This window comes from Pelodiscus sinensis, unplaced genomic scaffold, assembly GCF_049634645.1.
Source record: "Pelodiscus sinensis isolate JC-2024 unplaced genomic scaffold, ASM4963464v1 ctg189, whole genome shotgun sequence".
Classification (NCBI taxonomy): Eukaryota; Metazoa; Chordata; order Testudines; family Trionychidae; genus Pelodiscus; species Pelodiscus sinensis.
In genome coordinates, this window is record NW_027465986.1 from 40,416 (window position 1) to 102,500 (window position 62,085).

Here is a 62,085-nt window from a genome sequence, read left to right on the forward strand (position 1 = left end):
GTTTGTTTTTTCCCCTCAGCTGTGTTCGGTAGCGAGCGATAAGAAGTCAACCCTCCCGGTGTCCTCCCGTCTGGGGATGGAACGGAAACGAGAACAGGGAGCTCGGGAGCTTGGTCGAAGCGAGGCGAGAACCATCCGGCTGGGAGCGGAGCAGCCATCGCTTACCGGGAGATAAGTGTCGGGTGTGGAAATCTCTTGGCTTACGGCCCACTTGGGTCTAGGAAGGGAAGTCACGTTTGCTTAGACAGCGAGTCCGAGCGGAGGTTCCCGAGGTGCTTCCTTGGTAGTGGGAGAAACAGGGCTTCCGTTTGTCAGGGGTGCTGGTTTCTCTGGAACACGGTGTCCTTCTCAGCAGACGCTTGGCTCGAGGAGGAAGACGCAAGGTGGTAAGGTTTCTGACTGCCTCTTATGTGTTTCTCTCTTGTTGCTCTCTCGTATTGGCCAATACGTTCTGTCTGTCTGTTTCTGTCTGTGTCTTTGTCCTTGCTCTGCTTCTGCCGTGTCCTTGTACAGCACACTTGCAGGCATTCCAGGTGAGAATCTCCAAGGGTTAAGGGCTCAGGAGCCAACGGGAATTCTGCAGGTACGCCAGTCGCGCAAGGGAGAGCGGTGATGCGTCATGGCTGACTGACTCAGTTTTCTTGTAGAGGGCCCGATACATAGGCGAGACGGGGGGAAAGGGCTAAAGGATAGAATTCCCACAGCCACAGACCTTAGTGAGTGAGAGCTAACGCTGGGCTTTTTCGGCCACCCTTGCAGAGGAATCAGTGCGTGGCCGTGGGCTGAGAAGATAGCGTCCGAGATGGACTTGAGCTGCCTGGACGTGATTCTCGGAACACGGGAAGGGTCCTCAGCGTTCGGCCTTCCCATGGCTCTGTGTGAGTAAGAGGTGCGTGCTTTGAAATCTTCAAGCGTCCTGGCAGTATGTTTCTTCTGAGGCAGAGAGCTTTCTGCTGGGGCACGGAGCCTGGTGGCTTAGGGATTGGTGAAGGGGCAGTAGGCGGTTCAAGAGAGCGTGGATAGAGATTCAAGGCCTCCTTTCACTCCCCGTTCCTGTAGTGGCAGCGGGAGGGGGTGGCCGACGGTGGGAGGCTGCGGTGCGATGGTGGGAGGAGAAGCGATGCCGCGTCCTTGCGGACTGAAACGCTAAGTTGTTTGTTTGTTTTTTCCCCTCTGCTGTGTTCGGTAGCGAGCGATAAGAAGTCAACCCTCCCGGTGTCCTCCCGTCTGGGGATGGAACGGAAACGAGAACAGGGAGCTCGGGAGCTTGGTCGAAGCGAGGCGAGAACCGTCCGGCTGGGAGCGGAGCAGCCATCGCTTACCGGGAGATAAGTGTCGGGTGTGGAAATCTCTTGGCTTACGGCCCACTCGGGTCTAGGAAGGGAAGTCACGTTTGCTTAGACAGCGAGTCCGAGCGGAGGTTCCCGAGGTGCTTCCTTGGTAGTGGGAGAAACAGGGCTTCCGTTTGTCAGGGGTGCTGGTTTCTCTGGAACACGGTGTCCTTCTCAGCAGACGCTTGGCTCGAGGAGGAAGACGCAAGGTGGTAAGGTTTCTGACTGCCTCTTATGTGTTTCTCTCTTGTTGCTCTCTCGTATTGGCCAATACGTTCTGTCTGTCTGTTTCTGTCTGTGTCTTTGTCCTTGCTCTGCTTCTGCCGTGTCCTTGTACAGCACACTTGCAGGCATTCCAGGTGAGAATCTCCAAGGGTTAAGGGCTCAGGAGCCAACGGGAATTCTTCAGGTACGCCAGTCGAGCAAGGGAGAGCGGTGATGCGTCATGGCTGACTGACTCAGTGTTCTTGTAGAGGGCCCGATACATAGGCGAGACGGGGGGCAAGGGCTAAAGGATAGAATTCCCACAGCCACAGACCTTAGTGAGTGAGAGCTAACGCTGGGCTTTTTCGGCCACCCTTGCAGAGGAATCAGTGCGTGGCCGTGGGCTGAGAAGATAGCGTCCGAGATGGACTTGAGCTGCCTGGACGTGATTCTCGGAACACGGGAAGGGTCCTCAGCGTTCGGCCTTCCCATGGCTCTGTGTGAGTAAGAGGTGCGTGCTTTGAAATCTTCAAGCGTCCTGGCAGTATGTTTCTTCTGAGGCAGAGAGCTTTCTGCTGGGGCACGGAGCCTGGTGGCTTAGGGATTGGTGAAGGGGCAGTAGGCGGTTCAAGAGAGCGTGGATAGAGATTCAAGGCCTCCTTTCACTCCCCGTTCCTGTAGTGGCAGCGGGAGGGGGTGGCCGACGGTGGGAGGCTGCGGTGCGATGGTGGGAGGAGAAGCGATGCCGCGTCCTTGCGGACTGAAACGCTAAGTTGTTTGTTTGTTTTTTCCCCTCTGCTGTGTTCGGTAGCGAGCGATAAGAAGTCAACCCTCCCGGTGTCCTCCCGTCTGGGGATGGAACGGAAACGAGAACAGGGAGCTCGGGAGCTTGGTCGAAGCGAGGCGAGAACCGTCCGGCTGGGAGCGGAGCAGCCATCGCTTACCGGGAGATAAGTGTCGGGTGTGGAAATCTCTTGGCTTACGGCCCACTCGGGTCTAGGAAGGGAAGTCACGTTTGCTTAGACAGCGAGTCCGAGCGGAGGTTCCCGAGGTGCTTCCTTGGTAGTGGGAGAAACAGGGCTTCCGTTTGTCAGGGGTGCTGGTTTCTCTGGAACACGGTGTCCTTCTCAGCAGACGCTTGGCTCGAGGAGGAAGACGCAAGGTGGTAAGGTTTCTGACTGCCTCTTATGTGTTTCTCTCTTGTTGCTCTCTCGTATTGGCCAATACGTTCTGTCTGTCTGTTTCTGTCTGTGTCTTTGTCCTTGCTCTGCTTCTGCCGTGTCCTTGTACAGCACACTTGCAGGCATTCCAGGTGAGAATCTCCAAGGGTTAAGGGCTCAGGAGCCAACGGGAATTCTGCAGGTACGCCAGTCGCGCAAGGGAGAGCGGTGATGCGTCATGGCTGACTGACTCAGTTTTCTTGTAGAGGGCCCGATACATAGGCGAGACGGGGGGAAAGGGCTAAAGGATAGAATTCCCACAGCCACAGACCTTAGTGAGTGAGAGCTAACGCTGGGCTTTTTCGGCCACCCTTGCAGAGGAATCAGTGCGTGGCCGTGGGCTGAGAAGATAGCGTCCGAGATGGACTTGAGCTGCCTGGACGTGATTCTCGGAACACGGGAAGGGTCCTCAGCGTTCGGCCTTCCCATGGCTCTGTGTGAGTAAGAGGTGCGTGCTTTGAAATCTTCAAGCGTCCTGGCAGTATGTTTCTTCTGAGGCAGAGAGCTTTCTGCTGGGGCACGGAGCCTGGTGGCTTAGGGATTGGTGAAGGGGCAGTAGGCGGTTCAAGAGAGCGTGGATAGAGATTCAAGGCCTCCTTTCACTCCCCGTTCCTGTAGTGGCAGCGGGAGGGGGTGGCCGACGGTGGGAGGCTGCGGTGCGATGGTGGGAGGAGAAGCGATGCCGCGTCCTTGCGGACTGAAACGCTAAGTTGTTTGTTTGTTTTTTCCCCTCTGCTGTGTTCGGTAGCGAGCGATAAGAAGTCAACCCTCCCGGTGTCCTCCCGTCTGGGGATGGAACGGAAACGAGAACAGGGAGCTCGGGAGCTTGGTCGAAGCGAGGCGAGAACCGTCCGGCTGGGAGCGGAGCAGCCATCGCTTACCGGGAGATAAGTGTCGGGTGTGGAAATCTCTTGGCTTACGGCCCACTCGGGTCTAGGAAGGGAAGTCACGTTTGCTTAGACAGCGAGTCCGAGCGGAGGTTCCCGAGGTGCTTCCTTGGTAGTGGGAGAAACAGGGCTTCCGTTTGTCAGGGGTGCTGGTTTCTCTGGAACACGGTGTCCTTCTCAGCAGACGCTTGGCTCGAGGAGGAAGACGCAAGGTGGTAAGGTTTCTGACTGCCTCTTATGTGTTTCTCTCTTGTTGCTCTCTCGTATTGGCCAATACGTTCTGTCTGTCTGTTTCTGTCTGTGTCTTTGTCCTTGCTCTGCTTCTGCCGTGTCCTTGTACAGCACACTTGCAGGCATTCCAGGTGAGAATCTCCAAGGGTTAAGGGCTCAGGAGCCAACGGGAATTCTGCAGGTACGCCAGTCGAGCAAGGGAGAGCGGTGATGCGTCATGGCTGACTGACTCAGTGTTCTTGTAGAGGGCCCGATACATAGGCGAGACGGGGGGCAAGGGCTAAAGGATAGAATTCCCACAGCCACAGACCTTAGTGAGTGAGAGCTAACGCTGGGCTTTTTCGGCCACCCTTGCAGAGGAATCAGTGCGTGGCCGTGGGCTGAGAAGATAGCGTCCGAGATGGACTTGAGCTGCCTGGACGTGATTCTCGGAACACGGGAAGGGTCCTCAGCGTTCGGCCTTCCCATGGCTCTGTGTGAGTAAGAGGTGCGTGCTTTGAAATCTTCAAGCGTCCTGGCAGTATGTTTCTTCTGAGGCAGAGAGCTTTCTGCTGGGGCACGGAGCCTGGTGGCTTAGGGATTGGTGAAGGGGCAGTAGGCGGTTCAAGAGAGCGTGGATAGAGATTCAAGGCCTCCTTTCACTCCCCGTTCCTGTAGTGGCAGCGGGAGGGGGTGGCCGACGGTGGGAGGCTGCGGTGCGATGGTGGGAGGAGAAGCGATGCCGCGTCCTTGCGGACTGAAACGCTAAGTTGTTTGTTTGTTTTTTCCCCTCTGCTGTGTTCGGTAGCGAGCGATAAGAAGTCAACCCTCCCGGTGTCCTCCCGTCTGGGGATGGAACGGAAACGAGAACAGGGAGCTCGGGAGCTTGGTCGAAGCGAGGCGAGAACCGTCCGGCTGGGAGCGGAGCAGCCATCGCTTACCGGGAGATAAGTGTCGGGTGTGGAAATCTCTTGGCTTACGGCCCACTCGGGTCTAGGAAGGGAAGTCACGTTTGCTTAGACAGCGAGTCCGAGCGGAGGTTCCCGAGGTGCTTCCTTGGTAGTGGGAGAAACAGGGCTTCCGTTTGTCAGGGGTGCTGGTTTCTCTGGAACACGGTGTCCTTCTCAGCAGACGCTTGGCTCGAGGAGGAAGACGCAAGGTGGTAAGGTTTCTGACTGCCTCTTATGTGTTTCTCTCTTGTTGCTCTCTCGTATTGGCCAATACGTTCTGTCTGTCTGTTTCTGTCTGTGTCTTTGTCCTTGCTCTGCTTCTGCCGTGTCCTTGTACAGCACACTTGCAGGCATTCCAGGTGAGAATCTCCAAGGGTTAAGGGCTCAGGAGCCAACGGGAATTCTGCAGGTACGCCAGTCGCGCAAGGGAGAGCGGTGATGCGTCATGGCTGACTGACTCAGTGTTCTTGTAGAGGGCCCGATACATAGGCGAGACGGGGGGCAAGGGCTAAAGGATAGAATTCCCACAGCCACAGACCTTAGTGAGTGAGAGCTAACGCTGGGCTTTTTCGGCCACCCTTGCAGAGGAATCAGTGCGTGGCCGTGGGCTGAGAAGATAGCGTCCGAGATGGACTTGAGCTGCCTGGACGTGATTCTCGGAACACAGGAAGGGTCCTCAGCGTTCGGCCTTCCCATGGCTCTGTGTGAGTAAGAGGTGCGTGCTTTGAAATCTTCAAGCGTCCTGGCAGTATGTTTCTTCTGAGGCAGAGAGCTTTCTGCTGGGGCACGGAGCCTGGTGGCTTAGGGATTGGTGAAGGGGCAGTAGGCGGTTCAAGAGAGCGTGGATAGAGATTCAAGGCCTCCTTTCACTCCCCGTTCCTGTAGTGGCAGCGGGAGGGGGTGGCCGACGGTGGGAGGCTGCGGTGCGATGGTGGGAGGAGAAGCGATGCCGCGTCCTTGCGGACTGAAACGCTAAGTTGTTTGTTTGTTTTTTCCCCTCTGCTGTGTTCGGTAGCGAGCGATAAGAAGTCAACCCTCCCGGTGTCCTCCCGTCTGGGGATGGAACGGAAACGAGAACAGGGAGCTCGGGAGCTTGGTCGAAGCGAGGCGAGAACCGTCCGGCTGGGAGCGGAGCAGCCATCGCTTACCGGGAGATAAGTGTCGGGTGTGGAAATCTCTTGGCTTACGGCCCACTCGGGTCTAGGAAGGGAAGTCACGTTTGCTTAGACAGCGAGTCCGAGCGGAGGTTCCCGAGGTGCTTCCTTGGTAGTGGGAGAAACAGGGCTTCCGTTTGTCAGGGGTGCTGGTTTCTCTGGAACACGGTGTCCTTCTCAGCAGACGCTTGGCTTGAGGAGGAAGACGCAAGGTGGTAAGGTTTCTGACTGCCTCTTATGCGTTTCTTTCTTGTTGCTCTCTAGTATTGGCCAATACGTTCTGTCTGTCTGTTTCTGTCTGTGTCTTTGTCCTTGCTCTGCTTCTGCCGTGTCCTTGAACAGCACACTTGCAGGCATTCCAGGTGAGCATCTCCAAGGGTTAAGGGCTCAGGAGCCAACGGGAATTCTGCAGGTACGCCAGTCGCGCAAGGGAGAGCGGTGATGCGTCATGGCTGACTGACTCAGTGTTCTTGTAGAGGGCCCGATACATAGGCGAGACGGGGGGCAAGGGCTAAAGGATAGAATTCCCACAGCCACAGACCTTAGTGAGTGAGAGCTAACGCTGGGCTTTTTCGGCCACCCTTGCAGAGGAATCAGTGCGTGGCCGTGGGCTGAGAAGATAGCGTCCGAGATGGACTTGAGCTGCCTGGACGTGATTCTCGGAACACGGGAAGGGTCCTCAGCGTTCGGCCTTCCCATGGCTCTGTGTGAGTAAGAGGTGCGTGCTTTGAAATCTTCAAGCGTCCTGGCAGTATGTTTCTTCTGAGGCAGAGAGCTTTCTGCTGGGGCACGGAGCCTGGTGGCTTAGGGATTGGTGAAGGGGCAGTAGGCGGTTCAAGAGAGCGTGGATAGAGATTCAAGGCCTCCTTTCACTCCCCGTTCCTGTAGTGGCAGCGGGAGGGGGTGGCCGACGGTGGGAGGCTGCGGTGCGATGGTGGGAGGAGAAGCGATGCCTCGTCCTTGCGGACTGAAACGCTAAGTTGTTTGTTTGTTTTTTCCCCTCTGCTGTGTTCGGTAGCGAGCGATAAGAAGTCAACCCTCCCGGTGTCCTCCCGTCTGGGGATGGAACGGAAACGAGAACAGGGAGCTCGGGAGCTTGGTCGAAGCGAGGCGAGAACCGTCCGGCTGGGAGCGGAGCAGCCATCGCTTACCGGGAGATAAGTGTCGGGTGTGGAAATCTCTTGGCTTACGGCCCACTCGGGTCTAGGAAGGGAAGTCACGTTTGCTTAGACAGCGAGTCCGAGCGGAGGTTCCCGAGGTGCTTCCTTGGTAGTGGGAGAAACAGGGCTTCCGTTTGTCAGGGGTGCTGGTTTCTCTGGAACACGGTGTCCTTCTCAGCAGACGCTTGGCTCGAGGAGGAAGACGCAAGGTGGTAAGGTTTCTGACTGCCTCTTATGTGTTTCTCTCTTGTTGCTCTCTCGTATTGGCCAATACGTTCTGTCTGTCTGTTTCTGTCTGTGTCTTTGTCCTTGCTCTGCTTCTGCCGTGTCCTTGTACAGCACACTTGCAGGCATTCCAGGTGAGAATCTCCAAGGGTTAAGGGCTGAGGAGCCAACGGGAATTCTGCAGGTACGCCAGTCGCGCAAGGGAGAGCGGTGATGCGTCATGGCTGACTGACTCAGCTTTCTTGTAGAGGGCCCGATACATAGGCGAGACGGGGGGAAAGGGCTAAAGGATAGAATTCCCACAGCCACAGACCTTAGTGAGTGAGAGCTAACGCTGGCCTTTTTCGGCCACCCTTGCAGAGGAATCAGTGCGTGGCCGTGGGCTGAGAAGATAGCGTCCGAGATGGACTTGAGCTGCCTGGACGTGATTCTCGGAACACGGGAAGGGTCCTCAGCGTTCGGCCTTCCCATGGCTCTGTGTGAGTAAGAGGTGCGTGCTTTGAAATCTTCAAGCGTCCTGGCAGTATGTTTCTTCTGAGGCAGAGAGCTTTCTGCTGGGGCACGGAGCCTGGTGGCTTAGGGATTGGTGAAGGGGCAGTAGGCGGTTCAAGAGAGCGTGGATAGAGATTCAAGGCCTCCTTTCACTCCCCGTTCCTGTAGTGGCAGCGGGAGGGGGTGGCCGACGGTGGGAGGCTGCGGTGCGATGGTGGGAGGAGAAGCGATGCCGCGTCCTTGCGGACTGAAACGCTAAGTTGTTTGTTTGTTTTTTCCCCTCTGCTGTGTTCGGTAGCGAGCGATAAGAAGTCAACCCTCCCGGTGTCCTCCCGTCTGGGGATGGAACGGAAACGAGAACAGGGAGCTCGGGAGCTTGGTCGAAGCGAGGCGAGAACCGTCCGGCTGGGAGCGGAGCAGCCATCGCTTACCGGGAGATAAGTGTCGGGTGTGGAAATCTCTTGGCTTACGGCCCACTCGGGTCTAGGAAGGGAAGTCACGTTTGCTTAGACAGCGAGTCCGAGCGGAGGTTCCCGAGGTGCTTCCTTGGTAGTGGGAGAAACAGGGCTCCCGTTTGTCAGGGGTGCTGGTTTCTCTGGAACACGGTGTCCTTCTCAGCAGACGCTTGGCTCGAGGAGGAAGACGCAAGGTGGTAAGGTTTCTGACTGCCTCTTATGCGTTTCTCTCTTGTTGCTCTCTCGTATTGGCCAATACGTTCTGTCTGTCTGTTTCTGTCTGTGTCTTTGTCCTTGCTCTGCTTCTGCCGTGTCCTTGAACAGCACACTTGCAGGCATTCCAGGTGAGCATCTCCAAGGGTTAAGGGCTCAGGAGCCAACGGGAATTCTGCAGGTACGCCAGTCGCGCAAGGGAGAGCGGTGATGCGTCATGGCTGACTGACTCAGTGTTCTTGTAGAGGGCCCGATACATAGGCGAGACGGGGGGAAAGGGCTATAGGATAGAATTCCCACAGCCACAGACCTTAGTGAGTGAGAGCTAACGCTGGGCTTTTTCGGCCACCCTTGCAGAGGAATCAGTGCGTGGCCGTGGGCTGAGAAGATAGCGTCCGAGATGGACTTGAGCTGCCTGGACGTGATTCTCGGAACACGGGAAGGGTCCTCAGCGTTCGGCCTTCCCATGGCTCTGTGTGAGTAAGAGGTGCGTGCTTTGAAATCTTCAAGCGTCCTGGCAGTATGTTTCTTCTGAGGCAGAGAGCTTTCTGCTGGGGCACGGAGCCTGGTGGCTTAGGGATTGGTGAAGGGGCAGTAGGCGGTTCAAGAGAGCGTGGATAGAGATTCAAGGCCTCCTTTCACTCCCCGTTCCTGTAGTGGCAGCGGGAGGGGGTGGCCGACGGTGGGAGGCTGCGGTGCGATGGTGGGAGGAGAAGCTATGCCGCGTCCTTGCGGACTGAAACGCTAAGTTGTTTGTTTATTTTTTCCCCTCTGCTGTGTTCGGTAGCGAGCGATAAGAAGTCAACCCTCCCGGTGTCCTCCCGTCTGGGGATGGAACGGAAACGAGAACAGGGAGCTCGGGAGCTTGGTCGAAGCGAGGCGAGAACCGTCCGGCTGGGAGCGGAGCAGCCATCGCTTACCGGGAGATAAGTGTCGGGTGTGGAAATCTCTTGGCTTACGGCCCACTCGGGTCTAGGAAGGGAAGTCACGTTTGCTTAGACAGCGAGTCCGAGCGGAGGTTCCCGAGGTGCTTCCTTGGTAGTGGGAGAAACAGGGCTTCCGTTTGTCAGGGGTGCTGGTTTCTCTGGAACACGGTGTCCTTCTCAGCAGACGCTTGGCTCGAGGAGGAAGACGCAAGGTGGTAAGGTTTCTGACTGCCTCTTATGTGTTTCTCTCTTGTTGCTCTCTCGTATTGGCCAATACGTTCTGTCTGTCTGTTTCTGTCTGTGTCTTTGTCCTTGCTCTGCTTCTGCCGTGTCCTTGTACAGCACACTTGCAGGCATTCCAGGTGAGAATCTCCAAGGGTTAAGGGCTCAGGAGCCAACGGGAGTTTGGTAGGTACGCCAGTCGAGCAAGGGCGAGCGGTGATGCGTCATGGCTGACTGACTCAGTGTTCTTGTAGAGGGCCCGATACATAGGCGAGACGGGGGGAAAGGGCTAAAGGATAGAATTCCCACAGCCACAGACCTTAGTGAGTGAGAGCTAACGCTGGGCTTTTTCGGCCACCCTTGCAGAGGAATCAGTGCGTGGCCGTGGGCTGAGAAGATAGCGTCCGAGATGGACTTGAGCTGCCTGGACGTGATTCTCGGAACACGGGAAGGGTCCTCAGCGTTCGGCCTTCCCATGGCTCTGTGTGAGTAAGAGGTGCGTGCTTTGAAATCTTCAAGCGTCCTGGCAGTATGTTTCTTCTGAGGCAGAGAGCTTTCTGCTGGGGCACGGAGCCTGGTGGCTTAGGGATTGGTGAAGGGGCAGTAGGCGGTTCAAGAGAGCGTGGATAGAGATTCAAGGCCTCCTTTCACTCCCCGTTCCTGTAGTGGCAGCGGGAGGGGGTGGCCGACGGTGGGAGGCTGCGGTGCGATGGTGGGAGGAGAAGCGATGCCGCGTCCTTGCGGACTGAAACGCTAAGTTGTTTGTTTGTTTTTTCCCCTCTGCTGTGTTCGGTAGCGAGCGATAAGAAGTCAACCCTCCCGGTGTCCTCCCGTCTGGGGATGGAACGGAAACGAGAACAGGGAGCTCGGGAGCTTGGTCGAAGCGAGGCGAGAACCGTCCGGCTGGGAGCGGAGCAGCCATCGCTTACCGGGAGATAAGTGTCGGGTGTGGAAATCTCTTGGCTTACGGCCCACTCGGGTCTAGGAAGGGAAGTCACGTTTGCTTAGACAGCGAGTCCAAGCGGAGGTTCCCGAGGTGCTTCCTTGGTAGTGGGAGAAACAGGGCTTCCGTTTGTCAGGGGTGCTGGTTTCTCTGGAACACGGTGTCCTTCTCAGCAGACGCTTGGCTCGAGGAGGAAGACGCAAGGTGGTAAGGTTTCTGACTGCCTCTTATGTGTTTCTCTCTTGTTGCTCTCTCGTATTGGCCAATACGTTCTGTCTGTCTGTTTCTGTCTGTGTCTTTGTCCTTGCTCTGCTTCTGCCGTGTCCTTGTACAGCACACTTGCAGGCATTCCAGGTGAGAATCTCCAAGGGTTAAGGGCTCAGGAGCCAACGGGAATTCTGCAGGTACGCCAGTCGCGCAAGGGAGAGCGGTGATGCGTCATGGCTGACTGACTCAGTTTTCTTGTAGAGGGCCCGATACATAGGCGAGACGGGGGGCAAGGGCTAAAGGATAGAATTCCCACAGCCACAGACCTTAGTGAGTGAGAGCTAACGCTGGGCTTTTTCGGCCGCCCTTGCAGAGGAATCAGTGCGTGGCCGTGGGCTGAGAAGATAGCGTCCGAGATGGACTTGAGCTGCCTGGACGTGATTCTCGGAACACGGGAAGGGTCCTCAGCGTTCGGCCTTCCCATGGCTCTGTGTGAGTAAGAGGTGCGTGCTTTGAAATCTTCAAGCGTCCTGGCAGTATGTTTCTTCTGAGGCAGAGAGCTTTCTGCTGGGGCACGGAGCCTGGTGGCTTAGGGATTGGTGAAGGGGCAGTAGGCGGTTCAAGAGAGCGTGGATAGAGATTCAAAGCCTCCTTTCACTCCCCGTTCCTGTAGTGGCAACGGGAGGTGGTGGCCGACGGTGGGAGGCTGCGGTGCGATGGTGGGAGGAGAAGCGATGCCGCGTCCTTGCGGACTGAAACGCTAAGTTGTTTGTTTGTTTTTTCCCCTCTGCTGTGTTCGGTAGGGAGCGATAAGAAGTCAACCCTCCCGGTGTCCTCCCGTCTGGGGATGGAACGGAAACGAGAACAGGGAGCTCGGGAGCTTGGTCGAAGCGAGGCGAGAACCGTCCGGCTGGGAGCGGAGCAGCCATCGCTTACCGGGAGATAAGTGTCGGGTGTGGAAATCTCTTGGCTTACGGCCCACTCGGGTCTAGGAAGGGAAGTCACGTTTGCTTAGACAGCGAGTCCGAGCGGAGGTTCCCGAGGTGCTTCCTTGGTAGTGGGAGAAACAGGGCTTCCGTTTGTCAGGGGTGCTGGTTTCTCTGGAACACGGTGTCCTTCTCAGCAGACGCTTGGCTCGAGGAGGAAGACGCAAGGTGGTAAGGTTTCTGACTGCCTCTTATGTGTTTCTCTCTTGTTGCTCTCTCGTATTGGCCAATACGTTCCGTCTGTCTGTTTCTGTCTGTGTCTTTGTCCTTGCTCTGCTTCTGCCGTGTCCTTGTACAGCACACTTGCAGGCATTCCAGGTGAGAATCTGTGACGGCGCGTTGGGGGTTCCCCGTCTCCTGCACCCCGAAATGGCACAAACAGACTGCACCAGCCAGTGGAATTGAGGGTGGCTTATTGCTCCTCCAGCACAGCGCAGCACAGATGTAATCTGGTTACAGGAACTGGGCTAGGATGCCTCAGGCCGCCTTGAGATGGGGGAGACTGGGCCCCTAAACTCCAGCCCCTTCCCCTAGGCTCTACTCCATGCTCCTTCTTCTCTGCCTTCCAGCCAGCAACTCACTAAGGGTACGTCTACACTACAGCGCTAGTTCGAACTAACTTAGTTCGAATTAGTTAATTCGAACTAAGCTAGTTCGAACTAACGCATCTAGAACTAAAAACTAGTTCGAACTAGCGTTTTGCTAGTTCGAACTAGTAAGTCCACATTGAGTGGACTCTGAACAGGGCTTAATGATGGCCGGAAGCAGTGCCGGCAGGGCATAAAAGGAGGACTTAGAGCATGGAGATACTGTCTCAGGCTAGCCGAGGGCTGCGCTTAAAGGGTCCCGACCCCCACCCCGGACACACAGTTCTAAGGGGTGCCCCGCTTGCAAAGAAGTTCTGGCTTGGAGTGCCCTGAGTGCCCACACTGGGCACATCACACCACTCGGCCATCAGCCCGGCTGCACTTGCCGCAGGCTGCCATCTGGGGAGAGGGAGTAATTGGGGGGCTGCAGGAGAGCTTCCACCCCCAGAAGCCCGCAGAGCCAGCCCAGTCCTCCCCATCGGGGGCTCGTACCCCATTCCTCCCTCACCTCCTTCCACTTGCCCTTCCCTAGCCCCCCTTCTTATTGATGTACAAAATAAAGATAACGTTTCTTCCAACATTGACTCTGTCTTTATTGAACAAAACTGGGGGAGACTGGGAAAAGGAGGTGGGAGAGGGGAAGAGAAAGGCTGGGAGAGGGGAGGGCAACTAACATGATCAGGGGTTGGGAACAGGTCCCAGATGAAGAGAGGCTACAGAGACTGGGACTGTTCAGCTTAGAAAAGAGGAGACGGAGGGGGGACAGGATAGAGGTCTCTAAAAGCAGGGGTTGGGTGGAGAGGGTGCATTCAGAAAAGTTCTTCATGAGTTCCCATAAAGAAGGACTAGAGGACACCAAAGGAAAGGAATGGGTAGCAGGCTTCAAACTAGTAAGAGAAAGTTGTTCTTGACAAAGCAAATAGTTAACCTGTGGAACTCCTTGCTGCAGGAGGCTGTGAAGGCTACAACTAGAACAGAGTTTAAAGGGAAGTGAGATCAAGTCATGGAGGTTGGGTCCATGGAGTCCTATTAGCCAGAGGGTAGGAGTGGTGTCCCTGCCCAAAGTTTGTGGAAGGCTGGAGAGGGATGGCACGAGACAAATGGCTTGGTCATTGTCTTCGGTCCATCCCCTCCAGGGTCCCTAGGGTTGGCCGCTGTCGGCAGACAGGCTACTGGGCTAGATGGACCTTTGGTCTGACCCAGGACGGCCATTGTAAGCTCAGGGCTCAGTGTCGGGGGTCTCAGTGGACCCCCTTGATTTTCATGCACACCTGGTCCTGGGTGGCCAGGCTGGCAGCTCTCCTGCCCTAGACGGCCACTTTCCTGTGCCTAGTGCGGAGATCGTGGACGAGGTCCACGATGTCCGCACTAGCCCAGGAAGGTGCCCGCCTCTTGCGGTCCAGGGCAAGCTCCCGGGAGCCGCCAGCCTGGTCCCGGCAAGAGGGGGTGGGCTGGGGGGCATCAGGTGGGTGGCTCTGTGCCGTGCCAGGTGCAGGGTCTGCTGGCTGGGTGCTGGCAGGCTTGCACCTGGCACGGGCACCGTATCCAGCCCGTGCCCCTTTAAGGAGTCCGGGGCCGGGAGGGGGGCATAGAGTTTCCCTGGTGTTGGCCAGAGTGGCCACCAGGGAAACCTGGGGAGGGCTAGCCTCCCACTAGTTCGAACTAAAGGGCTACACAGCCCTTAGTTCGAACTAGCTAGTTCGAACTAGGCGTTAGTCCTCGTAAAATGAGGTTTACCTAGTTCGAACTAAGCGCTCCGCTAGTTCGATTCAAATTCGAACTAGCGGAGCGCTAGTGTAGCGCATAGGAAAGTTAGTTCGAACTAACGTCCGTTAGTTCGAACTAACTTTCTAGTGTAGACATACCCTAACTAACTTCCAGCCCTGCCCCCCAGCCAGGGCAGCATCCACCTTCCTTTGTTCCTCTCCATGGGGGGTGTCTGGCCACTGGTTCAACAAGTTTGGCATTACCTCTGCCTAGTGAGGCTTTCCCTGCTGGGTCTTGCTCCAGACAGCAGGGGTCACCACAGCCCAGCAAGTACCCCCACTACGTCACAGTTCTCCCCCCTCCGAGAGCGAACTGAGCAGGGTCACTCCGCTCGTGACCTAGGGAAGTTCGGGTCCTCTGTGTGGGAACCCGCCCTGGGGACATGGGTGCTCCCCTTGACTCGGACCGGCCGTGGTGAGGACCCACATGAGTTGGCTTCCCTCTGTCCACTCGCCGCCCCGCTCCAGGGCGACTGGCACAGGCCTGTCCTCGGGGGTCACTCCCACCCTTCCACTGGCCAGGGTCTCTCGGGCCGGGGCCATGAGCCCCGTGAGCCTTCTCTGGACAGCCAGGGCGGCTTCCATCCCCGATGCTCCATCCAGGGAGGTCTTCCCCTCCCATAACTCTCTCAGCAAGCCCAGAGGGTCCTTTATCTGGGGTAGAAACCCCCAAGCCGCTTTCCTACTGTCTTGGGCCTTCCCGCCCCTCTGGCAGGAGTCACAGGACCGGCAGTACCGCTGCACGGCTGTAAAGATTCCCGGCCAATAGAAGTGCTGGAGCAGCCTCAGCCGGGTGCTCCGGATCCTCCGGTGGCCCCCAACGGGGACGTCGTGGGCCAAATACAGAAGCTTGAGGCGATACTTTCGGGGGACGACCAGCTGCCGCTGGACCCTCCATGCCCTCACCCTCCTGGGGGGAAGCCATTCCCGGAACAGGAGTCCACGCTCCCGCAGGAATCTCTCCTGGCCACCTCTCCCCCGGGGCTGAGCTGCACGGAGGCCAGCCTGGTCCCTCAGCCTCTGCAAGAAGGGGTCTGCCTGCACCTCAGCCTGGAATTCAGCTGCTGAGGCAGGGATCGGGACCTGTTCCCCACCTTTGCCTAGGTCCGGAGTCCCAGCCTGGCTGGACCCCGTGTCCACTGGGATGGGACCCTGAGGACGCTGCCCGGAGTCCTTCCCTGGACCCACGTTGTCAGCCCCCCGCTGGCTCTTGCTCCAGGTAGTGACTAGAGCCCGCTGGGATTCATGGGGCCACTCCTCTAGGTCATTCCCCATCAGCACCTCGGTGGGCAAGTGCGGGTGCACCCCCACTTCCTTGAGGCCCTCCTTGGCCCCCCATTTCAGATGCACCCTGGCTACAGGCACCTTAAACGGGGACCCGTCTATGCCCTTCAGGGTCAGCTGCGCGTGGGGTAGTATCCGGTCTGGGGCCACTATGTCGGATCGGGCCAGAGTCATCTCCGCCCCAGTGTCCCAGAAGCCCGTCACCTTCCTACCATCCACCTCCAGGGGTATGAGGCACTCGCTCCGCAGGGGCCGTCCTGCCCCCACCCGGTACACGGAGAAATCCGCCTCCTGAGAATCAGACCTCCCAGGGGAGGTGCACTGAGCATCCTTCCCCTCTCTCTGAGCTGAGGTTTGCCGGCCAGCCCCTGCCTCTGGGGCAGCCTGCCCTTCCTCCCGCCCCAGCCAGTTAACCCTAGAAAGTCCCCGGTCCTGGGACATGGTGCACTGAGCCCTCTTGTGGCCTTTTTGCCCACAGCGCTGGCAAGTTAGGCTTTGGGCTGTCTCTGTCCAGGGCCTGGCTGGTTCTCTGGGGCGCAGACGACCTGTTCCTTGGTCTCGCCCCGTAGTTGACTCCCTCCGTCGCTCAGCCGAGATCCGGTCTCTGTGCAGTTCCCTTTCTCTCCGGGACTCCCGTTCACACCCGGACCGGCTCTCCGTGAACTCATCCGCCAGTCTCCCGGCCTCCTGGGGGTTCTCTGGTCTCCGGTCCTTGAGCCACAGCCTCAGTTTGGGTGGGCACGCTTCATAGAACTGCTCCATCATGACCAGCTTGAGCAGCTCCTCTGGGGTCTGGGCTCCGACTCCAGACACCCACTTGCGGCAGTATTGCGACAGGCGGGAGGCCAGATCCACATAGGTCTCCCGTGGCCCTTTCTGTACCCCCCAGAACTTCTTCCTGTACATCTCGGGGATCAGCCCGAACTTGTGCAGCAGGGCCTCCTTGACTCGGTTGTAATCCCCTGGCTGTAGGTCCTCCAGCTGACTGAGCACTCCGGCCGCCTCCTGGTTCAGTGCGGGGATGAGCTCCTGTAGCCAGCCAGCTGGGGGGACCCGTTGCAGTCCACAGGCCCTCTCAAAGGCACTGAGGAACCCGTCTATGTCGCCCATGTCCTTCAATTGGGCCACCATGAGCCTCTCCAAGCGTCTGGCAGTCCTGGGACCTTGGGGCCCATCCGCACTTGGCGCAGCCGGGGCCCCGCCGGTTCTCCGCTCTGCCATGGCCAGCTCATGCTGTCGCTGCCTCTCTCGATCTTGGCGCTCCTTCTCTCGGTCCTGGCGGTCCCTCTCTCGGTCCTGTCCTTCCAATTCCTTGATCCGCAGCTGGATCTCCAGCCGCCGCAGCTCCGCTGGGCTGGCCCCTGCCCTAGATGGGCTATTACTTGCAGGCCTCCCGGGAGACGCTGTCTCATCTCTCCGTTGGGTTCCAGCGCTCATCCCCCTCTCTGAGCCTGACACACTCTCAGGGGGGGTCTGGCTGCTTCCCCTGGGGACAAGATCCTGGCCCTGTGGCTGGTCATTCTCTTCCAGCTGGGCAATCAGCTGGGCCTTGGTTGCTTTCTGCACAGGCAAGCCCCTCTCTCTGCACAGCCCCACCAGCTCTGCCTTCAAGAGTTGGGCATAGGCCATCTGCCCGCTGGTCCCCTCGGTGCAGACTCACCAGTCTAGTGCTGCAGCGCCCCACGATTCCCAGGAACCGCTTCGCTCTGTCTCCAGCACGCCTGGCTCCAGGGCTCTTGCTTCTACAGCGCCTTGTCGCTCGCCGCTGGAAGCTCCATCCACGGGGTGCAGTGCATCCCACTTCTGACACCAGTGTGACGGCGCGTTGGGGGTTCCCCGTCTCCTGCACCCCGAAATGGCACAAACAGACTGCACCAGCCAGTGGAATTGAGGGTGGCTTATTGCTCCTCCAGCACAGCGCAGCACAGATGTAATCTGGTTACAGGAACTGGGCTAGGATGCCTCAGGCCCCCTTGAGATGGGGGAGACTGGGCCCCTAAACTCCAGCCCCTTCCCCTAGGCTCTACTCCATGCTCCTTCTTCTCTGCCTTCCAGCCAGCAACTCACTAACTAACTTCCAGCCCTGCCCCCCAGCCAGGGCAGCATCCACCTTCCTTTGTTCCTCTCCATGGGGGGTGTCTGGCCACTGGTTCAACAAGTTTGGCATTACCTCTGCCTAGTGAGGCTTTCCCTGCTGGGTCTTGCTCCAGACAGCAGGGGTCACCACAGCCCAGCAAGTACCCCCACTACGTCACAGAATCTCCAAGGGTTAAGGGCTCAGGAGCCAACGGGAATTCTGCAGGTACGCCAGTCGCGCAAGGGAGAGCGGTGATGCGTCATGGCTGACTGACTCAGTGTTCTTGTAGAGGGCCCGATACATAGGCGAGACGGGGGGAAAGGGCTAAAGGATAGAATTCCCACAGCCACAGACCTTAGTGAGTGAGAGCTAACGCTGGGCTTTTTCGGCCACCCTTGCAGAGGAATCAGTGCGTGGCCGTGGGCTGAGAAGATAGCGTCCGAGATGGACTTGAGCTGCCTGGACGTGATTCTCGGAACACGGGAAGGGTCCTCAGCGTTCGGCCTTCCCATGGCTCTGTGTGAGTAAGAGGTGCGTGCTTTGAAATCTTCAAGCGTCCTGGCAGTATGTTTCTTCTGAGGCAGAGAGCTTTCTGCTGGGGCACGGAGCCTGGTGGCTTAGGGATTGGTGAAGGGGCAGTAGGCGGTTCAAGAGAGCGTGGATAGAGATTCAAGGCCTCCTTTCACTCCCCGTTCCTGTAGTGGCAGCGGGAGGGGGTGGCCGACGGTGGGAGGCTGCGGTGCGATGGTGGGAGGAGAAGCGATGCCGCGTCCTTGCGGACTGAAACGCTAAGTTGTTTGTTTGTTTTTTCCCCTCTGCTGTGTTCGGTAGCGAGCGATAAGAAGTCAACCCTCCCGGTGTCCTCCCGTCTGGGGATGGAACGGAAACGAGAACAGGGAGCTCGGGAGCTTGGTCGAAGCGAGGCGAGAACCGTCCGGCTGGGAGCGGAGCAGCCATCGCTTACCGGGAGATAAGTGTCGGGTGTGGAAATCTCTTGGCTTACGGCCCACTCGGGTCTAGGAAGGGAAGTCACGTTTGCTTAGACAGCGAGTCCGAGCGGAGGTTCCCGAGGTGCTTCCTTGGTAGTGGGAGAAACAGGGCTTCCGTTTGTCAGGGGTGCTGGTTTCTCTGGAACACGGTGTCCTTCTCAGCAGACGCTTGGCTCGAGGAGGAAGACGCAAGGTGGTAAGGTTTCTGACTGCCTCTTATGTGTTTCTCTCTTGTTGCTCTCTCGTATTGGCCAATACGTTCTGTCTGTCTGTTTCTGTCTGTGTCTTTGTCCTTGCTCTGCTTCTGCCGTGTCCTTGTACAGCACACTTGCAGGCATTCCAGGTGAGAATCTCCAAGGGTTAAGGGCTCAGGAGCCAACGGGAATTCTGCAGGTACGCCAGTCGCGCAAGGGAGAGTGGTGATGCGTCATGGCTGACTGACTCAGTGTTCTTGTAGAGGGCCCGATACATAGGCGAGACGGGGGGCAAGGGCTAAAGGATAGAATTCCCACAGCCACAGACCTTAGTGAGTGAGAGCTAACGCTGGGCTTTTTCGGCCACCCTTGCAGAGGAATCAGTGCGTGGCCGTGGGCTGAGAAGATAGCGTCCGAGATGGACTTGAGCTGCCTGGACGTGATTCTCGGAACACGGGAAGGGTCCTCAGCGTTCGGCCTTCCCATGGCTCTGTGTGAGTAAGAGGTGCGTGCTTTGAAATCTTCAAGCGTCCTGGCAGTATGTTTCTTCTGAGGCAGAGAGCTTTCTGCTGGGGCACGGAGCCTGGTGGCTTAGGGATTGGTGAAGGGGCAGTAGGCGGTTCAAGAGAGCGTGGATAGAGATTCAAGGCCTCCTTTCACTCCCCGTTCCTGTAGTGGCAGCGGGAGGGGGTGGCCGACGGTGGGAGGCTGCGGTGCGATGGTGGGAGGAGAAGCGATGCCGCGTCCTTGCGGACTGAAACGCTAAGTTGTTTGTTTGTTTTTTCCCCTCTGCTGTGTTCGGTAGCGAGCGATAAGAAGTCAACCCTCCCGGTGTCCTCCCGTCTGGGGATGGAACGGAAACGAGAACAGGGAGCTCGGGAGCTTGGTCGAAGCGAGGCGAGAACCGTCCGGCTGGGAGCGGAGCAGCCATCGCTTACCGGGAGATAAGTGTCGGGTGTGGAAATCTCTTGGCTTACGGCCCACTCGGGTCTAGGAAGGGAAGTCACGTTTGCTTAGACAGCGAGTCCGAGCGGAGGTTCCCGAGGTGCTTCCTTGGTAGTGGGAGAAACAGGGCTCCCGTTTGTCAGGGGTGCTGGTTTCTCTGGAACACGGTGTCCTTCTCAGCAGACGCTTGGCTCGAGGAGGAAGACGCAAGGTGGTAAGGTTTCTGACTGCCTCTTATGTGTTTCTCTCTTGTTGCTCTCTCGTATTGGCCAATACGTTCTGTCTGTCTGTTTCTGTCTGTGTCTTTGTCCTTGCTCTGCTTCTGCCGTGTCCTTGTACAGCACACTTGCAGGCATTCCAGGTGAGAATCTCCAAGGGTTAAGGGCTCAGGAGCCAACGGGAATTCTGCAGGTACGCCAGTCGAGCAAGGGAGAGCGGTGATGCGTCATGGCTGACTGACTCAGTGTTCTTGTAGAGGGCCCGATACATAGGCGAGACGGGGGGAAAGGGCTAAAGGATAGAATTCCCACAGCCACAGACCTTAGTGAGTGAGAGCTAACGCTGGGCTTTTTCGGCCACCCTTGCAGAGGAATCAGTGCGTGGCCGTGGGCTGAGAAGATAGCGTCCGAGATGGACTTGAGCTGCCTGGACGTGATTCTCGGAACACGGGAAGGGTCCTCAGCGTTCGGCCTTCCCATGGCTCTGTGTGAGTAAGAGGTGCGTGCTTTGAAATCTTCAAGCGTCCTGGCAGTATGTTTCTTCTGAGGCAGAGAGCTTTCTGCTGGGGCACGGAGCCTGGTGGCTTAGGGATTGGTGAAGGGGCAGTAGGCGGTTCAAGAGAGCGTGGATAGAGATTCAAGGCCTCCTTTCACTCCCCGTTCCTGTACTGGCAGCGGGAGGGGGTGGCCGACGGTGGGAGGCTGCGGTGCGATGGTGGGAGGAGAAGCGATGCCGCGTCCTTGCGGACTGAAACGCTAAGTTGTTTGTTTGTTTTTTCCCCTCAGCTGTGTTCGGTAGCGAGCGATAAGAAGTCAACCCTCCCGGTGTCCTCCCGTCTGGGGATGGAACGGAAACGAGAACAGGGAGCTCGGGAGCTTGGTCGAAGCGAGGCGAGAACCATCCGGCTGGGAGCGGAGCAGCCATCGCTTACCGGGAGATAAGTGTCGGGTGTGGAAATCTCTTGGCTTACGGCCCACTTGGGTCTAGGAAGGGAAGTCACGTTTGCTTAGACAGCGAGTCCGAGCGGAGGTTCCCGAGGTGCTTCCTTGGTAGTGGGAGAAACAGGGCTTCCGTTTGTCAGGGGTGCTGGTTTCTCTGGAACACGGTGTCCTTCTCAGCAGACGCTTGGCTCGAGGAGGAAGACGCAAGGTGGTAAGGTTTCTGACTGCCTCTTATGTGTTTCTCTCTTGTTGCTCTCTCGTATTGGCCAATACGTTCTGTCTGTCTGTTTCTGTCTGTGTCTTTGTCCTTGCTCTGCTTCTGCCGTGTCCTTGTACAGCACACTTGCAGGCATTCCAGGTGAGAATCTCCAAGGGTTAAGGGCTCAGGAGCCAACGGGAATTCTGCAGGTACGCCAGTCGCGCAAGGGAGAGCGGTGATGCGTCATGGCTGACTGACTCAGTTTTCTTGTAGAGGGCCCGATACATAGGCGAGACGGGGGGAAAGGGCTAAAGGATAGAATTCCCACAGCCACAGACCTTAGTGAGTGAGAGCTAACGCTGGGCTTTTTCGGCCACCCTTGCAGAGGAATCAGTGCGTGGCCGTGGGCTGAGAAGATAGCGTCCGAGATGGACTTGAGCTGCCTGGACGTGATTCTCGGAACACGGGAAGGGTCCTCAGCGTTCGGCCTTCCCATGGCTCTGTGTGAGTAAGAGGTGCGTGCTTTGAAATCTTCAAGCGTCCTGGCAGTATGTTTCTTCTGAGGCAGAGAGCTTTCTGCTGGGGCACGGAGCCTGGTGGCTTAGGGATTGGTGAAGGGGCAGTAGGCGGTTCAAGAGAGCGTGGATAGAGATTCAAGGCCTCCTTTCACTCCCCGTTCCTGTAGTGGCAGCGGGAGGGGGTGGCCGACGGTGGGAGGCTGCGGTGCGATGGTGGGAGGAGAAGCGATGCCGCGTCCTTGCGGACTGAAACGCTAAGTTGTTTGTTTGTTTTTTCCCCTCTGCTGTGTTCGGTAGCGAGCGATAAGAAGTCAACCCTCCCGGTGTCCTCCCGTCTGGGGATGGAACGGAAACGAGAACAGGGAGCTCGGGAGCTTGGTCGAAGCGAGGCGAGAACCGTCCGGCTGGGAGCGGAGCAGCCATCGCTTACCGGGAGATAAGTGTCGGGTGTGGAAATCTCTTGGCTTACGGCCCACTCGGGTCTAGGAAGGGAAGTCACGTTTGCTTAGACAGCGAGTCCGAGCGGAGGTTCCCGAGGTGCTTCCTTGGTAGTGGGAGAAACAGGGCTTCCGTTTGTCAGGGGTGCTGGTTTCTCTGGAACACGGTGTCCTTCTCAGCAGACGCTTGGCTTGAGGAGGAAGACGCAAGGTGGTAAGGTTTCTGACTGCCTCTTATGCGTTTCTTTCTTGTTGCTCTCTAGTATTGGCCAATACGTTCTGTCTGTCTGTTTCTGTCTGTGTCTTTGTCCTTGCTCTGCTTCTGCCGTGTCCTTGAACAGCACACTTGCAGGCATTCCAGGTGAGCATCTCCAAGGGTTAAGGGCTCAGGAGCCAACGGGAATTCTGCAGGTACGCCAGTCGCGCAAGGGAGAGCGGTGATGCGTCATGGCTGACTGACTCAGTGTTCTTGTAGAGGGCCCGATACATAGGCGAGACGGGGGGAAAGGGCTAAAGGATAGAATTCCCACAGCCACAGACCTTAGTGAGTGAGAGCTAACGCTGGGCTTTTTCGGCCACCCTTGCAGAGGAATCAGTGCGTGGCCGTGGGCTGAGAAGATAGCGTCCGAGATGGACTTGAGCTGCCTGGACGTGATTCTCGGAACACGGGAAGGGTCCTCAGCGTTCGGCCTTCCCATGGCTCTGTGTGAGTAAGAGGTGCGTGCTTTGAAATCTTCAAGCGTCCTGGCAGTATGTTTCTTCTGAGGCAGAGAGCTTTCTGCTGGGGCACGGAGCCTGGTGGCCTAGGGATTGGTGAAGGGGCAGTAGGCGGTTCAAGAGAGCGTGGATAGAGATTCAAGGCCTCCTTTCACTCCCCGTTCCTGTAGTGGCAGCGGGAGGGGGTGGCCGACGGTGGGAGGCTGCGGTGCGATGGTGGGAGGAGAAGCGATGCCGCGTCCTTGCGGACTGAAACGCTAAGTTGTTTGTTTATTTTTTCCCCTCTGCTGTGTTCGGTAGCGAGCGATAAGAAGTCAACCCTCCCGGTGTCCTCCCGTCTGGGGATGGAACGGAAACGAGAACAGGGAGCTCGGGAGCTTGGTCGAAGCGAGGCGAGAACCGTCCGGCTGGGAGCGGAGCAGCCATCGCTTACCGGGAGATAAGTGTCGGGTGTGGAAATCTCTTGGCTTACGGCCCACTCGGGTCTAGGAAGGGAAGTCACGTTTGCTTAGACAGCGAGTCCGAGCGGAGGTTCCCGAGGTGCTTCCTTGGTAGTGGGAGAAACAGGGCTTCCGTTTGTCAGGGGTGCTGGTTTCTCTGGAACACGGTGTCCTTCTCAGCAGACGCTTGGCTCGAGGAGGAAGACGCAAGGTGGTAAGGTTTCTGACTGCCTCTTATGTGTTTCTCTCTTGTTGCTCTCTCGTATTGGCCAATACGTTCTGTCTGTCTGTTTCTGTCTGTGTCTTTGTCCTTGCTCTGCTTCTGCCGTGTCCTTGTACAGCACACTTGCAGGCATTCCAGGTGAGAATCTCCAAGGGTTAAGGGCTGAGGAGCCAACGGGAATTCTGCAGGTACGCCAGTCGCGCAAGGGAGAGCGGTGATGCGTCATGGCTGACTGACTCAGTGTTCTTGTAGAGGGCCCGATACATAGGCGAGACGGGGGGAAAGGGCTAAAGGATAGAATTCCCACAGCCACAGACCTTAGTGAGTGAGAGCTAACGCTGGGCTTTTTCGGCCACCCTTGCAGAGGAATCAGTGCGTGGCCGTGGGCTGAGAAGATAGCGTCCGAGATGGACTTGAGCTGCCTGGACGTGATTCTCGGAACACGGGAAGGGTCCTCAGCGTTCGGCCTTCCCATGGCTCTGTGTGAGTAAGAGGTGCGTGCTTTGAAATCTTCAAGCGTCCTGGCAGTATGTTTCTTCTGAGGCAGAGAGCTTTCTGCTGGGGCACGGAGCCTGGTGGCTTAGGGATTGGTGAAGGGGCAGTAGGCGGTTCAAGAGAGCGTGGATAGAGATTCAAGGCCTCCTTTCACTCCCCGTTCCTGTAGTGGCAGCGGGAGGGGGTGGCCGACGGTGGGAGGCTGCGGTGCGATGGTGGGAGGAGAAGCGATGCCGCGTCCTTGCGGACTGAAACGCTAAGTTGTTTGTTTTTTCCCCTCTGCTGTGTTCGGTACCGAGCGATAAGAAGTCAACCCTCCCGGTGTCCTCCCGTCTGGGGATGGAACGGAAACGAGAACAGGGAGCTCGGGAGCTTGGTCGAAGCGAGGCGAGAACCGTCCGGCTGGGAGCGGAGCAGCCATCGCTTACCGGGAGATAAGTGTCGGGTGTGGAAATCTCTTGGCTTACGGCCCACTCGGGTCTAGGAAGGGAAGTCACGTTTGCTTAGACAGCGAGTCCGAGCGGAGGTTCCCGAGGTGCTTCCTTGGTAGTGGGAGAAACAGGGCTTCCGTTTGTCAGGGGTGCTGGTTTCTCTGGAACACGGTGTCCTTCTCAGCAGACGCTTGGCTCGAGGAGGAAGACGCAAGGTGGTAAGGTTTCTGACTGCCTCTTATGTGTTTCTCTCTTGTTGCTCTCTCGTATTGGCCAATACGTTCTGTCTGTCTGTTTCTGTCTGTGTCTTTGTCCTTGCTCTGCTTCTGCCGTGTCCTTGTACAGCACACTTGCAGGCATTCCAGGTGAGAATCTCCAAGGGTTAAGGGCTCAGGAGCCAACGGGAATTCTGCAGGTACGCCAGTCGCGCAAGGGAGAGCGGTGATGCGTCATGGCTGACTGACTCAGTTTTCTTGTAGAGGGCCCGATACATAGGCGAGACGGGGGGCAAGGGCTAAAGGATAGAATTCCCACAGCCACAGACCTTAGTGAGTGAGAGCTAACGCTGGGCTTTTTCGGCCACCCTTGCAGAGGAATCAGTGCGTGGCCGTGGGCTGAGAAGATAGCGTCCGAGATGGACTTGAGCTGCCTGGACGTGATTCTCGGAACACGGGAAGGGTCCTCAGCGTTCGGCCTTCCCATGGCTCTGTGTGAGTAAGAGGTGCGTGCTTTGAAATCTTCAAGCGTCCTGGCAGTATGTTTCTTCTGAGGCAGAGAGCTTTCTGCTGGGGCACGGAGCCTGGTGGCTTAGGGATTGGTGAAGGGGCAGTAGGCGGTTCAAGAGAGCGTGGATAGAGATTCAAGGCCTCCTTTCACTCCCCGTTCCTGTAGTGGCAGCGGGAGGGGGTGGCCGACGGTGGGAGGCTGCGGTGCGATGGTGGGAGGAGAAGCGATGCCGCGTCCTTGCGGACTGAAACGCTAAGTTGTTTGTTTGTTTTTTCCCCTCTGCTGTGTTCGGTAGCGAGCGATAAGAAGTCAACCCTCCCGGTGTCCTCCCGTCTGGGGATGGAACGGAAACGAGAACAGGGAGCTCGGGAGCTTGGTCGAAGCGAGGCGAGAACCGTCCGGCTGGGAGCGGAGCAGCCATCGCTTACCGGGAGATAAGTGTCGGGTGTGGAAATCTCTTGGCTTACGGCCCACTCGGGTCTAGGAAGGGAAGTCACGTTTGCTTAGACAGCGAGTCCGAGCGGAGGTTCCCGAGGTGCTTCCTTGGTAGTGGGAGAAACAGGGCTCCCGTTTGTCAGGGGTGCTGGTTTCTCTGGAACACGGTGTCCTTCTCAGCAGACGCTTGGCTCGAGGAGGAAGACGCAAGGTGGTAAGGTTTCTGACTGCCTCTTATGCGTTTCTCTCTTGTTGCTCTCTCGTATTGGCCAATACGTTCTGTCTGTCTGTTTCTGTCTGTGTCTTTGTCCTTGCTCTGCTTCTGCCGTGTCCTTGAACAGCACACTTGCAGGCATTCCAGGTGAGCATCTCCAAGGGTTAAGGGCTCAGGAGCCAACGGGAATTCTGCAGGTACGCCAGTCGCGCAAGGGAGAGCGGTGATGCGTCATGGCTGACTGACTCAGTGTTCTTGTAGAGGGCCCGATACATAGGCGAGACGGGGGGAAAGGGCTAAAGGATAGAATTCCCACAGCCACAGACCTTAGTGAGTGAGAGCTAACGCTGGGCTTTTTCGGCCACCCTTGCAGAGGAATCAGTGCGTGGCCGTGGGCTGAGAAGATAGCGTCCGAGATGGACTTGAGCTGCCTGGACGTGATTCTCGGAACACGGGAAGGGTCCTCAGCGTTCGGCCTTCCCATGGCTCTGTGTGAGTAAGAGGTGCGTGCTTTGAAATCTTCAAGCGTCCTGGCAGTATGTTTCTTCTGAGGCAGAGAGCTTTCTGCTGGGGCACGGAGCCTGGTGGCTTAGGGATTGGTGAAGGGGCAGTAGGCGGTTCAAGAGAGCGTGGATAGAGATTCAAGGCCTCCTTTCACTCCCCGTTCCTGTAGTGGCAGCGGGAGGGGGTGGCCGACGGTGGGAGGCTGCGGTGCGATGGTGGGAGGAGAAGCGATGCCGCGTCCTTGCGGACTGAAACGCTAAGTTGTTTGTTTATTTTTTCCCCTCTGCTGTGTTCGGTAGCGAGCGATAAGAAGTCAACCCTCCCGGTGTCCTCCCGTCTGGGGATGGAACGGAAACGAGAACAGGGAGCTCGGGAGCTTGGTCGAAGCGAGGCGAGAACCGTCCGGCTGGGAGCGGAGCAGCCATCGCTTACCGGGAGATAAGTGTCGGGTGTGGAAATCTCTTGGCTTACGGCCCACTCGGGTCTAGGAAGGGAAGTCACGTTTGCTTAGACAGCGAGTCCGAGCGGAGGTTCCCGAGGTGCTTCCTTGGTAGTGGGAGAAACAGGGCTTCCGTTTGTCAGGGGTGCTGGTTTCTCTGGAACACGGTGTCCTTCTCAGCAGACGCTTGGCTCGAGGAGGAAGACGCAAGGTGGTAAGGTTTCTGACTGCCTCTTATGTGTTTCTCTCTTGTTGCTCTCTCGTATTGGCCAATACGTTCTGTCTGTCTGTTTCTGTCTGTGTCTTTGTCCTTGCTCTGCTTCTGCCGTGTCCTTGTACAGCACACTTGCAGGCATTCCAGGTGAGAATCTCCAAGGGTTAAGGGCTCAGGAGCCAACGGGAATTCTGCAGGTACGCCAGTCGCGCAAGGGAGAGCGGTGATGCGTCATGGCTGACTGACTCAGTTTTCTTGTAGAGGGCCCGATACATAGGCGAGACGGGGGGCAAGGGCTAAAGGATAGAATTCCCACAGCCACAGACCTTAGTGAGTGAGAGCTAACGCTGGGCTTTTTCGGCCACCCTTGCAGAGGAATCAGTGCGTGGCCGTGGGCTGAGAAGATAGCGTCCGAGATGGACTTGAGCTGCCTGGACGTGATTCTCGGAACACGGGAAGGGTCCTCAGCGTTCGGCCTTCCCATGGCTCTGTGTGAGTAAGAGGTGCGTGCTTTGAAATCTTCAAGCGTCCTGGCAGTATGTTTCTTCTGAGGCAGAGAGCTTTCTGCTGGGGCACGGAGCCTGGTGGCTTAGGGATTGGTGAAGGGGCAGTAGGCGGTTCAAGAGAGCGTGGATAGAGATTCAAGGCCTCCTTTCACTCCCCGTTCCTGTAGTGGCAGCGGGAGGGGGTGGCCGACGGTGGGAGGCTGCGGTGCGATGGTGGGAGGAGAAGCGATGCCGCGTCCTTGCGGACTGAAACGCTAAGTTGTTTGTTTGTTTTTTCCCCTCAGCTGTGTTCGGTAGCGAGCGATAAGAAGTCAACCCTCCCGGTGTCCTCCCGTCTGGGGATGGAACGGAAACGAGAACAGGGAGCTCGGGAGCTTGGTCGAAGCGAGGCGAGAAACGTCCGGCTGGGAGCGGAGCAGCCATCGCTTACCGGGAGATAAGTGTCGGGTGTGGAAATCTCTTGGCTTACGGCCCACTCGGGTCTAGGAAGGGAAGTCACGTTTGCTTAGACAGCGAGTCCGAGCGGAGGTTCCCGAGGTGCTTCCTTGGTAGTGGGAGAAACAGGGCTCCCGTTTGTCAGGGGTGCTGGTTTCTCTGGAACACGGTGTCCTTCTCAGCAGACGCTTGGCTCGAGGAGGAAGACGCAAGGTGGTAAGGTTTCTGACTGCCTCTTATGCGTTTCTCTCTTGTTGCTCTCTCGTATTGGCCAATACGTTCTGTCTGTCTGTTTCTGTCTGTGTCTTTGTCCTTGCTCTGCTTCTGCCGTGTCCTTGAACAGCACACTTGCAGGCATTCCAGGTGAGCATCTCCAAGGGTTAAGGGCTCAGGAGCCAACGGGAATTCTGCAGGTACGCCAGTCGCGCAAGGGAGAGCGGTGATGCGTCATGGCTGACTGACTCAGTGTTCTTGTAGAGGGCCCGATACATAGGCGAGACGGGGGGAAAGGGCTAAAGGATAGAATTCCCACAGCCACAGACCTTAGTGAGTGAGAGCTAACGCTGGGCTTTTTCGGCCACCCTTGCAGAGGAATCAGTGCGTGGCCGTGGGCTGAGAAGATAGCGTCCGAGATGGACTTGAGCTGCCTGGACGTGATTCTCGGAACACGGGAAGGGTCCTCAGCGTTCGGCCTTCCCATGGCTCTGTGTGAGTAAGAGGTGCGTGCTTTGAAATCTTCAAGCGTCCTGGCAGTATGTTTCTTCTGAGGCAGAGAGCTTTCTGCTGGGGCACGGAGCCTGGTGGCTTAGGGATTGGTGAAGGGGCAGTAGGCGGTTCAAGAGAGCGTGGATAGAGATTCAAGGCCTCCTTTCACTCCCCGTTCCTGTAGTGGCAGCGGGAGGGGGTGGCCGACGGTGGGAGGCTGCGGTGCGATGGTGGGAGGAGAAGCGATGCCGCGTCCTTGCGGACTGAAACGCTAAGTTGTTTGTTTATTTTTTCCCCTCTGCTGTGTTCGGTAGCGAGCGATAAGAAGTCAACCCTCCCGGTGTCCTCCCGTCTGGGGATGGAACGGAAACGAGAACAGGGAGCTCGGGAGCTTGGTCGAAGCGAGGCGAGAACCGTCCGGCTGGGAGCGGAGCAGCCATCGCTTACCGGGAGATAAGTGTCGGGTGTGGAAATCTCTTGGCTTACGGCCCACTCGGGTCTAGGAAGGGAAGTCACGTTTGCTTAGACAGCGAGTCCGAGCGGAGGTTCCCGAGGTGCTTCCTTGGTAGTGGGAGAAACAGGGCTCCCGTTTGTCAGGGGTGCTGGTTTCTCTGGAACACGGTGTCCTTCTCAGCAGACGCTTGGCTCGAGGAGGAAGACGCAAGGTGGTAAGGTTTCTGACTGCCTCTTATGCGTTTCTCTCTTGTTGCTCTCTCGTATTGGCCAATACGTTCTGTCTGTCTGTTTCTGTCTGTGTCTTTGTCCTTGCTCTGCTTCTGCCGTGTCCTTGAACAGCACACTTGCAGGCATTCCAGGTGAGCATCTCCAAGGGTTAAGGGCTCAGGAGCCAACGGGAATTCTGCAGGTACGCCAGTCGCGCAAGGGAGAGCGGTGATGCGTCATGGCTGACTGACTCAGTGTTCTTGTAGAGGGCCCGATACATAGGCGAGACGGGGGGAAAGGGCTAAAGGATAGAATTCCCACAGCCACAGACCTTAGTGAGTGAGAGCTAACGCTGGGCTTTTTCGGCCACCCTTGCAGAGGAATCAGTGCGTGGCCGTGGGCTGAGAAGATAGCGTCCGAGATGGACTTGAGCTGCCTGGACGTGATTCTCGGAACACGGGAAGGGTCCTCAGCGTTCGGCCTTCCCATGGCTCTGTGTGAGTAAGAGGTGCGTGCTTTGAAATCTTCAAGCGTCCTGGCAGTATGTTTCTTCTGAGGCAGAGAGCTTTCTGCTGGGGCACGGAGCCTGGTGGCTTAGGGATTGGTGAAGGGGCAGTAGGCGGTTCAAGAGAGCGTGGATAGAGATTCAAGGCCTCCTTTCACTCCCCGTTCCTGTAGTGGCAGCGGGAGGGGGTGGCCGACGGTGGGAGGCTGCGGTGCGATGGTGGGAGGAGAAGCGATGCCGCGTCCTTGCGGACTGAAACGCTAAGTTGTTTGTTTATTTTTTCCCCTCTGCTGTGTTCGGTAGCGAGCGATAAGAAGTCAACCCTCCCGGTGTCCTCCCGTCTGGGGATGGAACGGAAACGAGAACAGGGAGCTCGGGAGCTTGGTCGAAGCGAGGCGAGAACCGTCCGGCTGGGAGCGGAGCAGCCATCGCTTACCGGGAGATAAGTGTCGGGTGTGGAAATCTCTTGGCTTACGGCCCACTCGGGTCTAGGAAGGGAAGTCACGTTTGCTTAGACAGCGAGTCCGAGCGGAGGTTCCCGAGGTGCTTCCTTGGTAGTGGGAGAAACAGGGCTTCCGTTTGTCAGGGGTGCTGGTTTCTCTGGAACACGGTGTCCTTCTCAGCAGACGCTTGGCTCGAGGAGGAAGACGCAAGGTGGTAAGGTTTCTGACTGCCTCTTATGTGTTTCTCTCTTGTTGCTCTCTCGTATTGGCCAATACGTTCTGTCTGTCTGTTTCTGTCTGTGTCTTTGTCCTTGCTCTGCTTCTGCCGTGTCCTTGTACAGCACACTTGCAGGCATTCCAGGTGAGAATCTCCAAGGGTTAAGGGCTCAGGAGCCAACGGGAATTCTGCAGGTACGCCAGTCGCGCAAGGGAGAGCGGTGATGCGTCATGGCTGACTGACTCAGTGTTCTTGTAGAGGGCCCGATACATAGGCGAGACGGGGGGCAAGGGCTAAAGGATAGAATTCCCACAGCCACAGACCTTAGTGAGTGAGAGCTAACGCTGGCCTTTTTCGGCCACCCTTGCAGAGGAATCAGTGCGTGGCCGTGGGCTGAGAAGATAGCGTCCGAGATGGACTTGAGCTGCCTGGACGTGATTCTCGGAACACGGGAAGGGTCCTCAGCGTTCGGCCTTCCCATGGCTCTGTGTGAGTAAGAGGTGCGTGCTTTGAAATCTTCAAGCGTCCTGGCAGTATGTTTCTTCTGAGGCAGAGAGCTTTCTGCTGGGGCACGGAGCCTGGTGGCTTAGGGATTGGTGAAGGGGCAGTAGGCGGTTCAAGAGAGCGTGGATAGAGATTCAAGGCCTCCTTTCACTCCCCGTTCCTGTAGTGGCAGCGGGAGGGGGTGGCCGACGGTGGGAGGCTGCGGTGCGATGGTGGGAGGAGAAGCGATGCCGCGTCCTTGCGGACTGAAACGCTAAGTTGTTTGTTTGTTTTTTCCCCTCTGCTGTGTTCGGTAGCGAGCGATAAGAAGTCAACCCTCCCGGTGTCCTCCCGTCTGGGGATGGAACGGAAACGAGAACAGGGAGCTCGGGAGCTTGGTCGAAGCGAGGCGAGAACCGTCCGGCTGGGAGCGGAGCAGCCATCGCTTACCGGGAGATAAGTGTCGGGTGTGGAAATCTCTTGGCTTACGGCCCACTCGGGTCTAGGAAGGGAAGTCACGTTTGCTTAGACAGCGAGTCCGAGCGGAGGTTCCCGAGGTGCTTCCTTGGTAGTGGGAGAAACAGGGCTCCCGTTTGTCAGGGGTGCTGGTTTCTCTGGAACACGGTGTCCTTCTCAGCAGACGCTTGGCTCGAGGAGGAAGACGCAAGGTGGTAAGGTTTCTGACTGCCTCTTATGTGTTTCTCTCTTGTTGCTCTCTCGTATTGGCCAATACGTTCTGTCTGTCTGTTTCTGTCTGTGTCTTTGTCCTTGCTCTGCTTCTGCCGTGTCCTTGTACAGCACACTTGCAGGCATTCCAGGTGAGAATCTCCAAGGGTTAAGGGCTCAGGAGCCAACGGGAATTCTGCAGGTACGCCAGTCGCGCAAGGGAGAGCGGTGATGCGTCATGGCTGACTGACTCAGTTTTCTTGTAGAGGGCCCGATACATAGGCGAGACGGGGGGAAAGGGCTAAAGGATAGAATTCCCACAGCCACAGTCCTTAGTGAGTGAGAGCTCACGCTGGGCTTTTTTGGCCACCCTTGCAGAGGAATCAGTGCGTGGCCGTGGGCGGAGAAGAAATCGTCCGAGATGGACTTGAGCTGCCTGGACGTGATTCTCGGAACACGTGAAGGGTCCTCAGCGTTCGGCCTTCCCATGGCTCTGTGTGAGTAAGAGGTGCGTGGTTTGAAATCTTCAAGCGTCCTGGCAGTATGTTTCTTCTGAGGCAGAGAGCTTCCTGCTGGGGCACGGAGCCTGGTGAAGGGGGGGTAGGCGGTTCAACAGAGCGTGGATAGAGATTCAAGGCCTCCGTTCTCTCCACGTTCCTGGAGTGGCAGCGGGAGGGGGTGGCCGATGGTGGGAGGAGAAGCGTTGCCGCGTCCTTGCGGACTGAAAAGCTAAGTTGTTTGTTTGTTTTTTCCCCTCTGCTCTGTTCGGTAGCTAGCGATAAGAAGTCCACCCTTCCGGTGTCCTCCCGTCTGGGGATGGAACGGAAACGAGAACAGGGAGCTCGGGAGCTTGGTCGAAGCGAGGCGAGAACCGTCCGGCCGGGAGCGGAGCAGCCATCGCTGACAGGGAGATAAGTGTCGGGTCTGGAAATCTCTCGGCTTATGGCCCACTCGGGTCTAGGAAGGGATGTCATGTTCGCTTAGACAGCATCCCTCCATTCATGTTTCCATCAGCCCCTCTTTTTCCTGCCTAGAACACTCCCCATCCCACACTCTATCCCTATCCCTACCTTTCCCCCATCTATAGGACCCTTCAGCCCTGTTTCTTCCCTTCCCAACCCACAGTCCCTCCCCCCACAATCCCATCCCACCTGCCATGTGACCCCCATCACTACCTTCCCCCCAGCCCTCCTTCCGCAGGTAAGGACTCCCTCAACCACTCTCCTCTTCCTCCTCAACAAGCCCCCATCCCATGCCATCCCAAACTCCAGACCCTTCCAATCCATGCTCCCATCCATTGGGTCCCACCCCCCTTCTCTTCCTTTCTACACCCACATCCCATGGCAACCTGCACTCCTAACGCTGCCCTTCCTCCATCCATGCCTACACCCATACACGGTATGCGTGCTTTATTTTGTTTTGATAAACAACAGCAATCTCTCAACTGTAAAAGCTAGATTTTAATAAAACAAATGTAGTTTGTGTAATTTCTAACAGCAGGAGGGGAGCGGGAGAAGTTGTGCGTATGTTACTCCTCATTGAGGGGATGGGCAAACGTATGAGCTTACATTGTAGTGATTTCTCTCCCTCGTCAGATAATATTATTTTGGGTGTACTTTCCGGAGGGGAACTGCAATTGAGTGCTGGACGATTTTCTAGCTAAGCCTTACCGTAGAGAGCTGTTTGCAGACTCTGTGTTTCTACACTTGGTGCGTCCCAACCTGCGCGGGCTCCCAGAGGCCAGAGAGCCTAAGTCAGCAAAACAGGGAGAGGCTAGTGGAGCAAGTAGTCTCAGTGAAATCCCAGCACATCCGGTGGCATCCCAGAAGGAGGACCAAACCCATCAGAAGCTGGGCCTTTGAGAAAAGGTCTCTCCATGTACTGGGTAAGCTTGGAGGCCTCTCAAGGCGTACCTGCTCCCGGCAGTGCACTTAGTCCGTTACAGAAATGCTAACAGTGACAGTCGGTGAATGGGATGTTAGCGTATAGTCGTGTATACGATTAACTGATAAGCCTGGGCTTATCGGTTAATCCTGACAACTACACACGCTTCCCTCCCCCTTGCTGTCTCTAATACAGAGTCAGCAAGGGCTGGGCGGAGGTGAGAGCCTGTGCACGTGGGGAGCTGGCTTTTAAGTCATCGCCCCTGAAGCACCAGATTCCGCGGAGCTACGTGCTCCGTATCCATCGGTGCACTTCTGATACTGATAAGAACATAAGAATGGCTATACTGGGTCAGACCAAAAGGCCATCTAGCCCAGTAGCCTGTCTGCCAACAGTGGCCAGTGCCAGATGCCCCAGAGGGGGTGGACCGAAGACAATGATCAAGCAATTTGTCTCCTGCTATCCATCTCCAGCCTTTGACAAAGAGAGGCCAGAGGCACCATTTCTTCCTTCCCCCAGGCTAATAGCCTTTTATGGACGTAACCTCCATGAATTTATCTAGTTTTTTTTTAAAACTCTGTTATAGTCCTAGCCTTCACAGCATCCTCTGGCAAGGAATTCCACAGGTTGACTATGTGCTGTGAGAAGAACTACTTTCGCTTATTAGTTTTAAGCCTGCTACCCATTCATTTCATTTGGGGTCCTCTAGTTCTTATATTATGGGAACAAGTAAAGAACTTTTCTATATTCACCTTCTCCACACCACTCATGATTTTATAGACCTCTGTCATATCCCCCTCAGTCTCCTCTTTTCTAAGCTGAAAAGTCCTAGTCTCTTTAGCTTCTCTTCATATGCGACCTGTTCCAAACCCCTAATCATTGTAGTTGCCCTTTTCTGAACCCTTTCCAAAGCCAAAATATCTTTTTTGAGGTGAGGAGACCACATCTGTACACAGTACTGAAGATATGGCGTACCATAGTTTTATACTTCATTTTAGTTGCCCTTTTCTGAACCTTTTCTAATGCCAAAGTACAGTATCTTTTTGAGGTGAGGAGACCACATATAGTACGCCCACATCTTGAACACTTTGTACAGAAGTTTTATATAGGGGCATTAAGGAAGTCTTCATCTTATTTTCTATCCCTTTTTTAATAATTACTAGCATCCTATTTGCTTTTTTGACCGCATACTGCATTTTCAGAGAACTATCCACGATAACTCCAAGATATCTTTCCTGATTAGTTGTAGCTAAATTGGCCCTCATCATATGGTATGTATAGTTGGGGTTATTTTTTCCAATGTGCGTTACTTTATACTTATCCACATCAAATTTCATTTGCTATTTTGTTGCCCAATCACTACATTTGGTGAGATCTTTTTGAAGTTAAACAGTTACACAATTGCTTTTGTCCTTAAGTCCGAGCAGTGGGTGGTAGGGAGTGGCCTCAAAGGAAGAGGAAAGCAGAGGCTGTGGTCTTTTGTCTGGGTGTCACGTTAGTGGATTTTAAGGGGAGCAGCCAGATCACTGCTGCACCAATTGGGGGGAGGTGTTTGCCCCAAAGTCTATACAAAGGGGGCCATGCGAGATGTCAAATGAAAGTCATGTTCTACTGATTCTGTATATGCTACTCATGTACTTGTATGATATCTGTGTGTGGAGTTATGAATATGGAGTCTGTGCTGATATTGGCCTGCACTGCCTGTTGTAAAGGAGGATTGTCCGTTGAATGAGTATGCTAATTAGCACTGGTCCAGGGATAATGGCTCTCAAGGTGCCCAATACACACCTGAGGACTGTGTCTGGGAACATGCAACCCAGCCAGGGCAAAATGGCTGCTGACATATGAAACAGAGCTAAGTCATTCGACCATGTGACCTGCTCCACTTGGAAGGTACCGGGGAGATATACAAGTGCCATGAGGCGGACTCCATCTTGTTTTCAATTCTGCTACTGATCCTAGATGCAGCCTTGCAAGGAACAGAGAGCCGAGGAGGATTGCTGACCCATCCTGACATAGGATGAACACCAGAGACCTTTAAGATAGCAGTTATAACATCTCTGCTGAGAGCCTGCATCGAGAACTCGGTGACTGGTGCATGTAATGTATTTGCCTTAACAACCTTACTCTCATGCTTTTCTTTCTTCTATTAATAAACCTTTAGATTTCAGATTCTAAAGGATTGGCCCAGCGTGATCTTGTGGGTAAGATCCAGAGTGTAAAGTGACCGGGGATTTGTGGCTGGTTCTTTGGGACCAGAAAGACCCGTTCGGGGAAGGTGAGATTGGGTTCTACAACCCCCTCACCTGTGTGCAGGCCTGGGGCTAATTGTGGTACAGGGAGAGCTGGGGTGTCTGAGGGGTTTTGCTCGTGAGGCTTCTGGCTGGCCAGATTGGCAGCTAAAGCACTCAGTGTGACCGGTTTATGGCCTATTTGGGAAAGGCTTCCAGTCTGGGGCTGTAAGGAGCCCCGAGTTTTGAGCAATTCGCCCTGAGCGGACGCCCTCAGCTGTGCCAAGACCTGGCCCGGTCCGTCACAGCCACCTCCCAGCTCACCTCAACCCTCACCCTACCTTCTCCCCATTCATCTTTCAACACATAAGGACCCCCTCACCCACCCTCCTCTTCCTCCCTAACGGCCCCCAGCCCAACACGCTCTTGATCCTTCCAGTCCACCCGTCCATCCAGTGGATCCCTCAACCCCTCTTTTCTCTTCCTTTTAACACCCCCAGCCCATGGCAATGTGCACTCCTAACCCTGCCCTTTCTCCACCCATAAGGCCAAGGGCACCATTGTTTGAGGGGGGTAGGTGCCCTTGGTCCTATGGGTGTAGAATTGGGTAGAGAAATGGGGTAGGAGGGCAGTAGCCCCCCTCCTGAGTTTGAAACCCTGGATTTCATACATGAGGTGTGCTTAAAGCTCATGTCCTAACTCCAGAGGCAGTTCTTAAATGCAACAGAGTTTGAGCTGATGCGGCTTTGCCTTTGGGGCATGGACTTTATTATGCTTAAATCACCCCGCCCCTCTCGTTCTTTATAACAAATGGACGGACATTCAAGCAGTTGAAGTATTGTTAGATCCTCATAAAAACATTGCTGGGTACTCCCCGTAAAAGATGGGGGGGGGGTAACCCACTGTGGCACAACAAATGCAGGAGCAGGGGCCTGCAAAAGTACCCCAAAACCTGATCTCTCCAGGCTTTGGTACAAAAACTTCCCCCCAAAATCCTAAAACCCAAATTTTAGGGAATATCCACTGCCATCACCCAAGTAGTCCAAGAAAACTAGGGATGAGATCACTTGGGAAACCTCCTCCCTAAAACCTCAGGGGTACCTCAAGCTCTTTTTCCCCTCAGAGCTTGAAAAAGAAAAGAGAAAAACAAGCTGCAGTCTGTGTTAGCTGTCTCCCAGCCAGTCAGACAGAGTGCTTACAGATAAAACTAGGACACCAAAATAAAAAGTTTTTCTTTTCTAATTAACCTGCTATAGGTTTATTATCAAAACAATACTACCATTGCAAGTATAGTTAAGGTAGCTAGATGGCAAGGGCCACCAATTTGTATACTCAGAGGCTGTGTCTATACTGGCCACTTATTCCGGAAAATCAGCCGCTTTTCTGGAATAACTTGCCAGCTGTCTACACTGGCCACTTGCTTTTCCGGAAAAGCACTGACGATCTCATGTCAGTGTTCTTGCGGAAAACTATGCTGCTCCCATTTGGGCAAAAGTCCTTTTGCGCAAAACTTTTGCGCAAAAGGGCCAGTATAGACAGCTCAGCTTTGTTTTCCGCAAAAAAGCCCCGATCGCGAAAATGGCGATCAGGCCTTTTTTGCGGAAAAGCACGTCTAGATTGGCATGGATGCTTTTCCGCAAAAAACGCTTTTGCGAAAAAGCGTCCGTGCCAATCTAGACGCGCTTTTCCGAAAATGCTTTTAACGGAAAACTTTTCCGTTAAAACCATTTCTGGAAAATCATGCCAGTCTAGACGTAGCCAGAGACAATTCTGTGGGTTAGAAAGCTTCAAAGAGGAAAAAAAAACACTTTTAACATCAATTTGAAATTCCTAAACCATAAAACAATTAAAAACCTGATAGATTAATTAAACTTTGCCCTACTTACATATTGTGAAAAGACTTTTCTTAGAGAGAGCAAGACAGCCTCGCAGCTCCCTGTTACCTGGAAGAACCCACTCTGCCTCAGACAGAGGAGGAAAAAGTTAAAAATTGCTTTGTTCCCAGTTTGAAATCCCTACCTGTATTGTTATTGGCTGACCAAATATCTGGCTAGGATAACCCCTTAACCACGAGGACTGACCAGCAGCCTGGTGGCTATGACGGGGAGAGTAGGAATGAGTGTTATGCTTTTGGGATCTGCATTTGGACCACTGCTATTAAACGTCTCACAAATGTTCTTGAAAAAGGAGAGACTAAAGGGATAAATAGTGACTAAATCAAAGTTGATAGGCACTTCCCCATTCCTCCTTTGAAAAGTACAAGAGCCCAGCAGGGACTCTTGTGCATTTCAAAGTAGTGGAGCTTGGGTTCAGCTGGGGACTCTGAGTCCCCCACTGATCCCAGGCTCCATGGCGTGCTGCATGCCATGAGGAGCCCCAGGTCATGCCGTGTGGAACCTGGGGCCAGCTGGGGAAATGCTACGCAGAGCTGGGGATCAGCTGGGGAGTTCTCAGCTGACCCCGGGGTCCATGGCTGCCCCTTTAAACGTGTGGAGGTGGCTTTTCAAAGGGGCAGCTGCCGCAGAGCTGCCACTTAGAAAGCTGGGGCAGGGGGGAAGGAGTACTTCAATCTCAGAGAGGCAGCAAGGTGTGGGGAATCGACTAGCTGACTAGTCAACAGACAACTATCCCATAAGCATTTGCTTATGGGGATAGACTCGTCTTTAACATCCCTAATCCAAAGCTGGTAGGAATGAGTTAAAAAGGGGTCTCACAAAACTGGACGTTTGGGCAACACAAGAGCATATGAATCCGTGTTAGCCAACACAACAGAAAAAAGAGAGGAAGTGGCATGTGAGGTGTGTTTGCATTCTTACTGGCTTGGACTTGAGCGCATGGAAGATGAGTGTGTCTCTTGGCATAATCCTGATGTCAGTGGGGAGCTACAGCCAACTGACCCGTTGGTGTTCAGTCTGTGTCTTATAGCGGAACAGCCATGTTGTAGAAAGGGTTGGAGAGAGAGGGAGGTACTGGACGGTCTCATGCAGCTGTAGCATTTTTGGCAGTGATACTTCTTCCATGGGTTATTTGCTGTTCTTGCAGAGGCCTGCTGTAGGCAATCGGAGCCACTCTGGAGATCCAGCTAGATGAGGGGCATCTGCCTGAAGTGAGTCTGAGTCACCTGTTGTTCCTATTGACAGTGGAGCTGAGGAGCTCTCTCGTGACGGTGTAGGAGCTGGTGTATGTTTTGTGAAATTATCTTCAGCCAGTGTCTGTGCAGCGAGGTGCCTCCTTGCGAGTAGAGAGATGCTTGTGATTTCCATGGGACGGATCCTGGGGAAGGCAGAGCTCTGCCTGTGGCTGGTAATTGTCTGGGATTGTCCTTTCCTCTCCGTAAGTAGCTGCACGTGGGTCGCTGCCCTTCAAATACAGCGATGTGGAGGGAGGGACGACAAACTACAGAGCATCTGTCCGTGTAATCACTGGACATCATCACATTGTTCTCCAGTATTCTGGGTAGGGTGTGGGTATAGTGGACTGAGGGTGTGGTGAAGTGGAGATGGTCATAGTTTCTTATAAATTATGAGCATTTTAGGACCTGGATAGGCTGGAGAGGAATAAAGAAGGGGTCTCCAGTGACCAGCAGTTAGGTGATGCACATGTTTATGTCTGTGTTTTGACCACTAGTGGTGGTCGAGTTTACAAGTCTCCTCTCATTCTCTTTTCAGTTCTCAGTGGCATTGGATTCATGAAAGAATGGCTGACTTGTGGCAGAGACTAAAGCCTTGAGCCCATCACTAGGGCTGGAAGCCAGCTAGTGCAATGCAGACTAAGAGCAAATGGAAATTTGCAGTTTTCCTTCAGTACTTAGTTAGGCAGTTATACCTTGAATCTTTTAAAATTATTTTGAACAATGTCTACACTGCACACTTATGTCAGAATAAGCTAACTACTTTGAAATAGAACATCCAAACTACAGGGAAGCCTTGAAATTAGTCTGAGTCAGGCTCCCCTAATGTTGACGTACTACATTGATTTAGAGTCTCAGGAAGCACTGGGAAGTAATTACTTTGAATGACTCTGGGGAGTAGTTATTTCTAAATAAGAACAGCTGAGCATATATACTGAAGACATTTCAAAATAACAATTTCTACATGAGGGTTATTCCTCATCACAAACAGGAGTCATTAGCCTGTTATTTCATAACTCCTAACTGCCTAGCGTAAAAATGCTGCAACAGCATTGACACTCGATGGCCACTTTTGGCAATGCATGCACAATTCTGTAATGGAGCAACTCTGACACTCGGGGTGTGTCTAGACTACAGGGATTGTTCGAAAAATCTGTACCTGCGTCTAGACAGCCGCCGCGTTCTGTCGACAGTAAATCAACAGAATGCGGCGGTTTTGTTGACAGCGGTAAATCTCATTTTATGTTTTACGAGGAATAACACTATTTTTGACAGAGATCTGTCAAAATAAGGGAAGTGTGGATGCGGGGAAGATTTTTTGTCGAAAATAAAGGCCTCCGGGTAGAAGCCCTGGTGGACACTCCTGCCAGACCTTTCATCTCTATTGTTCCTGCCCAGACAACTTTGGGCACCGGGGAGGGAACATCAGGTGAGTGCTGTGAGGGTCCATCACACACAGGGCAGGGGAGGCGGGAGCAAAGTGGATGGTGCAGTACTGTGACATGTCATGCTGATCACATCCTGGGGGGAGGGGGACACACACATGGCTGACCTCAGGGAGGGACGTCTGACCTCAGGGAGGGATGTCTTACCCCTGCACCCGCATGGCTGCGAGGAACCACCTGCTCCTACAGACACTGATGCCAGGTACAGGCAGGGGTTTGGGACCCTGGGAATTGCCACACAGCTTCAGGCTTCTTAGCAACCTGCGGGAACCCCAACTGTGGCCTGGCACTTGTCTGTGCTGCTTGGCCATGGGGAGGGGGGCAGGATGGTGGCCTGCACACTGTCTGGGCTTCAGGGAGGCTGTGGCTGCTGCTCAGGGCATACCACTCCTTGCTGAGACCACATGAGCATCTGCTGATCCTAGAGGACAGGCACTGACTGCTGAGGAGGGCATGCTGTCTCTCAGGGAAAGTGTGAGCATGCATGACTGATGACTTTTCCCTCTTGTCCTCCACATCCAGCCCAGCTGTCCAGGAGGGTGGGGGGGGCCACACCTCTCCCACCTCCCAGACGGCTGCAGGGAACCCATCGGCACTGGCGCACGTATTTGGACCTGGTGCGTCAGCACATCTCGGCCCTGCAAGGGATGCAGGAGACCTGTAATCAGAGGATGCAGGCAGAGACAGAGAGGTGCAGTCGCTTGCTGGACGAGTTTGTGCAGCAGCTGTGGGAGAAAAACTCCAATTGTGTCTAAGGAGGGACTGTGCAGGAAATCAAAACTCTCTAACAGAAAACTGCTGTAAGGGTTAAAAGTTTTCCAGGCCTCTCTCCCTGTAACAGAGAGAAATCATCTTAACTCTAATCAAGACCCTTACAATGCCTATCTCAACTTCATGGAGACTCCTAGTCTGTCACAAATTGTTGTGTAAACTCTTATCTTTGTCACAGTTTGCCTTGTAGACTCCTCACTCAGGTTCTCATGTGCCTTTGTACTGTAAAACTTACTTCTAGCACAGCTGGTGTGAACAGAAATGTCTTAGAGTACTTCTGCTGAGACTTTGATATGTTAAAGAAAACAATCAACAACTAAACTGTCTGAACACACTGTATAAAGGATCCCGGAAACTCTCTCTCAGGGCTGCTGCTGCTCTCACTCTGGTAGCTGTCAGCCTGCATGCATAATAAAATTTTCCTTTTGGATTTCTCTCCTGCCTCACTGCTTTGACCTCCAGCCTCGGACCCTTCTGGGGACTCTGTACCCCAGGGGAGCGAGATTTCCTCAACACAGCGCACTGCTATTTGCACTGCTATCCGGGAGGCCATAGCCTTCCCCGGTCCTGTGTCTGTTCCTGCTCCTCCTGCTCAGCCTGCCCTCCCCCCCCACCCCTCCCCTCACCCTCCGATGCTCCTTCACCCGCTGCCATCCCAGACTCAGGTACAGCCGCACCTCCTGCCCAGCCCCAGCCCGCACGCGCAGCCATCTCCAAGCAGGCCTCCGCAGCGAGGGTGGCAGGGGCTCGTCATCCAGGTGGCACCCTCAGCCCTGAGCCTCCCCCCTCCCTTCCAGCTTGACATCCCCCTTCCTACCTGTGAGAGTCAGTAAGGGAAGCACTTTACTTTGTTAACAAACAATTTATTTTTGGGACTGGTTTGTGGCCTGTTTGGGAAGGTCACCAGTCTGGGGACTGTAAGGAGCCCCTAGTTTGAGCAATTCACCCAGAGCGGACGCCGTCAGCTGTAACCAGACCTGGCCCGGTCTGTCACAGCCTGTCTTTGTTCTCAGTGTGAATGTGGGGCTGGGAGGGGCTTTGGACGGGGGGGGAAGGCACTGGAGGCATCCGGCAATCCCACATTTGGAAGGCCCTGGGGAAACTCATTGGGCTCCTTGGGAGAATCACTCCCTCAGGGCTTCCTGAATGCGCAATCCCAGCTGGAGGGCTTGCCAGATGGCAGCTGTCCGGGGCTGCTCAAAGTGCCTCCCCTCCACAGCAGCTCGTGTCCCCCACGCTGGGAGGAAGGCCGCCTCTTTTCTCTCCACTAGGTTGTGCAGCACACAGCATGCAGCAACCACATCGGGGATGTTGTGTTCCCCCATGTCCAGCTGAGCGAGAAGGCATATAAACCTGCCCTTCAGACGGCCAAAGGCGCACTCTACCTCCAAGCAAGCCCAATTCAGGCGAGAGTTAAAGAGGTCCCTGCTCGCATCCAGGTGTCCAGTGAATGGCTTCATGAGCCAGGTCATAAGGGGGTTCGCCGTGTCAGTCACAATGCATGTAGGTATCTGAACATCCCTGACTGCATAGTTTCACTCCAGAAAGAATGACCTAGCCTGCAGGCTGCGGTACAGGTATGAGTTCCGGAAGATGCGGGCATTGCGTGCCTGGCCTGACCACCCGACGCAAATGTCTGTGAATTCTCCCCAACACAGTGAAAAGCAGAAAAAAACCCTGAACCTGAAAATAAACTGCTGTGGTGTCCGAGGAAGCAGGGCAACCAGAGCAAGCACTGCAGCAGCTTTGCTTTCCCTCCAGGAGGTAGGCAAGCCAAAAGCAGGAGCAGAGCAACGGCTGTCCGGGGGATCCCTTTAAGCACATGTCTCTGCAAAGGGCATGCAGCAACACCTGGAAATAAAGGCTGCCCCCATGCCCTGCCAGAAGCACTTCTGGGTGCCTTTTTTTTTTTTTGAAAGAGCATCTGGCAGTCTGGACGCTCTTTTTCGAAAAAGCTGATAGCATGATGCGGAGCAAAAAAATTGATCTAGAAGCTTTTTCAACAGAGGCTTTTTCGAAAAATTACTTTAGAAAAGGCCTCTGTTGAAAACGGCGTGTAGTTTAGACGCACCATCGGCAGCCATTTGCTGATAGACAGGCACAAATCTCTAAGGGTGTGTCTCCACTACAAAGTTAATTCGAACAAACAGCCATTAGTTGGAATTAACTTTAATAGCGGCTATACAAACAAACCGCTAGTTTGAATTTAAATCGAACTAGCGGAACGCTTAATTTGAACTAGGCGTTACTCCTCGTAGAGTGAGGTTTACCTAGTTCGAATTAAGTAGTTCGAATTAAGGGCTGTGTAGCTACTTAATTCGAACTAGTTGGAGGCTAGCCCTTCCCAGGTTGCCCTGGTGGCCACTCTGGGCCAAACCAGGGAAACTTTTCTGCCCCCCTCCCGGCCCCGGAGCCCTTAAAGGGCCACGGTCTGGCTACAGTGCTTGTGCCAGTTGCAATCCTGCCAGCACCCAGCCAGCAGACCCTGCACCTGTCACGGCATGAGCCAGCCACTGGCTGCCACCCAGCCCTCTGCCTCTTCCCAGGACCAGGCTGATGGCTCCCAGGAGCCTGCCTGGGGCTGCAAGAGGCGGGCGCCCGCCTGATCTAGTGCAGAGATTGTGGACCTCGTCAAGGTTCGGGGGAGGCCTCCAACATCCACGATCTCCACACTAGGCACAGGAATATGGCCATCTAGGGCAGGATAGCTGCCAGCCTGGCCACCAAAGGTCACATGTGAGCCCATGAGCAGGTTTTCATGAAAATCAAGTTGGTCCAGTGAGATTCCCGGCCCTGAGCTTAGAACATAAAAACGGCCATACTGGGTCAGACCAAAGGTCCATCTAGCTAAGTAGCTTGTCTGCCGACAGAGGACAGCACCAGGTACCCGAAGGGGATGGACCTAAGACAATGACCAAACGATTTGTCTCGTGCCATCCATCTCCAGCCTTCCACAAACAGAGGCCAGGGACACCGTTCCTACTCCATGGACCCAACCTCCCTGAATTTATCTAACTTCTCGTTAAACTCTGTTATAGTTCTAGCCTTCACAGCCTCCTGGGGCAAGGAGTTCCACAGGTTGACTATGTGCTGTGAGAAGAACTACTTTCGCTTATTAGTTTTAAGCCTGCTACCCATTCATTTCATTTGGGGTCCTCTAGTCCTTCTATTATGAGAACTAATGAAGAAGTTTTCTTTATTCACCCTCTCCATACCACTCATGATTTTATAGACGTCTATCATATCCCCCTCAGTCTCCTCTTTTCTAAGCTGAAAAGTCCCAGTCTCTTTAGCCTTTCTTCATATGGGACCTGTTCCAAACCCCTAATCATTGTAGTTGCCCTTTTCTGAACCCTTTCCAAAGCCAAAATGTCTTTTTTGAGGTGAGGAGACCACATCTGTACACAGTATTGAAGATATGGTGTACCATAGTTTTATACTTCCCCTCCTCCTTCTTCCCCTGGCTTCCCCCTTCCAGCTCCCTCCTCCCAGGTTTCCACCTCCCCTCTCCCACCCTCTCTCCCACCACCTTTTCCCAGTCTCCCCAGAGGTTAATCCCCACCCCTCAGTTTTCAAAAATATAAACTCTCTTTATTTAACAACACACGTGTCATTTATTTTTTAAATCAGGAAGGGGGCTAGGGAAGGGTAAGTGGAAGGAGGTTAGGGAGGAATGGGGCATGAGCCCCCGATGGGGAGGACTGGGGTGGCTCTGCGGGCTCCTCGGGGTGGAAGCTCTCCTGCAGGGTCTCCTGGATCCTGACAGCCTCCCAATTGATCCCCTTGTATGGCAGCCTGCGGCAAGTGCAGCTGGGCTGATGGCCAAGTGCTTTGATGTGCCTCCAAGACAGGACTGCTTTGCTGTCCCTCATTGAGGTAGACAAGCAAGTGGGGAACCCTGAGAACTGTCTGTCTGGGGTGGGGGTCGGGTTCCTTTAAGCAGAACCCTCGGCTAGCAGCTCCACACTCTAAGTCCTAACCTGATGCCCTGCAGGCACTGGTTCTGGCCAGCCTTAACTTCGGTTCAGGGTCCACTCAATGTGGATACGCTATTTCGAATTAGCAAAATGCTAATTCGAATTAGTTTTTAGGTCTAGATGCAGTAATTTGAATTAGCTTAGTTCGAATTAACTAATTTGAATTAAGTTAGTTCCAATTAGTGCTGCAGTGTAGACATACCCTAAGGGTGTGTCTACACTGTACCATTTTTCTGGAATAAGGGACATTATTCTGGCAGAACAACAGTAGCATCCACACAGCAATTGCGTTATTTCAAAAGAAAATTGAAACAATGGAGGGCTTATTCCTCACGGAATGAGGTTTACCAGTGTCGGAAAAACGCCTCTTCTGAAAAAGCTTTTTCAGCAGTGGGTGAGCGAGTGAACGCTCCACTGCTGCTATGTCAAAATAGCACCTCATTCTAAAGTTAGTCCTTTCCAGTGCATCCTGGGGCGCTAAATCGAGATAGAGCGTCCACACTACCGGGACGCCTCAAAATTAGTCTGAGATAAGCTCCCCTAATGTAGATGTGCTATTTCCAAAATCAGCTTTTACAGAAGCTATCTTCCAGAATAGCTTTCTCCGAACGAAACTTGCGGTGAAGACAAGCCTGCAGTGTAAACATACCCTAAGGGTATATTTCAAAAAGCACTTAGCGATTTCAAACTAAAGCTCCACACTGATTGGATGCAGAATTGCATTTAAGGCCACTCAGAACCACTTCAGGCAGGGCTTCGGGTCAGCAATTACTTCTGGGAGCTGCTGCTTGAGGCTATCTGAGACCCTTTCACCTGGCAGGGCAGGCTCGTGGGCCCATCCCACCCACCCTGGGAGCGGCCAAACAGCCAACATAGACCCCCCCAGGGATGGAGCTGGCTCCCACATTAGGAAGGCAGGAGAAGGGACCCACTGAAGGCAGGGAGACAGAGTGGGATCTCCAGTGAACTCAGGGATAGGGCAGGGATTTGTCTGGGGAGCACAGAATGGTGGGCTTGATCCCACCCCCCTCTGCCCACACCATTAGTGGCTGGGCAGACAACACCATCTGCCTCAGGGATGGGCCTAGGTCATGTGTTAGAGAAGCGGGATAAGGGACCCTCTGAAGGTAGCAAAGGATACCCCCCCTCCCCTGTACAACCATTTCTCGGGTGCTTCTCCTTTCCCTGGAGGGACAGCAAAGCCTTAGCTCTGACTGCTCCGGTTGCCTTTGTGGACACCTCAGCTTGCCAGTCGTGGAGCTAGAGCTGCCTCTGGGCACTTGACGGCCCTTAGCTATCGTGCTGCAGTTTCTACAGGCTGCCGTCCTGGCCATGCAGGAACGCAACCACCAGCTGATTGTCCGGGAGCGCAGCTCTTCCAGCTGCACCACACTGTGCACCGCCGCTTCTTGCGCTGGAGACTAGTTCTGACTGGTGGGACCGGCTTGACATGGAGCTCTGGGATGACCAACAGCGGCTCCAGAATTTCTGCACAAGGAAGGAGACCTTCCTGGAGCTGTGTTCCTGGCTCTCCCCTGCCCTCACACGACGGGACACGCATGTGACCCACATTCCCCTCTGGAGAAGCGGGTCACCATTGCCGTGTGGAAGGTCACCACGCCGGACAGCTACCGATGTGTCGGGAATCAGTTTGGTGTGGAAAAGTTGACCGTCAGGGCCCACGTCATGCAGGCGTGGCGCTCTCCAGCTAAGGTCCTGGAAGGGGGGTGTGAAGTGCTGGAATGGGGAATCCTAGGGAAAGGGTGGTTGGGGGTGATGGAGAAGCCCCTTTCCCAGGCAATTTTTCAGTCCCACAGCCCTGCCAGGGATAGGCTATGTAGGGGGTGGCTCCTGATATGTGTGGGCAGGGAAGAGGTGGGCTGGGGGACCTGCACAGGGCTCAGGCACCCCAGTGATTCTCTGTTTGTTGGTCTCCTGCTATAGGTGGTGCGGTGTGATGGGGAGCCCCCAACCCTGCACCCCCATCCACAGCCAGATGTGTCTCTTGGCCAGCCAGTAGAGTTAAAGAGTTTATTTCTTTTCAGCGACACAGCATAGCATAAGAGAGATGTTAACACAGGAGCAAGGACAGACAGCTTTATTCCTCTCGAGGGGAAGGGGCTTCACTCCCTTTCTTGGTCTAAAACATCCTCACTCCACCTAGCCCAGCCGAGACTAACTCAACTCCCAGGCCCTACCCCCCCCAGCCTGATGGCCGACCCCGCCTCTCTTCTTTTGTCTCACCCTCTGGGAACAGCCTTGTTATCTGCTCAGGCTGAGACTTAGGTGTCTGGGGCCAATACACATGAGGGAATCACACATAACAACACAGCCAGGAGGGAACACTGGGTTACAAAGTAGACAGCACCTGCACTATGTCACATGCGGGCCATCGACACCATCCACCTCAGCAACACGGAACCGTGTGGTAGTGATATTACTGACTGCACCCACATCCCTGCCCAAGCGCCGACTACCAGGCATCTATGTATATAAACCACGAGGTTACTTCTCCATGGTCCCACAGGCCCTCTCAACCACCGTGGGCAGTTTACCGACATTTTCTTAGGCTGGTCGAGGAAGACACGTGACGCTTACATCTTCTGCGACTCCAGAGTCTTCCAGAAGCTGGAGGCAGGCAGTTTATTCCCTGACCTCATCATCAGGGTGGGGGATGTGTACATGCAACTGTGCATTGTGGGGGATGTGACCTACACTCTGTTGCCCTGGCTCACGAAGCTTTACACCGGACACCTTGACCCTAGCAAGGAATGCTTCAATTCCCGGCTTGGCCGGGCCCACCCTGTAGTGGAGGGTGCCTTTGGGTGTCTCAAGGTGAGGTAAATATATGGAGCTATACCTATTTATAGCTCCATATATTTATTTATATTAATCTCATAGACCTGGAACGGACCTTGATAGGTCACTGAATCCAGTCCCCTGCCCTCGTGGCAGGACCAAGTACCATCCCTGACAGATTTGCCCCAAATCCCTAAATGGCGTCCTCAAGGATTGAATTCACAATCCTGGGTTTAGCAGATCAATGCTCAAACCAGTGAGCTATTCCTCCCCCCATAGGTTGAGATGTCTTGTCACCCGGCTGGATGTTGGGGAATGGAACATTCCCCCAAGTTGTGGCCAGTGTTCTGTGCTCCACAATATTTGTGATCCGAAGGGGGAGGTGTTCCTCCTGGGCAGAGGGTGGTGGGGGGGGGGGGGGAGCAAAGGCAGGCCAGGTCAGCAGGCCCTTTGAACAGCTGCGCACAGCTGCCATCCAGGAGGCTCATCAGGTGGGGGTGTACATCCGGGAGGCCCTGAGGGAAAGTTTCTCACAAGGACCCCAGTGACACGCTCCCCAGGACCTCCCCACTAGGGGCCTGTGCCTTGCCCCTCTTTGCCTTTCCTCTCAATCCTCCCCCTGCTCCCCTGCAGAGACAATAAAACTGACATTGACCCCAAATAAAAAACACACCCAGTTTATTGTTTCCAAAAAACAAAGTAACTGGAGAGGGGCTGGGGAAAGAATCTGGGAGAGGAAAGTGGGTGGAGGGAGAACCTTTGAGGGTGAAGGAGGGGTAAAGAGAGTCTCAGAGTTCTACAGAGTACTTGAAATAAGATACACAATTAAAATACACAATTTGTATAGCTCAATCTCAATGGTATTTCAAAATGGCTTATTTCATCATTTGGCGCTGTCTATGTGATGCCAAATTTCAAAATAAGGTGCTCTAAGAAAACGTCCCTTTCGCCTCATAGAATGATATTTACAGGGACTTTGGAATAATGAATAAAAAAACCCCAAGTTTGCTGTGAAGATGAGGGATTGATATTTTGGGATTCTTGGGTATATGGAAATAGCCAAACATTACAGCTACACTGCACTGCTATGTTCACACTGGGGAATTAAGGTATTTTGGGTATTTTCAAATAAAGTATTTGAAAATATTTTTCAAAATAGTGTGTTCCCACAACAGGGAAGCATCAAAATTTGTGAGAGGTAGGCGCCCTTAGTAAGGACATGCTACTTTGACTCAAAGTATGTCTACACTACACACTTATTTTGGCAAGTTATATTCTGAAATAGATGTTTTAGAATATGCTATTTTGAAATAGCATTTCCCCATTACAGAGAAGCCTTGTAATTACGCTGAGGCAGGATGTGCTACCTTGATTTAGAGCCCCAGGAAACACTAGAGCATAATTACTTTAATGGCCCTAGGAAGGAGCTATTTGTAAATAGCGACAGTGGAGCATACACAATCTAGAAATAGCAATTTCAACAATGGCATTATTCTGGAACAATAAACTGTCGTGTCACAAAAAATAAAAAGCCTGTTATTCTGAAATACGTTCAAAATAACGGGCTTCCCCTCTGGATGCTCACGTTACCACTTTTCTAAAGTGATGTCTTATAGACGTGCTGTTAGTTACTCCCCAGTGCTTCCTGGGACTCCATTTTGAGTGACTGTGGGGAGTACTTACTCTGTTATACAGCACAAGCCTTACATTGAAATAATCTTTTTTATTGGGAAATAAGATCATCTGAGCATATACACTGAATCCATGTCAATTTAAAACAGGAAATATTATTAGGGTAGAAATGCCCCATTCCGAAATACCTGCCCTTAGCAGAGCAACAGTGACACTCGGTGGTCATTGCCGGTAATGCACGTGTAATTCTGTAGCGCCTCCACAGTGCCACTCGGTGGTCATTGCCGGTAATGCACGTATAATTCTGTAGCGCCTCCACAGTGCCACTCGGTGGTCATTGCCGGTAATGCACGTGTAATTCCGTAGCGCCTCCACAGTGCCACTCGGTGGTCATTGCCGGTAATGCACGTGTAATTCCGTAGCGCCTCCACAGTGCCACTCGGTGGTCATTGCCGGTAATGCACGTATAATTCTGCAGCGCCTCCACAGTGACACTCGGTGGTCATTGCAGGTAATGCACGTATAATTCTGCAGCGCCTCCACAGTGACACTCGGTGGCCATTTGCGGTATTGCGGGCACAATTCTCTAAGGCTGTGTCTAGACTGTGTACATTGGCACAAGAGGGCTTTTTCCCAAGCGGGTACATCACTGTTCTTGCGCAAGAACATGGACAATCGTCAGTGTTCTTGTGCAAATTCTCGCAGCCAGTTTAGACAGCTGCCAAGATTTTGTGCAAAAGCAGCCACTTTTGTGCAAAATCTTGCCAGTCTAGATGGACCTTTAGGCTACGTCTAGACTGGCATGATTGTACAGAAATGCTTTTAATGGAAAAATTTTCCGTTAAAGGCACTTTCAGAACAGAACATCTAGATTGGCAAGAATGCTTTTATGCAAAAAGTGCTTTTGTGGAAAAGCATCTGTCCCAATCTAGATGCGCTTTTCTGCAAAGAAGCCCCAATTGCCATTTTTGTGTTCGGTGCTCTTTTGCGGAAAACAAATCTGAGCTGTCTTCACTGGCGCTTTTGCTCAAAAGGGAGCAGAATAGTATTTCTGCAAGAAGCACTGATTTCTTACAGTAGGAAGTCAGTGCTTTTGTGGAAATTCAAGCGGCCAGTATAGACAGCTGGCAAGTTTTTCTGGAAAAGCGGCTGATTTTTCCAGAAAAACTGGCCAGTCTAGACACAGCTCTGGGGAATAGTTATTTCAAAATAACAGGCCAATTCACGCTCACTCAATTTGTCCTGTGTCTGTTGCTAGTTGTTCTCCATGTACACTCAGTTTCCTCAGACTGGGCCTCGGGTTTGGGCAAGAGTAAGGGGTCTGGCTCTGGGTGAGATTTTTGAGGTGTGGGGGTTGGGGCAGGGTTTTGTGGTGTGGGAAGGGGTGAGGGGTTTTGTGTTTACATCCACTGTCTCGGGCCCATGGGACATTTGAAATGGAATGGCTTCTAGGTAATTGCTACCTTTGTCCTTTACCAGTGGTGCTGGGGTGGGTGGGTGTGTGTGTGTGTGTGTGTGTGTGTGTGTGTGTGTGTGTGTGTGTGTGTGTGTGTGTGTGTGTGTGTGTGTGTGTGTGTGTGTGTGTGTGTGTGTGTGTGTGTGTGTGTGTGTGTGTGTGTGTGTGTGTAGGGCTGGGTTGCCTTTAGAACTGAGCACTGTCCTAGCAGCTGCTGCTCCATACTTGGCCACCCATGTTCTAATTTGTGTCAGGAGACCTCAGATTGAGGTCTGAGACCTTTGTGTATGAAAATTAAGTATTGGGGGAGGCAGTGGGGTCTAGAGGAGATGGGGGGAGGGAGCCTGAAAGGAAGCGTTGGCCAGTGCTGAACCTCACATCATCAGAGTACAAGTTCTCACAGGTTGCCATTTGCCCATCATATTGGCTCTGGGGGGCATGGTGGGTTTCTTGTTTGTATCAGGTGGCCGGCACTATAACAGGGAATGACCCCCCCCCTTCAGCTTGAGAATGAGGCAGCGTGTATCCTCTCTGGCACCAGCCAAGTAATGTTTCCTACACTCTGCATATACTCCAGTTCAAACACCCTCTTCAGTACATCTAAAGTAGCTATTTCAGCACCCAGTAGCTATGTACGCCCTGAGAAACCCTTTTTCAGGTTCCTAAAAGGAAAACCTTGCCCCCAGAAAGGGGGGTGACTGTAGCCTCACCTGGTCACAGAGTTTGAGTCTGTGGAGAGTAGTATTTGTTAGGAGAACAGATGATAAATGCTTCAGCATGAGCTGCTCTTGTCGCTGCTAATGTAGAAATGAAGTAAAGGGAGTGTGTGGCCTATGAGTCTGCATTTATACCTTCCTTTGGCCTACAAGGCATGCTGGGATATTGAGGGGCGGAGCTTATGGTAGCATTTAAGCTGGGCATCTAGGCCCAGGGAGTCATTCAGCTTTGGGTTGCTTTGAGGAGGTGTAGCTAGGTACTCCTATGATTATGGTGAGTGTTGATATTGGGTAACGCTGGGCTGTATTTTTGGTTAAAGTACCATTCTTCTGTTCTCATTTTTGTATTGTGATTTAATTGCATTTTATGTTATTTGTAGTGTATTTAATGCATGTGGGAAGATGATACAGGGAATTGTTTCCGATAGCCATTCTGCAAAACACACATCATTAGCATCGATAGGATTTCTAGAGTGTCTGCTGCAGAAGCATAGCAGTTTTCTGGCTGGGTTAGGTAGGGGCTGCTCTGAGACTACTGTAATGTGTAATGCAAGTTCTCTCTGATTCATTGTACTCGTGGGGCTTTAGATGACTGAACATGAAAGAAAAGGGGAAAAAAATATAGCTGAAGTTAGCAATCAGGTTTGCAGTTGGGTTTTATTTGCAAGTATTGTCCAATTTTGTACGGATCGGTGTTGTCATTTTCAAGACGTGTGAATATTTTTATGCATTTTTCTCGTAGCGCCGTAGGTCTGTGAGTCCTCGACGACTGAGGGGAACGAGACATCGAGAGGGGAAACGCCTGTCAAATCGTCCTAGTTAAGTATCTGCCAAAAGGTTTGATGACGAGAAGCATTCCTGCGGTTGCGTCTTCTCGTTTTTGTACAGAAGCTCTCTAAACGGTGACTGTCGCTAATGGGAGTAGGAAAGGCATGTGGGTGGAAGGTCATTGTAGGAAGGGACCATGCATTTCCTCTGGAGGAAAGGGTGTTTCTGGGCCAGTGACCCATCTGTAGCTAGAGATGCTCCACTCTCAGTTGCCTGTCTGTTACACTGCACTGGGCTTGCATAATCGGTCACTGCTACTTTTTTCTTTCATCCTCTTCTGGGTGTCGGTTTTCTGCAGAGCACGAGAGCATCTTAGTTAACGATGGGCTACTGTGGCAGCAAGAGAGGGAGGACGAGCAGGAGTATGTAGAAGCGTAGCCATTTTCCGTGTCCTCAAAAGCGATCGAGGCGGAGGGGGTGCGGCAGCGGGGCACGGGGAGTGTACTTTGTAAAAGAAATGTCTTTTGTTAATGAAGCAGTAGGCGGTTGAAGTTTGCTCATGGGCAAGAACGGTACCGGATGCGGATGCCGGTCGTCACGTTCCACGGAGGATCGTGACCATTTGTTCATTCGTCTGGGAAGACGTCACCGACCGAGGGACGACGACGTACAAGAGGGATGGCCTGTAGACAAAGGAAAAGAAGACCTTGAGAGCAGGAGGGGACATCAAAGTTAAGCGTCTTTCCGAGAGTCGGATGGTCCGAAGGATTTGTGAGGCTGAGGTTCATTGTTTAGGAACGGAAGTCCTGTCACACGTGGCTATTGTCAAGAGGGATGGGGGGGCGGGGGGGTCGTTATATGGAGGAAGTGAGTATTTCTCCCGAGAGAGCGATGCGCACGTTGTAGTAAAAACTAAGTGTGCTTCTTCCCCTCCATTGCTTAAGCTTGAAACAGCATGTATCATTTAGGTGATTGTGCATGTCTTAGAAGCTGCTAAACTTTCCGCCAGGGAACTGAGTAAATTTGCAGCGACCGATCACGTTGCGACACGCTGACCGGAAGGAATGTGAAATCTATAAAAGTTTCAGCTCAGGTGATGGTCAAGGTTGACCTTGCTTTGAGTGCCGAGCTCCTCGGCCGAACTTGTTTGCTAACCATAAAATAGAGTTGGACCCGGCCTGAAAGCGTGACTCTCTTCGTGAGGCAAATTGAACTAGCCTGCAGGGGACAAAACTAGCAATTTATGCAACAATGTCACTAGAGATGCACTGGGTTTGCACGAGCGGTCACCACTATGTCTTTTGTTCTATACGCAGTTGTGGTTTTCTGAAGCAGATGCGAGCGTCCTAGTTAGCGAGAGGCCCCAGCGGGGTGGGAAATGCGGAGGGCTACGTTCAGGAAGTGAGTTGCGTCTCTGTCATAGATACGTACGTGTCAGGGGTCTTTCGGGCATCGGATCGGTTATTTTAGCAAACGGAGAGCGATAACTTAGCATCGTCGCTTTTAGCGCTAATGCGGCATTTGTTGTCGACGTGCCATAGGAGGATTCGAGCACAGAGTCGAGGGAACGAGGCACGGGAAGTCCATCCCGTTCGGTCCACGTGGTTTGCAGCAACGGAGACGCAAGCGGAAGCGGCATAACCGGCGGCATCCGTGAGGGAAGTCTAAGTTAGAGCTTTGAGCTCAGCCTTGACCAAGGGAACGTGGCCTTTGCTGCGTTAGGTGAGGCGGGCTAATTGCGAAAGGGTCCTTGGCTAATTACATTAACTTGGATGCTGTTTTTCCACGCCTGTCGTCCCTTCTAAGGCGGCGTGCCGTCGTCGGGTCGTTAGCGCGGTTGTCGTCACGTACGATCAAACGTGTCGAGTTTTGTCATTTTCTTTGAACAGATCGCAGACGTGCAATGTAGGCGTGGAGATGCGTCGGTATTATCAGAAGCATAGGAATAATGGCGATGAGGGCCGTGTGGAACGTGCGTGGTGGGGGGGGTGAGCGTTGCGATACTAGCTTGGCGAGGGGTCTCATGACGTGCGATTCTCGATGTAGTTATTTAAGGGTTTGTGGGGGAATGGGACAGAGTCATGTCAAAATAGATGCCATTTCCATAAATGTAACCGGCTTACAATAGTCTTTAGCGCATAGGCCATTTGTCATGTTAAGTTTTTGTCATCGTTGTAGGTTCTGCATCCAGAAGATATCTAATTTGGAGAACCGGCGATGTAGTTGGCGAGTGGAATAATTTTTTTCTGTCACGAAGTGGATTCGATTTCACATTTGCAAGTTAAGTACAGCCATCGATCGGGGTGTGTGTTTGTCGTGCGCCGTCTACGTTTCACTTGGGAAATGTGGTTCACCGGGCGCACGTCACTGGGGAAATTCACACGTGTTTTTTGGAAGCGAAGGTTTGCATTTGTCGTACATGCCTTAACTGTGAGAATTGGTTTTCATTTCCATAGGAAGCGTTCCCCGTTGGTGTGATGTGAAGATTTCGCCATGACCGGAGACGAGTTTGGCGTGTGTTTGTCGGTTTGGAAGATGAAGAGTTTGCATAGGATTCGCTTTCAGATTTGCAAGTTAAGTACGGTCCCGATCAGGGTTTTGTTTTGTTGTGCGTGTTCTGTGTTTCGCTTGGGAAATGTATTTCACTGGGTGCATGTCACTGGGGAAATTCACATACATAACATAGCACATGTGTTTTGGAAGCGAAGGTTTGTGTTTGTTATATGTGTCTTAACTGTGAGAATTGTTTTTTCATTTCAATAGGAAGTGTTCTCCATCGTTGTGATCTGAAGATTTCTATGTGAATGGAGAAGAGTTCCATGTGACTTTGCCATTTTTGAAGATTCGATTTCAAGTTAAGTACAGTTCTCAATCGGCGGTTGGATTTTGTTGCGTGTGCTCTGCGTTTCGCTTGGGAAATGCGGTTCACCGGGTGCATGTCACTTGGGGAAATTCACCTGTGGTACGTTGAAATGTATATGCACGCTTTGGAAGCTGAGGTAGTTTGCGTTTGTCGTGCGCGCCTTAACCGTGAGAATTGTTTTTCATTTCCATAGGAAGCGTTCCGTGTCGGCGCGCTCTGAAGATTTCTCTGCGAACGAAGAAGAGGTTGGCTCGTCTTTGCCGGTTTGGAAGACTTGCTCTCAGATTCTCAAGTTAAGTACGGTTCTCGATCGGGGGTTGGATTTTGTTGCGTGCGCTCTGCGTTTTGCTTGAGCAATGCGGTTCACCGGGTGCATGTCACTTGGGGAAATTCACCTGTGGTACGTTGAAATGTATATGCACGCTTTGGAAGCTGAGGTAGTTTGCGTTTGTCGTGCGCGCCTTAACCCTGAGAATTGTTTTTCATTTCCATAGGAAGCGTTCCGTGTTGGCGCGCTCTGAAGATTTCTCTGCGAACGAAGAAGAGGTTGGCTCGTCTTTGCCGGTTTGGAAGACTTGCTCTCAGATTCTCAAGTTAAGTACGGTTCTCGATCGGGGGTTGGATTTTGTTGCGTGCGCTCTGCGTTTTGCTTGAGCAATGCGGTTCACCGGGTGCATGTCACTTGGGGAAATTCACCTGTGGTACGTTGAAATGTATATGCACGCTTTGGAAGCTGAGGTAGTTTGCGTTTGTCGTGCGCGCCTTAACCGTTTTTCATTTCCATAGGAAGCGTTCCGTGTCGGCGCGCTCTGAAGATTTCTCTGCGAACGAAGAAGAGGTTGGCTTGTCTTTGCCGGTTTGGAAGACTTGCTCTCAGATTCTCAAGTTAAGTACGGTCCTCGATCAGGGGTTTTGTTTTGTTTTGTTGTATTTCACTGGGTGCATGTCACTGGGGAAGTTTACCTGTGCTAGATTATATAGAGGCCTTTTGCAAGCTGAGGTGGTTTGTGTTTTGTTGTATAGGCCTTAACCGTAAGAATTGTTTTTCATTTCCATAGGAAGTGTTCTCCACTGGTACCATCTGAAGGTTTCTCTCTTATCGGAGAAGAGTTTGGTGCATCTTTGCCGGTTTGGAAGATGTAGAGTTTGCATAGGATTTGCTTTTGGATTTACAAGTTAAGTACGGTTCCGATCAGGGGTTGCGCGTGCTGTGTATTTTGCTTGGGAAATGTATTTCACCGGGTGCATGTCACTGGGGAAATTCACTTGCACTACACTGTATATGTGTGTTTTTGGAAGCGGAAGTGGCTCGAGTTTGTTGTACAGGCATTAACCGTGAGAATTGTTTTGTCTTTCTCTAGGAAGTCTTCCTCTTTGGTGTGATCTGAACATTTCTACGTGGCCGGAGAAGAATTTGGCGTGCCTTTGTTTGGAAGATGTAGAGTTTGTGTATTTCTCGCTTTGTGATTTGCAGTGTCCTCTTGTCTTGATGGCTAGTACCAAAGTTCTGAGTTGTCATTGTTAATATTTTCACAATCGCAATCGGTAGATACGTCAAGTTCATTTACCAAAAAGTCAAAATTAATGAAATTTGTAGTAATTTTGTGTGTTCTAGCCATCAAAGTAACAAGAGGGCACTGTAATGTGCTGTATGTGTTTTTGTTTTGGAGTGCTATATCATCTGATGTGTTGTCATGCATTTGATGTGTTGTCATGCATTTGATGTATTGTCGTGCTATATCATTTGATGTATTGTAAGTGCTGTATTTGTAAGAGTGTAATGTGTAGTTTGGGTTTTGGTGAGATGACTCATTTTGTCATCCAAGTCATAAAGTACATCATCACTGCAGTGATGATAAACCCTGATGCAGTGCAGTCAAACAGCCGCAAGGCTGACTTTTTTTTTAAACTGTCAGCCTTCTGGCTGTTTCGCTGCACTGCATCAGGGTTGGGACTGTCCCGGACAGTCTTTGACTTAACTTTTTTGACGAGACGGTGCTAAGGAGGAACCATGCCGGCCGTTTGCCAGGCGACACATGGATCACAAAGGCTAGAGATGCAGGCCAAGATATTGTAGAGGAGAGGTTTTGATATGAGAAGGTATTGCTTGCAGTGTATGTTCACCATGTCATGTAAGACTGAAAATGGAACATTATTATTGTTCATGTCATAGGACTTGTCCAGTATTGGTCACAGTCCAAAATGTGTAAGCTGTTGCTGTAAAAGGAAGCCATTTTGTTGCCAAATAAACTTGATGTGAAATCCTGTTGTGGTGTCATTCTCTGTAGCCTGGAAAGACCTGGGCTTTAGGGTTTGGGCTTTAGGGTTTGGGCTTTAGGGTTTGGGCTTTAGGGTTTGGGCTTTAGGGTTTGGGCTTTAGGGTTTGGGCTTTAGGGTTTGGGCTTTAGGGTTTGGGCTTTAGGGTTTGGGCTTTAGGGTTTGGGCTTTAGGGTTTGGGCTTTAGGGTTTGGGCTTTAGGGTTTGGGCTTTAGGGTTTGGGCTTTAGGGTTTGGGCTTTAGGGTTTGGGCTTTAGGGTTTGGGCTTAGGGTTTGGGCTTTAGGGTTTGGGCTTTAGGGTTTGGGCTTAGGGTTTGGGCTTAGGGTTAGGGTTAGGGTTAGGGTTAGGGTTAGGGTTAGGGTTAGGGTTAGGGTTAGGGTTAGGGTTAGGGTTAGGGTTAGGGTTAGGGTTAGGGTTAGGGTTAGGGTTAGGGTTAGGGTTAGGGTTAGGGTTAGGGTTAGGGTTAGGGTTAGGGTTAGGGTTAGGGTTAGGGTTAGGGTTAGGGTTAGGGTTAGGGTTAGGGTTAGGGTTAGGGTTAGGGTTAGGGTTAGGGTTAGGGTTAGGGTTAGGGTTAGGGTTAGGGTTAGGGTTAGGGTTAGGGTTAGGGTTAGGGTTAGGGTTAGGGTTAGGGTTAGGGTTAGGGTTAGGGTTAGGGTTAGGGTTAGGGTTAGGGTTAGGGTTAGGGTTAGGGTTAGGGTTAGGGTTAGGGTTAGGGTTAGGGTTAGGGTTAGGGTTAGGGTTAGGGTTAGGGTTAGGGTTAGGGTTAGGGTTAGGGTTAGGGTTAGGGTTAGGGTTAGGGTTAGGGTTAGGGTTAGGGTTAGGGTTAGGGTTAGGGTTAGGGTTAGGGTTAGGGTTAGGGTTAGGGTTAGGGTTAGGGTTAGGGTTAGGGTTAGGGTTAGGGTTAGGGTTAGGGTTAGGGTTAGGGTTAGGGTTAGGGTTAGGGTTAGGGTTAGGGTTAGGGTTAGGGTTAGGGTTAGGGTTAGGGTTAGGGTTAGGGTTAGGGTTAGGGTTAGGGTTAGGGTTAGGGTTAGGGTTAGGGTTAGGGTTAGGGTTAGGGTTAGGGTTAGGGTTAGGGTTAGGGTTAGGGTTAGGGTTAGGGTTAGGGTTAGGGTTAGGGTTAGGGTTAGGGTTAGGGTTAGGGTTAGGGTTAGGGTTAGGGTTAGGGTTAGGGTTAGGGTTAGGGTTAGGGTTAGGGTTAGGGTTAGGGTTAGGGTTAGGGTTAGGGTTAGGGTTAGGGTTAGGGTTAGGGTTAGGGTTAGGGTTAGGGTTAGGGTTAGGGTTAGGGTTAGGGTTAGGGTTAGGGTTAGGGTTAGGGTTAGGGTTAGGGTTAGGGTTAGGGTTAGGGTTAGGGTTAGGGTTAGGGTTAGGGTTAGGGTTAGGGTTAGGGTTAGGGTTAGGGTTAGGGTTAGGGTTAGGGTTAGGGTTAGGGTTAGGGTTAGGGTTAGGGTTAGGGTTAGGGTTAGGGTTAGGGTTAGGGTTAGGGTTAGGGTTAGGGTTAGGGTTAGGGTTAGGGTTAGGGTTAGGGTTAGGGTTAGGGTTAGGGTTAGGGTTAGGGTTAGGGTTAGGGTTAGGGTTAGGGTTAGGGTTAGGGTTAGGGTTAGGGTTAGGGTTAGGGTTAGGGTTAGGGTTAGGGTTAGGGTTAGGGTTAGGGTTAGGGTTAGGGGTTAGGGTTAGGGTTAGGGTTAGGGTTAGGGTTAGGGTTAGGGTTAGGGTTAGGGTTAGGGTTAGGGTTAGGGTTAGGGTTAGGGTTAGGGTTAGGGTTAGGGTTAGGGTTAGGGTTAGGGTTAGGGTTAGGGTTAGGGTTAGGGTTAGGGTTAGGGTTAGGGTTAGGGTTAGGGTTAGGGTTAGGGTTAGGGTTAGGGTTAGGGTTAGGGTTAGGGTTAGGGTTAGGGTTAGGGTTAGGGTTAGGGTTAGGGTTAGGGTTAGGGTTAGGGTTAGGGTTAGGGTTAGGGTTAGGGTTAGGGTTAGGGTTAGGGTTAGGGTTAGGGTTAGGGTTAGGGTTAGGGTTAGGGTTAGGGTTAGGGTTAGGGTTAGGGTTAGGGTTAGGGTTAGGGTTAGGGTTAGGGTTAGGGTTAGGGTTAGGGTTAGGGTTAGGGTTAGGGTTAGGGTTAGGGTTAGGGTTAGGGTTAGGGTTAGGGTTAGGGTTAGGGTTAGGGTTAGGGTTAGGGTTAGGGTTAGGGTTAGGGTTAGGGTTAGGGTTAGGGTTAGGGTTAGGGTTAGGGTTAGGGTTAGGGTTAGGGTTAGGGTTAGGGTTAGGGTTAGGGTTAGGGTTAGGGTTAGGGTTAGGGTTAGGGTTAGGGTTAGGGTTAGGGTTAGGGTTAGGGTTAGGGTTAGGGTTAGGGTTAGGGTTAGGGTTAGGGTTAGGGTTAGGGTTAGGGTTAGGGTTAGGGTTAGGGTTAGGGTTAGGGTTAGGGTTAGGGTTAGGGTTAGGGTTAGGGTTAGGGTTAGGGTTAGGGTTAGGGTTAGGGTTAGGGTTAGGGTTAGGGTTAGGGTTAGGGTTAGGGTTAGGGTTAGGGTTAGGGTTAGGGTTAGGGTTAGGGTTAGGGTTAGGGTTAGGGTTAGGGTTAGGGTTAGGGTTAGGGTTAGGGTTAGGGTTAGGGTTAGGGTTAGGGTTAGGGTTAGGGTTAGGGTTAGGGTTAGGGTTAGGGTTAGGGTTAGGGTTAGGGTTAGGGTTAGGGTTAGGGTTAGGGTTAGGGTTAGGGTTAGGGTTAGGGTTAGGGTTAGGGTTAGGGTTAGGGTTAGGGTTAGGGTTAGGGTTAGGGTTAGGGTTAGGGTTAGGGTTAGGGTTAGGGTTAGGGTTAGGGTTAGGGTTAGGGTTAGGGTTAGGGTTAGGGTTAGGGTTAGGGTTAGGGTTAGGGTTAGGGTTAGGGTTAGGGTTAGGGTTAGGGTTAGGGTTAGGGTTAGGGTTAGGGTTAGGGTTAGGGTTAGGGTTAGGGTTAGGGTTAGGGTTAGGGTTAGGGTTAGGGTTAGGGTTAGGGTTAGGGTTAGGGTTAGGGTTAGGGTTAGGGTTAGGGTTAGGGTTAGGGTTAGGGTTAGGGTTAGGGTTAGGGTTAGGGTTAGGGTTAGGGTTAGGGTTAGGGTTAGGGTTAGGGTTAGGGTTAGGGTTAGGGTTAGGGTTAGGGTTAGGGTTAGGGTTAGGGTTAGGGTTAGGGTTAGGGTTAGGGTTAGGGTTAGGGTTAGGGTTAGGGTTAGGGTTAGGGTTAGGGTTAGGGTTAGGGTTAGGGTTAGGGTTAGGGTTAGGGTTAGGGTTAGGGTTAGGGTTAGGGTTAGGGTTAGGGTTAGGGTTAGGGTTAGGGTTAGGGTTAGGGTTAGGGTTAGGGTTAGGGTTAGGGTTAGGGTTAGGGTTAGGGTTAGGGTTAGGGTTAGGGTTAGGGTTAGGGTTAGGGTTAGGGTTAGGGTTAGGGTTAGGGTTAGGGTTAGGGTTAGGGTTAGGGTTAGGGTTAGGGTTAGGGTTAGGGTTAGGGTTAGGGTTAGGGTTAGGGTTAGGGTTAGGGTTAGGGTTAGGGTTAGGGTTAGGGTTAGGGTTAGGGTTAGGGTTAGGGTTAGGGTTAGGGTTAGGGTTAGGGTTAGGGTTAGGGTTAGGGTTAGGGTTAGGGTTAGGGTTAGGGTTAGGGTTAGGGTTAGGGTTAGGGTTAGGGTTAGGGTTAGGGTTAGGGTTAGGGTTAGGGTTAGGGTTAGGGTTAGGGTTAGGGTTAGGGTTAGGGTTAGGGTTAGGGTTAGGGTTAGGGTTAGGGTTAGGGTTAGGGTTAGGGTTAGGGTTAGGGTTAGGGTTAGGGTTAGGGTTAGGGTTAGGGTTAGGGTTAGGGTTAGGGTTAGGGTTAGGGTTAGGGTTAGGGTTAGGGTTAGGGTTAGGGTTAGGGTTAGGGTTAGGGTTAGGGTTAGGGTTAGGGTTAGGGTTAGGGTTAGGGTTAGGGTTAGGGTTAGGGTTAGGGTTAGGGTTAGGGTTAGGGTTAGGGTTAGGGTTAGGGTTAGGGTTAGGGTTAGGGTTAGGGTTAGGGTTAGGGTTAGGGTTAGGGTTAGGGTTAGGGTTAGGGTTAGGGTTAGGGTTAGGGTTAGGGTTAGGGTTAGGGTTAGGGTTAGGGTTAGGGTTAGGGTTAGGGTTAGGGTTAGGGTTAGGGTTAGGGTTAGGGTTAGGGTTAGGGTTAGGGTTAGGGTTAGGGTTAGGGTTAGGGTTAGGGTTAGGGTTAGGGTTAGGGTTAGGGTTAGGGTTAGGGTTAGGGTTAGGGTTAGGGTTAGGGTTAGGGTTAGGGTTAGGGTTAGGGTTAGGGTTAGGGTTAGGGTTAGGGTTAGGGTTAGGGTTAGGGTTAGGGTTAGGGTTAGGGTTAGGGTTAGGGTTAGGGTTAGGGTTAGGGTTAGGGTTAGGGTTAGGGTTAGGGTTAGGGTTAGGGTTAGGGTTAGGGTTAGGGTTAGGGTTAGGGTTAGGGTTAGGGTTAGGGTTAGGGTTAGGGTTAGGGTTAGGGTTAGGGTTAGGGTTAGGGTTAGGGTTAGGGTTAGGGTTAGGGTTAGGGTTAGGGTTAGGGTTAGGGTTAGGGTTAGGGTTAGGGTTAGGGTTAGGGTTAGGGTTAGGGTTAGGGTTAGGGTTAGGGTTAGGGTTAGGGTTAGGGTTAGGGTTAGGGTTAGGGTTAGGGTTAGGGTTAGGGTTAGGGTTAGGGTTAGGGTTAGGGTTAGGGTTAGGGTTAGGGTTAGGGTTAGGGTTAGGGTTAGGGTTAGGGTTAGGGTTAGGGTTAGGGTTA

General features: G+C 53.3%; 1 long non-coding RNA gene across 3 annotated transcripts; it reads left to right on the forward strand.

Annotated features, from left to right (window-relative positions):
- Positions 1-31,340: 31,340 nt before the first annotated feature.
- Positions 31,341-39,926, forward strand: LOC142825719 (uncharacterized). Of its 3 annotated transcripts, XR_012900075.1 has the most exons (6): positions 31,347-31,910; positions 32,175-32,324; positions 32,998-33,287; positions 35,249-35,386; positions 38,560-38,820; positions 39,186-39,926. It is a non-coding gene; the product is annotated as an uncharacterized LOC142825719 (long non-coding RNA). The 3 variants fall into 3 exon arrangements; XR_012900073.1 differs by having other exon boundaries at positions 31,341-31,910; positions 38,560-39,926; XR_012900074.1 differs by lacking the exon at positions 32,998-33,287 and having other exon boundaries at positions 31,346-31,910; positions 38,560-39,926.
- Positions 39,927-62,085: the final 22,159 nt, after the last annotated feature.